The sequence below is a fragment of the Bos grunniens genome, chromosome 29 (assembly GCF_055505025.1).
Source record: "Bos grunniens cultivar Pamir isolate PY7600 chromosome 29, Bosgru_T2T1.0, whole genome shotgun sequence".
Lineage (NCBI taxonomy): Eukaryota > Metazoa > Chordata > Mammalia > Artiodactyla > Bovidae > Bos > Bos grunniens.
In genome coordinates, this window is record NC_141193.1 from 12,654,531 (window position 1) to 12,726,619 (window position 72,089).

The 72,089-nt window shown below is 42.6% G+C and overlaps 3 pseudogenes; all 3 read left to right on the forward strand.

The window, feature by feature from the left end:
* The first annotated feature begins 121 nt into the window (after positions 1–121).
* Positions 122–9,895, forward strand: LOC147342119 (pregnancy-associated glycoprotein 1-like; annotated as a pseudogene).
* A 7,563-nt stretch (positions 9,896–17,458) lies between these two features.
* On the forward strand, positions 17,459–37,334 carry LOC147342120 (pregnancy-associated glycoprotein 1-like; annotated as a pseudogene).
* A 7,212-nt stretch (positions 37,335–44,546) lies between these two features.
* Positions 44,547–52,119, forward strand: LOC147342121 (pregnancy-associated glycoprotein 1-like; annotated as a pseudogene).
* The last annotated feature ends 19,970 nt before the right edge of the window (positions 52,120–72,089 follow it).

Below are 72,089 nucleotides of genomic sequence, written 5' to 3' on the forward strand. Positions count from 1 at the left end.
TTCAGACCTATTAGTGGCCTAAAACTAGGGCATGTCAGAGCATATATAACTAGCGGCTCCTGGTCACCACTACACGCTAAGAACCAGGACTGCTCTGAATACTTGGAGCCAGGAAAGAAGCATGAAGTGGCTTGTGCTCCTCGACCTGGTGGCCTTCTCAGATTGCAGAGTCATGTAAGTATGGAGACTGTAAGCCACATCATCTTCCTTTCTGTGATTTTTCTTTTCATCTGATTATTCTTCTACTCATCATGTTTAGAACAGAATGGAATATTTCCCTGACAATCTTAAAGTTTAACCCTTACTTATTGATAAGTACCTTGTTATAGGAACTGTGGGACCCAAGGTTCTTGGTGTAGGTTTTCATAGTTGCCCAACTCTGGGGTCCAGTCATGTCATGATCTATTGAAATTGGAACTCCTTGCAATTGTTCAGTGCACAGTCAATGCAGATGTAGGTGTGGTCCTGTGGAATAGCACTTTTCTACCTTTTATTTGTCATGCCCTCTTTGTTCCCTCTCTACTTCAGTGTGTATATGTCTATGTCTGCATCTCAGTATCACTATCGTTTATCTCTCCATCCCTTTGGAAGTCTCTGTGTGTTTCTCTCTGTGGTGCTTTCTTTTAACTTTTCTCTTAATTTTCTACATTTCCTGAACTTGCTCCCTATCTCCTGGATTCTTCTTTCAACTCTCTCTTCTCTTTTAACTTGGACAAAGATTGGGAGAGCTACTTATACGTGTTTTATATCTGACAAGCAGTGTGACCACAGCCAATTCACAAACCTCTTGCATTTCAAATTCCTCCCTTGTAAAATAGGATAGGAATTCCCCTTCTACCTCCATCCCTGAGCTTCTATGAGAAGGATACAGTGGGGTGACAACAGCAATGCTAATGGCTGTCATTGTTGTGACTTCCTATTTATCAGGTACCTTATATCCACCACTTCACTTATCCCCAGGATATCCTATTTGGAGGGTTTGAATCATTACATTCCACCATTTTACCAAAGGGGAGACTGAGACCCCGCATTGTCATATGGCTTACCTAACATTACAGAAGAGAAGCTTTATTCAAACCTATGTCTTTGCCGTGGAATATGCATAAAATTCTTATAATAAGATGATTCATAAAAATGATTAGAAAATACACAGTGCCATTACACTGACAGCTAAATGGAGCATCTTCTTTGTTTTCTTTGTCAAATGTTCAGTGAAAGAATACCTCTAAGGCAAGTGAAGATCATGAGAAATACCTTAAGTGAAAAAAAAAAAAAAAAAACCACTTTCACTGAACAATTTCCTCAGGGAACATGCTTACAGACTGTCTCAGATTTCTTCTTGTGGCTCAAATATAACTATTCACCCCCAGAGGAACATCATGGATGTGAGGGTTTTGGGAGGATGTTGCTCCACAGCGCCCCCTGGTGCTCTAGCTTAACATTGGGGCCCATTTGGAGATGCCTCGTGGGATGTTGGGGCTGGGGCTCCTGCAAGAGGCAGAAACACTGGGCCAAAGGAACCCCACGCAGAGGAGAAGGCACTATCATCCTCAACTCTTGTCTTGGTGACTGGGCCCAGAAATTACCAGGTGGCAGGTAAACATCCATTTCTGTGTCAAAGATGTGTCATTAGTTTGAGGGAGATTGTTCCTTCTGAGCAGAAGGCAATGACGACCCGCTACAGTACTCTTGCCTGGAAATACCCCCAAAACAGAGAGGCCTGGTAGGCTGCAGTCCATGGGGTGGCTAAGAGTTGGACACGACTGAGCGACTTCACTTTCACTTTTCACTTTCCTGAATTGGAGAAGGAAATGGCAACCCACTCTAGTGTTCTTGCCTGGTGAATTCCAGGGATGGTGGAGCATGATGGGCTGCTGTCTATGGCGTTGCACAGAATCAGACACGACTGAAGCAACTTAGTAGCAGCAGCAGCAGCAGCTCCTTCTGAACTAAGGGAGTCAACTAATTATAGATGAAGAGTGAACCATCTCTTATCAGTAGGTAGAACCAACTGCAAAGCAATTGTGAATAACCAGGCAGAGTAATTCAGTTTGGACAGATGCAAGAACCACAGCAGTAAAAAGTTAATGAACCCGTATTCTGTGTAAGGCCATCAGAATCTAACACAGTGGTTACTGTTTTTAGATTAGAAAAAGGGCTTATTTTGTTTCAAGAATGCTCATGTCAGCCTGAGAGATAGGCAAAGTGTAAATACATGTCAAATGAAAGGGTCACTTGTGTGGTGTTCATTGAATGTGGTCTGAGTTTAGAGGGAGTGGCTGAGGTTGATCAAGAAAGGCCTCCTGGAGAAGGGGGTGCTAAGGCTGGGTTTGAAGAGACTACAGAGTTTCTCAAATGAAGGCACCAGGACTTCCCTGGGTGTCCAATGTTCCTGGAGGCCCAGTGATTATGCCTCTGCACTTACAATGCAGGAGGTACCACTTCAACACCTGGTCATAGAATCAATATCCTGCGTACAATGTAGCACAGGAAAAAAAATATCAAATGCAAGCACCTCTGTGATCAAAGGCTGTGAGCCTCACAGTGGTTGGAAAGTGATCTCAAGAGATATATGACACCCATAGGGACATATCAGTGTGGGAAGAGAGGGTAGCCAGTTCTGCACCAACCCACTCCCTCTTTCTCCCTGCAGATGCTCTATGTAGGTAACATCACCACTGGAACACCCCCTCAGGAATTCCAGGTTATCTTTGACACAGGCTCATCTGACTTGTGGGTGCCCTCCCTCTTTTGCCCCAGTCCAGCCTGTTATGAGAATAGACACCCTCTACCCAGACCATCCTTCACTTGCCCTGCCGCCCTGTTTCCACCCTTGGCACATGATGACACTCGTGTCTGCAGCTAGACAAGTTAGGTTCAGTCATTACAAGTCTTCCACCTTTTGGCCTACCCAAAAGACCTTCAGGATCGCCTATGGATCTGGGACCATGAAGGGATTTCTTGTTTATGACACCGTTCCGGTAACATGTAAAGAGAAGCTGAGTCAGGACTGGCGATGGAGTGACCCCTTCTTGTAAAATGGATGCAGGACCATCTGGAAGGACTCTTCCTAGCCTAAATCCCATAGACATTGCCCATCTTACCCACAGTATCCTGTCCCTGGGGAGGCAGTGCCGTGGTGACACATGAGCAAATGGATTAGCTAACCCAGATAGTGGCTTGAGGTGTGAACTTGCAGCTACTCTGCCCATGAGCAGATCAAGGTTCATTTTGCTGGGAGTGAGAAGAGGGGAAAAAATCACCCACTTTTATATTCACAGACTGTTCCAAGCACTTTCAGGTAATAATTGGTTTAATCCTGCATCTACCCCATACAGCAGGTGGTTAGCTCATGAGACATATGAAGAAACTGAGGTGCAGACAGCAAGGGTTGCTTGTGTCACACATGTGGTAGACGGTGGAGCTGGGTTGACTTTTTATGACTGAAGTTGCTAAAGGGTGTTAGGGACAGGATAAAACTGATCTGGGGACACTGGGGGCAGTCAAGGGCTTCAGGTATCCATAGTGGGAAACTGGAGGCCAGAGAAATTAAAGGGCCTGATAAATGAGTTATCACTCTACAGTGGCTTTGAGAGTCTAATAAAATGTATGGCCTGCCTCCCCAAAGTGCTTGTGTAGTTCCCCTCTCTCTCTTTCTCTCTCATACACACTCACACAAATACACACATATCCCCAAAAGTGAATTTCCCAGACTGTATTTTCATATATCCCTGCAAGCAAGATTGTGATTTGGCTTCTGTCTTCCTGGACAGAGGCAGAATCCACAGTGCCTTACAGAGAATTCAGTCCATTCCTGTCATTAGGTCATAATGATTCCAGAGAAGACGACCTTGCTCTCGACTCATTTTGTCCACAAGGGGGCACCCACAATGGGTCCTGGCCTGACTCTTGGTTGCCCCACCTAGACAGAAGCCACAAGGCCAGTTTGACGCACTCAGGTGGTGTTTTTCAGAAGGGCAGATGTTTTAAAATTCACAGCTTCTCACAAATGGAACCCAAATTCCCCTCCCAGGTTGGTCTAACCATCTGAGGTCCACCAAAGACACAGCCCAGCCTCATTTCTTCTCTGTGGATTTAATGGCAATAAAACCCCAGCCCAGTCCTAGTCCCACTTCATGTATCTGTTAAGTGGGAACATTCTTCTCTCCCACAGATTGGGGACCTTGTAAGTACTGACCCGCTGTTCAGTCTAAGTGTTGTGGAATACGGGTGTGAGGGTGCACCTTTTGATGGCATCTTGGGCTTGAACTACCCCAACATATCCCTCTTTGGAGCTATCCCCATCTTTGCCAACCTGAAGAATCAAGGTGCCATTTCTGAGCCTGTTTTTGCCTTCTACTTGAGCAAGTAAGTCTGAGATGGACAATCCCTTTCTCCAAATTAGCTGTAAGATGCTTTCAGTTGCACGAAAATTATAGAACACTTGATAAAGAAGAATCCTGAGAGATAATCTAAGCCAGGATAAATATAGCCCCAGGACTGTACCTGCCTTCACCCCTGGCTTGTATAAATAACCTTTTATTGGAACACAACCCTGTTCCTGGGCTCAAAACCAGTAATTTGATCTAGGGGGGTGAGTGAGGAGGAAGACTAATGGAAGGCAACAGGAAACAAATTGGAGGAAAAAGCAATATGATTTACTTATGAATTTGATCAGGAAGGAAGGAGAAGGATAGTGGATATCTTTCCTTCCTCATTAGCATTCCACTGGGAGCCCAGGACCAGCTACCAAATTTGCAGGAGCCAGTGAAACATGAATGTGTGGGACACAAAACAGACATGTGGGACCCCTTGTTCAGTAAATATTAGGCATTTAAAGACAGGGAGAACAGAGGTGGGGTCCCTTCTGAGTTGAGGCCCTTTGGACAGTAGAGGTCACAGGTCAACGGTGCCAGCTCTGGGTGACCTGAACCCATACCCTTAGAACTCCCATGCTTTAATTTTCCTGAAAAATGACAAGCTAGACAAGGAGAAAGCCATTATGCTTCAGCATCATGTCCTCTGAGTGTGTCTGAGCACTCAGGTTGCAGAAGGTAGGGCATCTTCAGAAGATAGAGTGGGTGGCACCCAGCCAGGTGACTCAGCTTCTAACCTCCTCTGTGCCACTCATTAGCCAGTAATAGACCTCAGTCTGGATCTCAATCGCTCCGAGATTCGATTTCTGCATCTGTATGTGGGGACCTTATTAGGGCCTGGATGGGTGGACCAGCACAGCTCTCAGACAGTGCCGTTGTTACTGTCCTCCAAGGATCCCCCCCCTCTCTTCTCCCTACACGTGCAGGGCGAAAGGTAGTGTGGTGATGTTTGGTGGGGTGGATAAATCCTACTGCCAGGGAGCACTCAACTGGGTACCATTGATCCACGCCAGAGACTGGAGTTACACATGGCCAGGTAAGCCTCTCCCTCTGAGGGTCAGCCCAAATAATGCTCCAGCTACTGTACATGGACACAGGCAGACACACACAAATACATTCTCAAACACACAGTCAAACAGACATATACACCACCCACAATGACACAGACAGACACACAGACACTTGGAAACACACAAGCAGATACATATAAACCTACACAAAGATACATAAAAACATGCATATCTAGTCAGAGACACACAAGCACTCACAGAGAAACATATAAACACACATACAAACACATACACAAACAAACACACAAGCAGATAGATATACAAACAACCAATGGGTTCATAATCCCTAGGCGTTCTGACCAGGGCTCTGACCAGGGTCCTAAAATGGTCCAGAGAGGTCTGTGTAGCTGGAAGAGGATTGCACCCACTGCCCTGTAAAGCATAGAGCATGGTTAGAGGACTCTACAGTGTGGTGAACAGAGGATCAGGGAGAATTTCTCCAGCCTGAACAGAGGTATAAGATGACCAACTGTCCGGGGCTACCTGAGACATAGGACGTTCTCAGTACAGATAAATGTCAGTTTAAAAACAAGGAAAATCCTGAGCAAATGGGGAGAACTGGTCCCCTAAGGGAGCAATTACTGAGCAGTGTAGAGAGATTTGCTGAAGTCTTAAGATGTGAAAGCAACTAATAAAAAAGACACCCTATGTTCATGGGCACACAGTGGGGCAGGGGCTATAACAGAGAATCAGGAAGCTGGGATCCAGGAATGACCCGAGGACAAGAGGCATAATTGATAGGATTCTGTGTGATACCCTCAGACAAAAGCTGACCTGTCCTTTGGAGTTTCTGTGGGCTAGTCATGTGTTTCCTGGCCAGGGTCTCAGCATCTGAGCTGGTTGTAGGAGCAGTGCTGGCAGACACCCTCTCCCAGAGGAGCCTGTCTATCCCACCACTGTGAGAATCTGCTCCCCTCGCAAACCTCCATCTTCAGTCTGCAACTGACCCGTTATTTGTTCCCCACACAATACAGCTCTCTGGATGTTTCTCATTCATTATTCACACTGTCTTCATTCACTCACTGAACAGAGAAGCCTTGAGCATACACGGTGTGCCAGGTACTTTAAGGAGGTAATGAGAATAAAACTCGCCCTCCCATCTAAGAAGGCAGATGAACAGGAAATGAGACACACATATAGTAAATTGTGACTTTGGTACATGCTAGAAATGAGGAAGTGTCTACAAAGAGACTGTCAAGAAAGGAGACTGATAAACACCAGGGGAAAGACTTCCCTGAAACCATGACAATTAAGCTGGAATCTGGAAGATAAGAAGAAATTTGCTAGTTAAAGGGGAGGGGGCTCCTCTAGGAAGGAAGCCCAGCTTGTGTCAAGGTGCAAAAGAGCCTGGTGTATTCAAGTACTGCATTCAAGAATGTCAAGGAAGGTGTCGTGTCGGGAGTAAAGGAAAAGAGGGCAAGAGACAAAGGGCTGTTTAGAAGACAGACAGGAAGGGGGCATCTCTGGGGAAACTCAGAATGACCTTGATGCCTGCTTAGTCACACTGTGTCTCAGCATCTCCATGAAAAGAAAGGTTATTGCTTGTTCTGGCTGCTGTTAGCCCTTTGTGGATACTGGGACATCAATGATCCTTGGCCCAAGAAGACTGGTCAATAACATCCAGAAACTCATCGGTGCCATGCCAAGGGGTTCCGAGGTGAAAGGTCATGCCCCAGGGTCACTCCCAGTCTCCACACACAAGAAGGATCTCCAGGGCCAACCTCTCTCCCTCTCTCTCTAATAGCACTACGTTTCATGTTTTGTGGTCAGTACCCTGCCCTCTATTATCTTCACGATCAATGGTATCAACTACCCAGTCCCAGCTCAAGCCTACATCGTCCATTTGAGGGGAGAACCCTGACGGGTGGTTCTCAATAGGATCTTGCAGGAATCCTTGGGCTGCTGCTGGGAGGAGGGTGCCCTTTGCAAGTCATTTCACACTATTATAGATGCTGCTGAGCCCAGGGGCTGGCCAGAGCCTCCCACAAGATGAACCGTTTAAGAGTAAAGGGCAGTCTGGGACACTGATCATCCTGAAATAAATGTGGAGACACCACGCCATGCTCGCATGGTGGGAGTCACAAGGAGAGGGGAACACTCAGGTCCTCAATGTTCAAAAAGCTTCAGTTCAATCTGAATTCTCAGAAGGATGAACACAGAAAGTCAGCTCCAGCGATCCTTGAAATAAGTCATGTGACAAGGAGAATGACTGGGGACACTCCCAGTGTGCTGTCCCACCATAGGGATTAACAGTCTCCCTTTCCTTCTCGCAGTTTTCCTGGTTTGGATGATAAATTACATGGTCACCTTAGTTGTCGGATGCATCTTCCCCTTACTCTGGCCGGGTGCCCCCTTTGTGAGTTGGGATACCCGACCCCTCTGTGGGGAGGCTGGATGTTAATGTGAATAAAGGGTGCAAGGTGACTGCTCAGCCCCGGCACAGGGTGGAGGCTTCATGTCAGCTCCCTGTGGGAGTTAGACCTGGCTGATGGGCTGAAAGAAGGCTTTGAGGAAGAGAGGGAATTTCAGGAATTCTAAAACTGTAAACTCATGGAGCCATGTGGAGGGTTGCTTGGTTTTAGGAAAAACTGCACTGGATTCCATGCAAATGACATCCCAAGGTGCTCTGTATTGGGGCACTGGGTAATTACTCGGGATGATGAGGGCTACAGACAGATGGTGGGGATGGGGAACCAGAGTACATTACCCACCCAAGCCTGGAGTGGCCAAAGAGGGTGAGTGCAGGCCGAAGGAGGTTTCCCAGAGTTCCTGAGTTAAGTTTTCAAGAACGTATTGTGGTCACACTGCTCTATTTAAGATGGATAACCAACAACGAGTTACTGTGTAGCACTGGGAATTCTGCTTAATTATATGACAACCTGGATGGGAGGGGTATGTTTGGGACCAGGATACATGGATATATATGGTTGAGTCCATTTACTGTCCACCTGAAACTAAGAATTTTGTTAATCAGCTATGCTCCAATACAAAATAAAGTTTTTAAATAAAGTATGGATTGTGGGGACACAGGAGGAGAACCAGCATTCTCTGCAGAGAAAACAAAGAGCAGGAGTCAGAAGGAAAGAAACAGGGAGAGAGGAGAACTTTGGACACTGTTTTTCTTTTGTAAAAAATTTATTCAGTTCAGTTCAGTTCAGTCACTCAGTCATGTCCGACTCTTGCAACCCCATGAATTGCAGCATGCCAGGCCTCCTTGTCCATCAGCATCTCCAGGAGTTCACTTAAACTCATGTCCATCGAGTTGGTGATGCCATCCAGGCATCTCATCCTCTGTCATCCCCTCTTCCTCCTGCCCCCAATCCCTCCCAGGATCAGAGTCTTTTCCAATGAGTCAACTCTTCGCATGCAGTGGCCAAAGTAGTGGAGTTTCAGCTTTAGCATCAGTCCTTCCAGAGAACACCCAGGGCTGATGTCCTTTAGAATAGACTGGTTGGATCTCCTTGCAGTCCAAGGGACTCTCAAGAGTCTTCTTCAACACCACAGTTCAAAAGCATCAATACTTCAGTGCTCAGCTTTCTTCACAGTCTAACTCTTACATTCATACGTGGCCAGTGGAAAAACCATAGCCTTGACTAGACGGACCTTTGTTGGCAAAATAATGTCTCTGCTTTTGAATATGCTATCTAGGTTGGTCATAACTTTCCTTCCTAGGAGTAAGTGTCTTTTAGTTTCAAGCCTGAAGTCACCATCTGCAGTGATTTTGGAGCCTGAAAAAATAAAGTCTGACACTGTTTCCCCATCTATTTCCCATGAGGTGATGGGACCAGATGCCATGATCTTCGTTTTTTGAATGTTGAGCTTTAAGCCAGCATTTTCACTCTCCTCTTTCACTTTCATCAAGAGGCTTTTTAGTTTCTCTTCACTTTCTGCCATTGAAGTGTGGCTAATCTTCAGTGTTGCACTAAGTTCTGCTGCACAGCAATGTGACTCAGTTATACACATACAGAAATACATATTCTTTTTCTTATTATTTTTCATGTGGTTTACCACTGGATATTTAATATATTTCCTTATTCTCGACAGTAGGACTTTGTTCTTTATCATTCCTCTGTATCCCCAACTCCCAGTCCTCCCCTCCGACACACCCTTCCTCATGGGAACCTCACGTCTTGGCCCTTTTTGGTTGTGGATAAACTCTCATATCCCCTGCTAATGCGAAAATCCCTTGATACTTATCAAAAGAGGGACATAAAACCAAGAATTGTGCTGGGTCTGGATATTTGTGGAAGTCGCAGGTAAGGGCTCAGGCTGACTGGTGTGTGTCTCTGACTCCTCCAGGATTCTAGAGGCCACTGCTATACCACCGTTAAAGAGAACACAGAGAGGACATCTAGAGAGACCTGGATCCTGGGTGACATCTTCCTGAAGTTGTATTTATCAGTCTTTGATCAAGGAAATGACAGGATTGACCTGGCACAGGCAGTATAAATGCTTGGAGTCATTCAGGAATCAGTAAGGCCACTCCGAGCAAGCACTAAATCACACTTAGGGTACTCCTGCCCAGGATGCTGGTGAACTGTATTTGGTGGTCTGCACACCCTATTCTCATTAAAGAATAAAAAGGGTTTCACTCATAATGGTGCTGAAACAAACAGGTGCCTCTGTTTGTGTCTGGGAGGTGTACAATGATGGGGAAGGATAGAGAACAAAATCTGAATCACAGTTGAGAGGAACCCACCTCCAACTGGGTTCAATAAAAAGGGAGACTCATTGAAATGATTCTGGGAATCCAGGACACAAGACTCAGAGCAAATGCAAAGGTCTATGTGACTGGACCCAAGAAATCAGAAGTCATCAGTTCTCTATTTCACACCCTCACTCTTTCCCTTCCTTCTTCTCTGATGGTCTTAGCCTGACAACTTTCTTCCTTAAGGCTTCTACACCTACTGAGGGAGTCCAAGTCACCTGCCCTAGGGTTTTATATCCTGAAGGCATCTCCAATAAGGAAAGAAAAGATTGAAGACATCAGAGTTCGAGGGTGTTCTCTGAACGAACCGCCTCAGATCACATGTACAGTCCTAGATTAGCCATCCTGGCAGGGCCATCAGGTCCTATGATTGACTTTACATTGTTGTATGGCCCTGACCCAGCAGCACACATGATTTTCAATTTCCTCCAGAACTACATAACTGAACCTGGGGAGAGGCAGCCCCAAAGAAAGAAACTGGGAGATAGTCTAGGCCATGGAAGTTTGTGATTACCCACCAACTCCACCACCTCCTCATTCAGAGAAATTATAGGGGGTAATGAAATAGACTCTCTTCATCCCATCTCAGAGGAACTTATCACTGGGCTTCTCCTCCAGGGGATTTTGGGTGAGGTACTTCATGGAGAGCTGGTTCCCTTTTGTCCCACAACCATTCACCAGGTCTCTGTCACATATGTCTGCTCTGTCATTTCCAGTCCTACTTGGTAAGCGGTGACCCCAGTGGATCCCTGAGCCATCCCCCTCCTCCAGGGCCCAGAATGCCCCTTCCTTAGCCTCCAGTGCTGCTGGGGAGAATGCAACCATGTTATCGGGAGACCCAGGGTACACAGAGCCTTCAGCATTTCTGAGCTTCTCCATGGGTGAGGCTACAAACTGTTAGCTTGGAGCTGCCATGGTTAGGTACTTTTGCAGTGGAAGCATCCTTTCTGTCCACCTGGAGGCCCTCAGTTGATGCCTCAGCTGAGACAGCAAGGGTCAGAGGTTGATTTCCTTTCAGATTGACTGGTTTGATCTCCTTGCTGTATAAGGGACTCTCAAGAATCTTCTCAAGTACCACAGTTCAAAAGCTCAATTCTTTGGCATTCACCATTCCTTATGGTCCAGATCGCATATCTGTACCTGATTACTGGAAAAACCTAAGCTTTCACACTACAGACCTCTGTAGCAAAGTGTGTCTCTGCTTTTTGATACACTGTGCAGGTTTTTCAGAGCTTTTCTTCCTTCCAAGGAGCAAGTGTGTTTTAATTTTGTGGCTGCAGTCAAAGTCCATGGTGATTTTGAAGGCCAGGAAAATAAAATCTGCCACTGTTTCCACTTTTCCCTCATCTATATGCCATGAAGTGTTGGGACTGGATGCCATGAATGTTGAGTGTCTTTTTGTGAATAGTTTTTTTGAATGTTGAGTTTCTTCATCTCCTCTCCTCATCGAGAGGCTCTTTAGCTCGTTTTTGCTTCCTGCTGTTAGGGCAGTGTCATCTTTATATCTATGGATGTTGATACTTCTCCCAGCAATCTTGATTCCAGCTTGGGATTTATCCAGTCCAGCATATTGAATGATGTAGCTTACATATAAGTTAAATAACCAAAGTGACAATGTATACCTTGTCATTCTCCTTTCCCAGTTTTAAATCTTTCAGTTGTTCCGTGTCTGATTCTAACTGCTACTTTTTTACCTACATAGAGACTTGCTAGGAGAAAGGTAAGGTGATCTGGTACTCCAATTTCCTTAAGAGTTTTCCACAGATTGTTGTGGTCCATACAGTGAAAGGCTTTAGCATAATCAGTGGAGCAGATGGAAATGTTTTTCTGGAATTCCCTTGCTTTCTCTATGATCCAATGTATGTTGGCAATTTGATCTCTATTTCCTCAAACGAGTTTGTATATCTGGAAGTTCAAAGTTCATGTACTGTTGAAACTTAGCTTGAAGGATTTTGAGCATTACCTTGCTAGCAAGTGAGATGAGCACAATGGCAGGATAGGTTGAACATTCTTTGGAATTGCCTTTTGTTTGAATTGGAATGAAAACTGACCTTTTCCAGCACTGTGGTCACTGCTGAGTTTTCCAAATTTGCTGACATATTGAATGCAGCACATTTACAGGCTCATTCTTTAGGAATTTTAAACAGCTCAGCTGGAATTTCATCACCTTCCCTAGCTTTAGTTGTAGTGATGCTTCCTAAAGCCCACTTGACTTCATACTCCAGTATATCTGGCTTTATGTGAGTGACCCCAGCATCATCCTTATCCCGGGCATTATGACCATTTTTATACAGTTCTGTGCATTCTTGCCACCTTTTCTTAATCTCATCTTCTTCTGTTAGGTCTTTGACTTTTATGTCCTTTATTGTTCCCATCTTTGTATGACGTGTTCCTCTGGTATCTCCACTTGTCTTGAAGAGTTCTATAGTCTTTACAATTCTATTGTTTTCTTCTAATTCTTGCACTATTCACTTATGAAGCCTTTCTTATTGCTCTTTGCTATTCTCTGGAAGTCTGCATTCCATTTGTTATATCTTACCCTTTCTCCTTTGCCTTTCATGTCTCTTATTTTCTTAGCTATTTTTAAGGTCTCCTCAGGCAGCCACTTTGCCTCCTCACATACGTTTTTCCTGAGTGCGGTTTTGATGACCACCTCCCGTACAATGTTACAAACCTCCATCCATAGTTCTTCAGGCTAACAGAGTTAATCCCTTGAATCTATTTTTCATCTCCACTATATAATCATAAGGGATTTGATTTAAGTCATAGCTGAATGTTCTAGTGGTTTACCTTACTTTCTTTAATTTAAACGTGAATATTGTTTGCTTCTGCCTAAGCATTGCTTCCAGATCACCACCTACCACTCCCAGTGGGTGTGGAACAAAAACACACAATTTGAGGACTGTTACCTTGGGTTTGTGCTTGGCTTTTCACATGCTTAGCTGTGCGAGCTTGATCAAGTCTCTTAACCTCAGTTTTCTCATCTGGAAAATGGGCCCCATGATGGTAATTCCACCTTCTAGATTGCATGTGTGCCTGCAAAGAGCAAATAACCTTGAGAGGGCTTTCTGGGTTCCTGAGTCTGGAACAAATATGAATTATTCTGCCACCTGGGAGAAGAAAGTCTTCTGTGTAGACGCTATGGCTGCCATCCCCAAGGCAAAATGTTGATTCAAGACAAATGACATCTATTTCTGAACCCTGACCCAGAACTCTGACTGAGCCCATGCTTTTTTTTTCTGGGCTCCCACAAGAGCTAACGATTACTGGCTCAGATTACTCCTTTCCTCAGCCTTAGCAGTCAGCCTTTGCTTGTCATCTACTTATCCCCTGAAATCACACTGCAAGGAAAGTCATAAAGGCTCTTGATCTCTTGTCAGTTTCCCACATCTCCAGCATAGCAACAAGTAGCTGTTATGGCTACTTGTCATAGCAACAAATATGGCAACCTGCACATCCAATCTCAGCCTGTTAAATGAATCTTTCCCTATTTGGGCCTTCATGTTTAAATTACCTATAGTTGCCTTAGTAACCTCTTATGCTTGCTGTTTAATGATGAAATATATGTGGACTTGATCTAGTTTTCTTTCCCAAGCATAATTCCAACCATGCAATTAAGTAACCAAACATTTAGTCATCTAACTACCCACAGGAATTGACAAAAGCAAGCCACCCATTATGCATTTCTTGCTTGCCCCAAAACACCACTGAAGTGATCTGCTGAAAGAATGTGATACATTGGCATGTACACTCCAGAAGGGACACTTTTCCCCTGGATTTTTTTTCCATCTAGTGCAGAATGTCTACAATAAGCCTGGCCCTCCAGCAGCTGGTCACCTAATTTTTGCAGACTCAGCCCACTCCAGAAACCTTCCTAATCCCTCAGTAAAATCTAGAGAACAGACTCAGTCAAAGTTCTCACTCCTGTAGAAAACAGTTTTTTTGTTTGTTTGTTTGTTTTTTAAGAAAACAGTATTTGGTAATACATCCAAAATCTTGTGCTCCTTGCCTTGGATTCAAGGACCTGTACCAGAGGATGGGAAGCCTCCCCTTCCACCTAAATCTTTCACCACTCCCACCAGGGCCACAGGCTTGACTGGACCCCAAAGACTTCTGCCTGCTCACTGATGACCTCTGTACATCAGTTCAGTTCAGTCTCTCAGTTCGGTTCATTTCAGTCACTCAGTCGTGTCCAAATCTTTGCGACCCCATGAATCTCAGCACCCAGGCCTCCCTGTTCATCACCAACACCCGGAGTTCTCTCAGACTCATGTCCATCGAGTCAGTGATTCCATCGAGTCAGTGATGCCATCCGTCCGTCTCATCCTCTGTCGTCCCCTTCTCCTCCTGCCCCCAATCCTTCCCAGCATCAGATTCTTTTCCAATGAGTCAACTCTTCACATGAGATGGCCAAAGTACTGGAGTTTCAGCTTTAGCATCATTCCCTCCAAAGAAATCCCAGGGCTGATCTCCTTCAGAATGGACTGGTTGGATTTCCTTGCAGTCCAAGGGACTCTCAAGAGTCTTCTCCAACTCCACAGTTCAAAAGCATCAATTCTGCAGCGTTCAGCCTTCTTCACAGTCCAACTCTCACATCCATACATGACCACAGGAAAAACCATAACCTTGACTAGACGAACCTTTGTTGGCAAAGTAATGCCTCTGCTTTTGAATATGCTATCTAGGTTGGTCATAACTTTCCTTCCAAGAAGTAAGTGTCTTTTAATTTCATGGCTGCAATCACCATCTGCAGTGATTTTGGAGCCCCCCCAAAAATAAAGTCTGACACTGTTTCCACTGTTTCTCCATATATTTCCCATGAAGTGATGGGACCGGATGCCATGATCTTCATTTTCTGAATGTTGAGGTTTAAGCCAACTTTTTCACTCTCCATTTTTCCTTTCATCAAGAGGCTTTTTGGTTCCTCTTCACTTTCTGCCATAAGGGTGGTGTCATCTGCATATCTGAAGTTATTGATATTTCTCCTGGCAATCTTGATTCCAGCTTGTGTCTCTCAGTCATGTCCAACTCTGCTATATTATGGGGTGCAGCATGCCAGGTTTCCCTGTCCATCACCAACTCCCGGAGTTTGCTCAAACTCATGTTCATCAAGTCAGTGATGCCACCCAATAATTTAATCTTCTGTCTTCCCCTTTGTCTTCTGCCTTTAATCTTTCCCTGTGTCAGGGTCTTTCCTAATGTGCCAGTTCTTCCCATTAGGTGGCCAAGTATTGGAAATTCAGCTTCAACATCGGTCCTTCCAATGAACAGTCAGGACTTATTTCCTTTAGCATGGACTGGTTTGATCTCTTTGCAGTCCAAGGGACTTTCAAGAGTCGTCCTACACCACAGTTTAAAAACATCAATTATTTGTTACTCAGCTTTCTTTATGGTCCAACTCTCACATCCACTCACGATTTCTGGTAAAACTATAGCTTTGACTGTACAGATCTTTTCTGGTAAATAATGTCTCTGATTTTTAGTATGCTGTCAGGTTTTTCATGGCTTTTCTTCCAAGGAGCTAGCATCTTTTTTTTTTTTTTTTTTTTCACAACTGCAGTCACTACAGTGACTTTGGAGCCCAGAAAATAAAGTCTGTCATTGTTTTCATTGTTTTTCCAGGTATTGCCATGATGTGATGGGACTGGATGCCATGATCTTCGTTTTTTGATCTGTACATACCACATCAATATCATTCGAAAGAAAAAGAAATGGAAAAAGGCAAAATGGTTGCCTGAGGAGGCCTTACGAATAACTTAGAAAAGAAGAGAAGCAAAAGACAAAGGAGAAAAGAAAGACATACCCATCTGAATGCAGAGTTCCAAAGAATAGCAAGAAGAGATTAAAAAAAAAAAAACCTTACTAAGTGATCAGTGCAATGAAATAGAGGAAAACATTAGAAAGGTAAACACCAGAGATCTCTTCAAGAAAATTAGAGATAGTGAGGGAATGTTTCAGGCAAAGATGGGCACAATAAAAGATGGGATGGACCTAACAGAAGCAGAATATATTAAGAAGAGGGTGAAAGAATATATAGAAGAACTGCACAAAAAAGATATTAATGACCCAGATAACAACGATGGTGTGATCACTCACCTAGAGCTAGACAATCCTGAAATGCGAAGTGAAATGGATCATCAGAAGCATCACTAAGAGCAAAGCTAGTGCAGGTGATGGCATTGCAGTACAGCTATATCAGATCTTAAAAGATGATGCTGTTAAAGTGCTGCACTCAATATGCCAGCAAATGTGGAAAACTCAGCAGTGGCCACACGACTGGAAATGCAAATCAAAACCACTATGAGGTACCATTTAACACCAGTCAGAATGGCTGCGATCCAAAAGTCTACAAATAATAAATGCTGGAGAGGGTGTGGAGAAAAGGGAACCCTCTTACACTGTTGGTGGGAATGCAAACTAGTACAGCCACTATGGAGAACAGTGTGGAGATTCCTTAAAAAACTGGAAATAGAACTGCCTTATGATCCAGCAACCCCACTGCTGGGCATACACACTGAGGAAACCAGAAGGGAAAGAGACATGTGTACCCCAATGTTCATCGCAGCACTGTTTATAATAGCCAAGACAGGGAAGCAACCTAGATGTCCATCAGCAGATGAATGGATAAGAAAGCTGTGGTACATATACACAATGGAGTATTACTCAGCCATTAAAAAGAATACATTTGAATCAGTTCTAATGAGGTGGATGAAACTGGAGTCTATTATACAGAGTGAAGTAAGCCAGAAGGAAAAACACCAATACAGTATACTAACGCATATATATGGAATTTAGAAAGATGGTAACAATAACCCTGTGTACGAGACAACAAAAGAGACACTGATGTATAGAACAGTCTTATGGACTCTGTGGGAGAGGGAGAGGGTGGGAAGATTTGGGAGAATGGCAATGAAACATGTAAAATATCATGTAGGAAACGAGTTGCCAGTCCAGGTTCGATGCATGATGCTGGATGCTTGGGGCTGGTGCACTGGGACGGCCCAGAGGGATGGTATGGGGAGAGAGGAGGGAGGAGGGTTCAAGATGGGGAACATATGTATACCTGTGGCAGATTCATTTTGACATTTGGCAAAACTAATACAATTATGTAAAGTTTAAAAATAAAATAAAATTAGAAAAAAAAAAAAAGAACAAAAGCTTTTTTTTTTTTTTTTTTTCAAATCTTTTAGTGGTCTAAAAAGGAAAACTAGGGTAGCTTAGAGCATATATAATTAGGGTCTCCTGGTCACCACTACATGCTAAGAACCCAAACTTCTCTGAGTTCTTGGAGCCAGGAAAGAAGCATGAAGTGGCTTGTGCTCCTCGGGCTGGTGGCCTTCTCAGAGTGCATAGTCAAGTAAGTATGGGGACTGTATGCCACATCATATTCTTTTCTCAGACTTTTCTTTTCATCTGATTATTCTTCCACCCATCAGGTTTAGAAGGGAATGGAATATTTCCCTAAGAGTCTTAAAGTTCAACTCTTACTTACTGATAAGTAACTTACTATAGGAACTGTGGGTCCCAAAGTCTTGGTGTAGATTTGCATGGTTACACAAATCTTGGGGTCCAATCATGTCATGACATATTGAAAATGCAACTCCTTGCAACTGTTCAGTGCACAGTCTATGCAGATGTCGATGTGGTCCTGTGGAATAGCACTTTTCTACATTTTATTCAACATGTCCTCTTTTTTCCCTGTCTACCTCAGTGTGTATATGCCTATGTCTGCATCTCTGTATCACTGTCATTTATCTCTCCATCTCTTTGGAAGTCACTGGGAGTGTATTTCTCTTTCTGTTGTTTCTTTTGATTTTTCATTTGACTTGTCCTTTCTCAAGCCTCTGCATTTCCATTACTTGTTCCCTATATCTTGGATTCTTCTTTCAACTCTCTCTTCTCTGACAACTTGGAGAAAGATACACTGTTTTATATCTGACAAGCAGTGTGACCACAGCCAAATCAGAAACCTCTTGCATTTCAAATTGCTCCCTTATCAAAGAGAATAAGAGTTCCCTTCTACCTCCTTCCTTGAGGTTCTATGAGAAGGATAGTGTGGGATGGCAACAGCAATGTTAATGGCTGTCATTGTTGAGACTTCCTATTTATCAGGTACCTTATATCCGTCACGTCTCTTATCCCCAAGATATTCTATTTGGAGGGTTTGTATTGTTACATTCCACCATTTTACCGAAGGGGAGACTGAGACACCACATGGTCATATGGCTTATCCAAGATTGCAGAAAAGAACCTGTATTCAAATCTATGTCTTTGCCATGGTATAGGCATAAAATTCTGATAATAATGTACCTCATAAAAATGATTAGAAAATACACAGGGCCATTACAATGACAGTTATACCTTAACACTGACAGCTAATTGTAGCATCTTCTTTGTTTTCTTTGTCAAATGCTTGGTGAAGGAATACCTCTAAGGAGACTGAAGACCATGAGGAAAACCCTCAGTGGAAAAAACATGCTGAAGGATTTCTTGAAGGAGCATCCTTACAGATGGTCCCAGATTTCTTTTCGTGGCTCAAAACTAACTATTTACCCGCTGAGAAACATCATGGATGTGAGTATTTTGGGAGGATGGTGCTCCATAATGCCCCCTTGTTCTCTAGCCAGGCATGGGGCTTATTTGGAGGTGCCAGGTGGGATGTTGAGGTTGGGGTTCCTGCACGGGGCAGAGATACTGGAAAACAGGGACCCCAATCAGAGGAGAAGGCACTCTTATCCTCAACTGTTGGTCTTGGTGACTGGGCCTGGCAATTACCAGGTGGCAGGTAAATATTCATTTCTCTGTCAAACATGTGTCATTAGTTTGATGGCGATTGTTCCTTCTGAACTACATGAGCCACTCAGCTACAGATGAAGAATCAGCCATCTCTGATCAAAAGGTAGAACCAACAGCAAAGCAATTGTGAATCCCCAGGCAGAGGAATTCAGTTTCCACAGATGCAAGAATGACAGCAGTAAAAAGTTATTGAATCTGTATTCCATGTATGGCCATAACGATCACTGTGGTCACTGTTTTGAGATTAGACAAAGGGCTTATTTTGTCTTCAAGAATGCCCATGCCAGCCTGAGAGATAGGCAAAGGGTAAATATATGTCAAATGAAAGGGTCACCTGTGTGGTGTTGATTGGATGTGGTCTGAGTTTAGAGGGAGTGGCTGGGGTTGATCAAGAAGGAGCATCTGGAGAAGGGGCTGCTAAGGCTGGGTTTGAAGAGATTACAGAGCTTCTCAAATGAAGGCACCAGGACCTCCTTGGGTGTCCAGTGGTCATAGAGGCCCAGTGGTTATGCCTCTGGGCTTCCCATGTAGGAGGTACCACTTGAACGCTTGGTCATAGAGTCAATATCCTGCATACAATGTAGCACAGGAAAAATATATCAAATGCAGATACCTCTGTGACCAAAGCCTGTGAGCTGCACGGTGGTTAGAAAGTGATCTTAAGAGATATGTGACACCCAGAGGGAGGCAGCAGTTAGGGAATAGAGGGCAGCCAGTTCTGCACTAACCCACTCCCTCCTTCTCCCTGTAGTTGGTCTACCTGGCTAATATCACCATTGGAACACCCCCTCAGGAGTTCCAGGTTTTCCTTGACACAGGCTCATCTGACTTGTGGGTGCCCTCTGACTTTTGCACCAGCCCAGCCTGTTGTGAGTACAGACACCCCCTACCCGGACCATCCTTCACTTGCCCTGCCGCCCTGTTTCCATCCTTGGCACCTGATGACACTCATCTCTTGTGTCTACAGCTAAACACGTTAGATTCAGACATCTTCAGTCTTCCACCTTCCGGCTTACCAATAAGACCTTCAGCATCACCTATGGATCTGGGAGAATTAAAGGAGTTGTTGCTTATGACACAGTTTGGGTAACAGTGTAACAAATGCTGAGTCAGGACTGGCTATGGAGTGACCACTGCTTGAAAAACAGATGCAGGACCATCTGGCAGGACCCATCCTAGCCTAATTCCCATATATATTGGCCATCATATCCATAGAATATGTTTCTGGGGAGGCAGTGCCTGTGGGGATACAGGAGTAAACAAGTTAGCGGACCCAGAAATTTGCTTGAGGTGTGGACTTGCAGCTCCTCTACCCATGAGCAGTTCAAGGTTCATTTTGCTGGGAGAGAGGAGAAGGGATAAAAGCACACACTTTTATATTAACAGACTGTTCCAGGCACTTTCAGGTGGTAACTGGTTTAATCCTGCAACAACCCCACACAGCAGTTACTCTGATTAGCCCATGAGACATATGAGGAAACTGAAGTACAGACCACAAGGGCCTTGCTGAGGGCACACATGTGGTAAAATGTGGAGTTAGGCTGGCTTTTCAGGGCTGAAGTTGCTGTGGGATGTTTGGGGACAGGATAAAACTGATCTGGGGATCCTGGGGGCAGTCAAGGGCTTCAGGTATCCAGAGTGGGAAACTGGGGGCCTGAGAAGTCAAGGGGCCTGATAAATGAGTTCTTACTCTAGAGGACCCTTGAGAGTCTAATAAACCTATGGCCTGCCTCCCCCAGAATGCCCGAGTAGTTCCCCTCTCTTTCTCTCTCGTACACATTCACAGAAATATACACGTATCCCCAAAAGTGAATTCCTCAGGCAGTAGTTTCATAGACCCCGGAAGCAAGATTGTGTTTTCAGCTTCTGTCTTCCTGGACAGATGCAGAATCCACAGTACATTACAGAGAATGCAGTCCATTCCTGTTATTAAGTCACAGTGATGCCAAAGAGAAGGCTATCTTGCTCTCATTCATTTTGTCCATAAGATGGCACCAATGGGACCTGGCCTGACTCTTGGTTGCCCCACCTGTACAGAAGCCACGAGGCCAATTTGACTCACTCAGGTGGTGTTTTTCAGAGGGTCAGATGTTTTAAAATTCACAGCCTCTCTCAAGTGGAACCCAGATTCCCCTTCCAGCTTCATCTAACCATCTGTGGGTCACCAAAGATAGAGCCCAGCCTCAATTCTTCTCTGAGGATCTAATGGCAATGCACCCAGCCCAGTCCTAGCCCCACTTCACATATCTGTAAGTGGGATCACTCTTCTCTCCCACAGATTGGGGACCTTGTAAGTCCTGACCAGCCGTTCGGTCTAAGTGTGGCGGAATACGGGTTTGAAGGCAGAACTTATGATGGCGTCTTTGGCTTGAATTACCCCAACATATCCTTCTCTGGACCCATCCCCATGTTTGACAAGCTGAAGAATCAAGGTGCCATTTCTGAGCCTGTTTTTGCCTTCTACTTGAGCAAGTAAGTCTGAGATGGACAATCACTTTCTCCAAATAAGCTGTAAGTTGCTTTCAGTTGCATGAAAATTATAGAACACTTGGTAAAGAAATATCCTGAGATATAATCTAATCCAGGATAACTATGGCCCCAGGGCCCTACCTGGCGTCACTACTGGCTTTTATAAATAAAATTTTATTGGAACACAACCCTACTCCTGGGCTCAAGATCAGTAAATTGGTCTCCGGGGGTGTGTGAGGAGGAAGGCTAATGGAAGGCAACAGGAAACAAGTTGAAGGAAAAGGCATTAGGATTTGCTTATGAATTTGATAATGAAGGAATGAGAAGGATGGTGAATATCTTTCCCTCCTCATTAGCATTTCACTGGGAGCCCAGGACCAGCTACCCAATTTGTGGAGCCAGTGAGAAATGAAAGTGTGGGACACAATAGTGTGGGACCCCTTGTTCAAGAAATATTAAGCATTTCAAGACAGGGAGAGCAGAGTTGGGGTCCCTTCTGAGTGTGGGACGTCTGGACAGTAGAGGTCACAGGCCAACGGAGCCAACTGTGGGTGACCTGAACCCACACCCTTAGAACTCCCAGGCCTTGGTTTTACTGAAAAATGACAAGGTTGACGAGGGGAAAGCCAAAACACTTCAGCACCCTGTCCTCTGAGGGTGTCTGAGCACTCAGGTCACAGGAGATCCAGGGCATCTTCAGAAGACATAATGGGTGGAGCCCAGCCAAGTGACTGAACTTCTAACCTTCTCTGTGCCACTCATTAGCCAGGAACAGACCTCAGTCTGGATCTCAATCGCTCCTAGACTCGATATCTGCATCTGTACATGGGGACCTTATTAGGGCCTTGGTGGGTGGACAAGCACAGCTCTCAGACTGTGCTGTTGTTACTGTCCTCCAAGGATCCCAGCCTGTCTTCTCTACAGAGACAAGTGGGAGGGCAGTGTGGTGATGTTTGGTGGGGTGGACCACCGCTACTATGAGGGAGAGCTCAACTGGGTGCCATTGATCGAAGCAGGTAGTGGAGTGTACACATGGACTGGTAAGCCTCTCCCTCTGAGGGTCAGCCCAAGTGGTGTTTCCACTACTGTACATGGACACAGGCAGACACCCACAAATACATTCTTAAACATACAGTCACACAGACATATACACCACCCACAATGACGCAGACACACAGACACATGGAAACACACAAGCAGACACATATAAACCTTCACAGAGACACATAAGAACATGCATAGCTAGTCAGAGACACACAAGCACTCACAGAGACACATACAAACACACATACAAATAAACACACAAGCACATAAATACACAAACAACCCATGGGTTCATAATACCCAGGCCTTCTGAGAAAGGCTCTGACCATGGTCCTAAAAGGGTCCAAGAGGTCTGTGCAGCTGGGAGAGGGCTGCACCCACTGCCCTGTGAGGCGTGGAGCATGGTTAGAGGACTCTACAGTGTGGTGAACAGAGGATCAGGGAGAATTTCTCCAGCCTGAACAGAGTTATGATAAGATGACCAACTGTCCAGGGCTACCTAGGACATCGGAAGTTCTCAGTACAGATAAATGTCATTTTAAAAACAGGGACAGTGAGAAAATGGGGGAAACTAGTCTTCTTAGGGAGCAGCTACCCAGCAGTGGAGAGAGGTTGGCTGCAGTCTTAAGACGTGAAAGCAACTAATAAAACAGATATTCCATGTTCTTGGGCACACAGTGGGACAGGGGCTGTAACAGAGAATCAGGAAGGTGGGATCCAGGAGTGACCTGAGGACAAGAGGCATAATTGATAGGATTCTGTGTGATACCCTCAGACAAAAGCTGACCCGTCTTTTGGAGTTTCTGTGGGCTAGTCATGTATTTCCTGGCCAGGGTCTCAGGGTCTGAGCTGGTTGTAGGAGCAGTGCTGGGAAACACCCTCTCCCAGAGGAGCCCCTCTCTCCTACCATGAGAATTTGCTGCCCCTGCAAATCTCCATCTTCACTCTGTGTGCAACCCATTATTTGTTCCCCATCACATACAGCTCTCTGGATGTTTCTTATTGATTTCTCAGTCTTTGTTCATTCATTGAACAGACAAGCATTGAGCATTCACTGTGTGCCAGGCAATTTAGGGATGCAAGGAGATTAAAACTCGCCCTCACACTTAAAAAGGCAGATGTACATGAAGGGACTCACCCACATAGTGAATTATGACTTTGGTACATGCTAGACATGAGAAGGAGAAGGCAATGGCAACCCACTCCAGTACTCTTGCCTGGAAAATCCCAGTGATGGCGGAGCCTGGTGGGCTGCCCTCTATGAGTTCTCCGAGAGTCAGACACGACTGAAGTGAGTCAGCAGGAGCAACAGCAGCAGACATGAGGAAGGGTCTACAGAGAGACCAAGACAGGAGACTGATAAACACCAGGGGAAAGACTTCCCGAAAATAATACAATTAAGGTGGAGCCTGGAAGATGAGAAGAAATTTGCTAGTCAAAGTGCAGTGGAGTCTTCTAGGAAGGAAGACCAGCCTGTGTCAAGGTACAAAATATCCTGGTGCATTTAAGTACTGCATTCGAGGATGTCAAGAAAGGTGCTGTGTCGAGAACAAAGGAAAAGAGGGCAAGAGGTGAAGGGCTCTTTAGGAGACAGTCAGGAAGGGGGCAATTCTGGGGAGAATCTGAGTGACCTTGATGCCCTCTTTCTTCCATTGTCTCTCAGCATCTCCATGAAAAGAAAGGTTATTGCTTTTTCTGACGGCTGTGAGGCCCTTGTGGACACTGGGACATCACATATCGAAGCCCCAGGAAGACTGGTCAATAACATACAGAAGCTCATCGGCGCCAGGCTATGGGGTTTCAAGGTGAAGGGTCATGCCCCAGGGTTACTTCCAGTCTCCAAACACAACAAGGAACTCCAGGGCCAATCTCTCACCCTCTCTCTCTAACTGCACTACGTTTATTGTTATGTGGTCAATACCCTCCCCTCTATTATCTTCACCATCAATCGTGTCAACTACCCAGTGCCAGCTCCGAGCCTATATCCTCAAGGTGAGGGGACAATATTGAGGGTTGGTTCTCAAACTGGAGCTTGTAAGAACTCTTGGGCTACTGCTGGGAGGAGGGCGCCCTCTGGAGGCCATGTCACCCCATTGCAGATGCTGCTGAGCCCTGTGGCTGGGCTGGTGCCTCCCACAAAACCAATCACTTGAAAGTAAAGGACTGTGTGGGACACTGATCTTCCTGAAATAAATGTGGAGATACCACACCATATGGCATACTGGGAGTAAGGCAGAGGGGAACACTAAGGTCCTCAGTGCTCAAAGAACTTCAATTCAATCTGAACCCGTAGGTGCATGAACATGGAATTCAGCACTAGCAGTCCCTGAAATAGGCCATATTACAAGGAGAATGGCTGGGGAGAGTCCCAGTGTGATGTCCTAGCATAAGTTCACAGTCTCCCTTCCCTTCTCAAACTTTCCTGGTTTGAATGATAAATTACATGGTCAGCCTAGTTCTCAGCTGCATCTTTCCCTTGCTCTGGCCAGGTGCTTCCTTTGTGAGTTGGGGTACCCGTCCCCTCTGTGGGGAGGTTGGATGCTAATGTGAATAAAGGGTGAACAGTGACTGCTCAGCCCACGCACAGGGTGGAGGCTTCATATCAGCTCCCTGCGAGAGTTCAGAGCAGGCTGATGGGCTCAAAGAAGGCTTTGAGGAAGAGAGTGAATTTCAGGAATTCTAAAACCACAAACTCATTGAGCCATATGGAGGGCTGCTTGGTTCTAGGCAAAACTGCACTGGATTCCATGCAAATGGAATCTCAAGGTGGTCTGCACTGGGACACTGGGAACGTACTAGGGGTGATGAGGGCTACGGACTGACCTGTGGGGCTGGGAAACCAGAGTACCTTACCCACCCAAGCCTGGAGGGCCAAAGAGGGTGAGAGTGGGCCGAAGGAGGCTTCTCAGATTTTCTGTCCTTTATTGTGCCCATCGTTGCATAAAGTGTTCCTCTGGCAGCTCCAATTTTCCTGAAGTGATTTATAATCTTTACAATTCAATTATTTTCCTCTAATTCTTGCAGTGTGCACTTACGAAGACTTTCTTATCTCTCCTTGATATTCTCTGGAAGTCTGCATGCACCTGAGTATATCTTTCCCTTTCTCCCTTGCCTTTCACTTCTCTTATTTCCTCAGCTGTTTTTAAGCCTCCTCAGGCAACCCCTTTTCCTTCTCACATTGTTTTCCTGGGGATGGTTTTGGTGACCACCTCTCATGCAATGTAACAAACCTCCATCCTAGTTCTTCAGGCTACCAGACCTAATCCCTTGAATCTATTTTTAATCTCCACTACAAAATCATAAGGGATTTGATTTAGGTTATAGCTTAATGATCTACTGGTTTTCCTTAGTTACTTCAATTTAAGCCTGAATACTGCTTGCTTCTGCCTAAGCATTGGTGCCAGATGACCACCCACCACTCCCAGTGGGTGTGGAGCAAAAACATACAATTTGAGGACTGTTACCCTTGGTTTGTGCTTGGCCTTTCATGTACTTAGCTGTGTGAGCTTGATCAAGTCACTTAACCTCAGTTTTCTCATCTGGAAAATGGGCACCATGATGATAGTTCCACCTTCTAGATTGCATGTGTGCCTGCAGAGAGCAAGTGGCCCCAAGAGGGCTTCTGGGTTCCTGAGTCTGGAACAAATATGAATTATTCTGCCACCTGGGGAGAAGGAAATCTTCTGTTTAGAGGTTATGGCTGCCATCCCCAAGGCTAGCTATTGATTCAAGCCAAATGACATCTCTCTCTGAACCATGACACAGAACTCTGACTGAGCTGATGCTCCCACAGAGCTAATGATTACTGGCTCAGATTATTCCCATCCTCAGCCTTACCAGTCGGCCTTTCTTTGTTAACTACTTCTAGTCTGAAATCACTCTGCAAGGAGAGTTGTAAGGCTTTTGGTCTATTTTCAGTTTCCCACATCTCCAGCATAGCAACAAGTAGCTGTGATGGCTTCTTGTCATAGCAACAACTATGGCAACTGGTACAGTCCAGTCTCAGCCTGCTAAATGAAACTGTCCCCATGAAAGATTGTTGTTGAATCATGACACCAGGATTCTTGGCTCCGAAGGAGAATTCCATCTGGGGCCAGAGACGAGGCTTGATCACTCAGAGCTTTTGTGTAATAAAGTTTTATTAAAGTATAAAGGAGATAGAGAAAGCTTCTGACATAGGCATCAGAAGGGGGCAGAAAGAGTGCCCCCTGCTAGTCTTCAGCTGGATGTTATATAGTCACTAGCAGTCTGTTAATGACAGAAAGGAATGTCTTAAAACTCTGAAGGCCCCTCACCCATAAGATGCATTCTATGATAACTTGGCACCAAATGGTTCATCTTGGGCCATAAAATAATTAACTTGAATCTTGAAGAAGGGCAGATCACCATACAAATAATTTCATTTACATAGATTAGAGGAACAATATCTGAGTGTAACATACTGGTTTGCCAAGTAGGTTCTGAGCCAAACCGACTTGAAGACAGAGTTTGGGGTAAATGTATAGTACATTAGCATAGCTTAAGACAAACATTTCCATAAGAAAAAGACATTGGTTATCTCTAGGTTTGAGAATACTTAACTTCAGGTGATACCAGGTGTCATTATGGCAACACAGTATTTTAAGAGAAACCTCCTTTTGAATTTGTATAGAGAAGGAAAAAATATCGCTAGTTTGTTTCCTCCTGCTGCTTAAGAGAGATAAAAATGTCTGAAACTTGCAGGCTATTTCCTCCCTTTGGAGACCCCTGGCCTTCCTGCCTGTTACCCTCTCACCCATTTATCCCCTCACGTTTAAAGTACCTACCATTGCCTTAGAAACCTTCCTATGATTGCTGTTTAAGGACAAAATATGTGTGGAGTTGATCTAGTTTTCTTTCCCAAGCATGATTCCAACTATGCAATGAAGTAACCAGACGTTTAGTTATCTAAATACCAACAGGAATGGAGAAAAGCAAAACACCCAACCTACATTTCTAGCTTGCCCCAAAACAACATTAAAGTGATCTGCTGAAATAATGTGATACACTGGCATGTACACACTAGAAGGGACACTTTTTCTGAATTCATTTTCCACCTAGTGCAAAATATCTACCACAAGCCTCGCCCTCCAGCAGCTGGTCACCTGGTTTTTGCAGTCTCAGCCCGACCCCAATCCCTTTTAAATCCCTCAGTAAAATCTAGAGAACAAACTCAGTCAAAGCTCTCTCTCCTGCAGAAAACAGGTTTTTGTTTTTTTTAGAAAACAATGTTTGGTAACACATTCAAAATCTTGTGCTCCTTGCCTTGAATTCAAGGACCTGCACCAGAGGATAGGAAGCCTCCCCTTCCACCTAAATCTTTCTCCACTCCAACCAGGACCAGAGCCTTCAGTGGTCTCTGTGTCTTCATTGGTATTGTTCAGTTGCTAAGTCATGTCTGACTCTTTGTGATTACATGTTCAGCAAAAAAGCAGGCTTCCCTGTCTTTCACTCTTTTGCGGAGTTTCTTTAAAGTCATGTCCTTTGAGTTGGTGATGCCATCTCACAATCTCATTCTTTTATTCCCTCTCCTTCTGCCCACAGTCTTTCCCAGCATCAGGGTCTCTTCCAATGAGATGGGTCTTCACATTAGATGGCCTAAGTGTTGGAGCTTCATCTTCAGCATCAGTCCTTCCATTGAACATTGCTCTACCACTTCCAAAACAAAACTCTTTTTTCCAAACACCTAACAATATTGAGCATTGATAAAGTTTAGTAGAACAAGGATCTTGTCCTCTGGGAAATCCCAGCACTGCCACCCTGCCTTTCTTTTACCATTCTCTCCACCTGGCATAGAATTGCTTCCCTAGAGCTTCTCCAGCTTGAAATGGCTTGCTGACCCCAAATTGTCAGCTATCCAGGAATTGTTCCTTCCTCCTTCCTTAAAGACTTCTGCCTGCTCCCTGATTGTCCTCTGTACATTAGTTCAGTTCAGTCTCTCAGTCATGTCCAACTCTTTGCTATATCATGGGGTGCAGCACGCCAGGTTTCCCTGTCTATCACCAACTCCCGGAGCTTGCTCAAACTCATGTTCATCAAGTTGATGATGCCACCCAACAATTTTGTCTTCTGTTTTCCCCTTTGCCTCCTGCCTTTAATCTTTCCCAGCATTGGGGTCTTTTATAACGAGTTAGTTCTACCCATCAATTGGCCAAAGTAATGGAGGTTAAGCTTCAGCATCAGTCCTTCCAATGAATATTCAAGACTGATTTCCTTTAGGATGGACTGACTGGATCTCCATTGCAGTCCAAGGGACTCTCAAGAATCTTGTCCAACATCACAGTTCAAAAGCATCAATTCTTTGGTGCTCAACTTTTTTTATGGTCCCAACTCTCACATCCACTCATGACTTCTGGAAAAAACATAGGTTTGATGATACAGACCTTTGTTGGTAAAGTAATGTCTCTGATTTTTAGTATGTTGTCAAGGTTTTTCATAGCTTTTCTTCCAAGGACCAAGTGTCTTTTTTTTTTTTTTTTCCACAGCTGCAGTCACCATCTGCAGTGATTTTGGAGTCCACGGAAATAAAGTCTGTCACTGCTTTCATTGTTTATCCATGTATTTTCCATGAAATAATGGATCTGGATGCAGTGATCTTTGTTTTTTGATCTGTATGTACCTCATGAAGACCATCCTCAAGAGAATGAAACGGAAAAAGGCAAAATGGTTGTCTGAGGATGCCTTAGAAATAACTTAGAAAAGAAGAGAAGCAAAAGGCAAAAGAGAAAAGAAACACATACCAATCTGAATGCAGAGTTCCAAAGATAGCAACAACAGATTTTAAAAAAGCCTTCCTAAGTGATCAGTGCAAAGATATAGAGGAAAACATAGAATGGGAAAGACCAGAGATCTGCTCAAGAAAATTAGAGGTAGGGAAGGATCATTTCATGCAAAGATGGGCCAAATAAAAGACAGAAATGGCATGGAAATAAAAGAAGCAGAATATATTAAGAAGAAGTTGAAAGAATATATAGAAGAACTATACAAAAAGGATATTAATGACCCAGATAACCACGATGGTGTGATCACTCACCTAGAGCTAGACATCCTGAAATGTGAAGTCAAGAGGGCCTTAAGAAGCCTCACTATGAGTAAAGCTAGTGGAGCTGATGGAATTGTAATTGAGCTATTTCAAACCCTAAAAGATGATGCTGTTAAGGTGCTGCACTTAATATGCTAGCCAATTTGGAAAACTCAGCAGTGGCAATCCCAAAGAAAGGCTATTTCAAAGAATGTTCCATTACCACACAGTTGCACTCTTCTCACATACTACCAAAGTAATTTCTCCAAGCAAGTCTTCAACAATACATGAACTGTGAATTTCCATATGTTCAGGCTGGAATTAGAAAAGGCAGAGGAACCAGAGATCAAATTGCCATCATTCGTTGGATCATAGAAAAAGCAAGAGAATTCCAGAAATTCTCTTTATTGACCATGCAAAAGCCTTTGACAGTATGGATCACAACAAACTGTGGAAATCTTACAGAGATGGGAATACCAGACCATCTTACCTGCCTTCTGAGAAATCTGTATGCACGTCAAGAAGCAACAGTTAGAGCTGAACATGGAACAGCAGACTGGTTCCAAATCAGGAAAGGAGTAATTAAAGGCTGTATACTGTCAGTCTGCTTATTTAAATTATATGCTGATCACATCCTGCGAAATGTCCAACTAGATGAAGCACAAACTGGAATCATTGTTGCTGGGAGAAATATCAATAACCTCAAATATGCAGATGACACCACCCTCATGGCAGAACATGAAGAGATACTAAAGAGCCTCTTGATGAAAGTGAAAGAGGGGAGTGAAACATCTGACTTAAACTCCACATTCACAAAATGAAGATCATGGCATTTGGTCCCATCACTTCATGGCAAATAGACGGGGAAACAATGGAAACAGTGAGAGACTTTATTTTTGGGAGCTCCAAAACCACTGCAAATGATGACTGCAGCCATGAAATTAAAAGATGCTTGCTTGTTTGAAGAAAATCTATGACAAGCCTAGCAGCATTTTTAAAAGCAGAGACATTACTTTGTTGAAAAAGTTCAGTATTAACAAAGCTATGATTTTTTCCAGTTGTCATATATGGATGTGACAGTTGGAGCAAAAAGAACAGTGAGAAATGAAGAACTGAAGGTTTTGAACTGTGGTGTTGGACAAGAATCTTGAGTGTCCCTTGGACTACAAGGAGATCCACCCAGTCATGCTAAAGGAAATCAATCCTGAATATTAATTGGAAGGACCGATGCTGAAGCTGAAACTCCAATACTTTAGCCAACTGATGTGAAGAACTTACTCATTAGAAAAGACCCTATTACTGGGAAAGATTGAAGGCAGCAGGAAAAGAGGATGACAGAGAGTGAGATGGTTGGATGGCATCACTGACTCGATGACATGAGTTTGAGCAAGATCCAGGAGTTGGTGAAGGAGAGAGAAGCCTGGCATTCTGTAGTCCATGGGTTGCAAAGAGTCGGACATGACTGAGTGACTGAACTGAGCTGAACATACCCCATAGCAAATGCTAGTTGTAATTGTCAAGTTTCTCCAGCAAGACAGGGCTCCCCAAAGCCCCAACACATATCCCTAGTTAGTCTGCATCCATGCACAGAAGTCACTGCCTAGCATTCACAAGGCATTCAGTGAGTTCTGATTTCAGGGGGACCTCCATTTTTGTAGACATAGAGGAGCAAAGGACACATTTATCCTCCTGTCATAAACAACTTGAAAGTAGAAGACATAAATGAAAGAGCAGTTTTTTACATCAAATGTCAGGCAGCAGAAAATGGATTCCTGAGGCGGGGAGCAAGCAAGGTGAGTTCTACAATTGCCCTAACTCTATAAATAGTTTCCAACACATACATGGATGGGCTATCTAAGCACAGACAAACGGTATCCCCAAGAAGACAGATTTGAGACTTTAGATAGTTAGAGTTCATAGGAGAGAGCTACACACAGAGAACTGTGTGAGTGTACAGGTGATACCCTTCCAGTTTTCAGCAGAGAGTTGATAGTACTGGTCAGGATTACAGGGAACAATATTGAGTCTCAAATTGCACCAAGTCTAATGGTGTCCCCACCCACCAGCATGGAAATTACTCATAATTCCCATGACATCAGTATAGTCCTGAAGACAATATTGCCTTACTAGTGGGGAATACTAAACATGGTCTAAAGGCTGGTATTATATCAGCTAAAAAACCTGAACAGTAAGCCTTCAAAAAATACAATTGTTCCCAAGAAATTAACAGTGTTTGCAAACAGTGCCAGGAATAGTTTATAAAAATTAAGAATATCCAGCATCCAAAGGGAAAAAATTGCCATATCTAATATCCATTTAAAATTTCCATATGAATTGTGAAAATATTTGTCCTAGGTAAATCAAAATATTGTAAAGTAATTATCCTCTAATTAAGGTAAATACATAAATTTCAAAAGAAAAAACTTTTTCCAATGTGTAAAGAAGCAAGAAAATATCCATAATGAAGGAAAAATCAATTAGTAAAAACACAGTTAAAATATACATCACATAATTAGCAGGAAGGACATTAAAATGCTTCCTAGAATAATAATCTTTACATTTATGAAGCTGAAGAATATTGAGTGTGTTAAATAGAGACATGGAAAATAGGAATGAAAAGACTGTGGGAAAAATTAATTGTGCATCACAGAAATTTGAAACAACTTTAAGAATACTGAAATATATGTAAATGGAACCCCACAGGAAGTGAAAGAAGGAGAATAGAGAAAAGAACTTCATAATTACTGGCTGAAAAATTTCCAGATATGATGAAAGCTTTAAACCCATTAACACAGAAGTTCAATTAATTCAAAGACAAGAAATAGGACAACTATTCAAAGGTGCATGATAATTCATTGTTTAAAACAATCAACCAAAGAAATGTAACCAGAATGAAAAACAGACACAGTAGAAGAAAAAATGGGAAAGAGAGCAGATTAGGCATATGAAACAATGTTAGCCAGAGGACACTGGCACCACATCTTAAAATGCTGAGAAATATAATTGACTCAGAATTCTATACGTCAAAAAAATACATATTAAAAACAAGATAAAATACTTTCTCAGACTTGAACAACTATGAGACTGCATCACCACCAACAGACCAAAGTAAAAAGAAATGTTTTTTAAAAGGTCTCAAATGTGAGATCACCATAATTCTAGCCATATCAGTCCTTCAAAAGACCTTGATCAGGAGAAACTAATATTAAAATAGAAATAGTCATTGTGTTTGTACCCACTTCTAGAAATTATTGCTAACTCCTTCAGTACTGGATCTTGCAATGCTGGTGGACTAGATGGAGAAGTGATGTGAACAGAAATAAGGAAGGTGAGACAGGTAGGTCAGAATGTGAGATAACAAAGACAAGATATTTAGAAGCTGAAGAATTGAGAGAGATTTGGGATCTGGGTTGGAAAAGAAGTTTTCAAAAAAAATTGGGTCATGTGGTGCATATAATCCTCACTTCAGTCCTTAGAAGATCTCTACTGACCAGTCTGCCTCTTTTATCTTGAGCACAGTTCAGGTCCATCTAGCTGTTTCTCATTGCTGTTCCTTCCTCCTGGCTCCCACACTGTGCCCAGCCATTCAACCTAATCCATTCAGAAAAGGTTTGTTCTTTAAGGCAGACACTGCAGGCTACCTACATAATGATCTATTATCTGTTACTCTTTCAAAACTGAAAATAGGTTGTTATATAGCCATGAGCCCAGTAGCTACAGGACTGCATTTCCTGCCCACCCATGCTCTTAGTCATGACAGGTAACTTAGAGATGCAAGCAGATCAGTAAGATGGATTTCTTGGAAGCCTGCTTTCAAGGAGCTGATTTAGCTGAGAGATGGGGCTCTTCCCTTCCCCACCTACTTCCTAACTGTTGTCTGGATTTTAGTTTTGATGGCTGGAACTCCTGCAGTTGTATTAGACAATCGTGTAAACTTGGAAATGGATAGCACCCAAGCTCTGGCTGGCCCACCTCCAGCTTTGTTCCAGTGAGAGAGAAAAATCAAATTTATCTTTCTAAAGTTATAGTTGTTTTAGTTTTTTGCAATGTGCATCCAAACTTAATCCTGATACTACTCTGTGTTTAATATGATACAGCCTTATTATTTTGTTGGGTTTAGTGAATATATTTATATTTTACATTTCTCTAATTTTTATTTTATAAATTGATTCATCAACCATTATACCTAAATTGTATAAATGCAAAATTATTATTTTAACCATGCTTTCCTTTAGATTTTGCATTTTTATAATTTCTTTTTTTAATTTATTTTATTTATTTATTTATTTTTTACTTTATTTTACTTTACAATACTGTATTGGTTTTGCCATACATCAACATGAATCCGCCACAGGTGTACATGTGTTCCCAATCCTGAACCCCCCTCCCACCTCCCTCCCCATACCATCTCTCTGGGTCATCCCAGTGCACCAGGGCCAAGCATCCTGAATCCTGCATCGAATCTAGACTGATGATTCATTTCTTATATGATATTATGCATGTTTCAATGCCATTCTCTCAAATCATCCCACCCTCTCCTTCTCCAACAGAATCCAAAAAACTGTTGTATACATCTGTGTCTCTTTTGCTGTCCCACAATAATAGTGAGAGACTTTAATACCCCACTCACACCTATGGATAGATCAACTAAACAGAAAATTAACAAAGAAACACAGACTTTAAATGATACAATAGTCCAGTTAGACCTAATTGATATCTATAGGATGTTTCACCCCAAAACAATGAATTTCTCCTTTTTCTCAAGAGCTCACAGAACCTTCTCCAGGATAGATCACATCCTGGGCCATAAATCTAGCCTTGGTAAATTCAAAAAAAATTAAATCATTCCAAGCATCTTTTCTGACCATAATGCAGTAAGATTAGATCTCATTTTTATACTTTCTTATCTTCTTTCCTTTCTTGTTTTCTCCATATTTGTACAGCCTGGGACATCCCCTCTCATAACCTCATCTATATCCATATTTGGAGGCCAAAACAGACCAAGAGCTGTGTGGGAAGAATCAAAGAAGAATGAATTACAGGCATATGAATGAAAGTTGGTGGCCCTTGCTACTCATCATGAATGTTCTTCAGTAGGATCACGTTCCCCTGCCCTTCTGTGTGCCCACCACCCCCAGGTTTGCCATGACCACGGAAGATTCTTCGGCCAGTGGAATTTGAGTAGAGGTGATATGTTAGTTCCAAATGGAAGTATTATTTTCTGTCCCACTAGCTGGAATGCACATGTAATGAGAGGAGCCTGGAACAGCCATGTTAGACCAGAGGTAAGTAGCACAGGTAGAAGATGTGACAAGAAAGAAGTGGGCCCCATCTCTATGGAGAGACCTGCACTAAGATTATATGAAAGAGAATTGAAATTGTATTGTATTTAAGACAATGTTATTTAGGGTTTGATTGCAGTCCTTGTTGAACCTGTAACCTAACACTCAGAATAACTGATTTTTGTGTTAGCATTTTCTTGACATTAGGGTCTGAATGAGACAATATCTACTAACGTATACTTAGAAGTGAGTCAAGTGACAGCCCTGCCCTCTGGAAGCTGCAGTCTAGTGTGGGATTCGGAAACTCAAGCAAGAACAAAGCCACATGGCAGGACAGTTTCAAGATCCTGTAGGAACCCTTGGGAGGAGAACCTCAATCAGTCCTGATCTCAGGAGGTTGCTTGAAATAGGGACAATCCTCTATGTTTCTCCTCATAAATAGGCCATGGTGCCAAGTTTCATGTAAAAGTGATTTATTTCAAATTCCTTCCAGAGTATTTTCCCTTTTGATCCAGTGCTTAAGATATGCGTTTGAGTCCTGGTTTGGGAAGATTGTAAATGCCCCAGGGGAACTAAGCCAGTGGGCCACAACTACTGAGCCTGAGTGCCTAGACCCTGTGATTTACATCAAGAGAAGCACAGGATTGAAAAGACAGTGCACTGCAATTACAGAGTAGCCCCTGCTCGCTGATAATAGAGAAGTCCTGAGCAGCAATGAAAACTTAGTGAAGCGAAAATGTTTTTAAAAAAATTCCTCCAATTAAAATAAATAAATATATATTAAAATATTCTCCCAGAGAAACCAGTGAGGTCTCAGGGGAAGCAGGACATGAAAAAGGATGAAACCAGTCTTGGTCTGATAACATGCAAATCATCGAGAGGGAAGCTACAGCCTGTTTTCATAGGGAAATTGGGATGTATGTTTTGCCTCAAACTTGCCCCAGGGCAGGCTGCTGCTGCTGCTGCTAAATCACTTCAGTTGTGTCCGACTCTGTGTGACCCCATAGACGGCAGCCCACCAGGCTCCCCCATCCCTGGGATTCTCCAGGCAAGAACACTGGAGCGGGTTGTCATTTCCTTCTCCAATGCATGAAAGTGAAAAGTGAAAATGAAGTTGCTCAGTCATGTCTGACTCTTAACGACCCCATGGACTGCAGCCTACCAGGCTCCTCCATCCACGGGATTTTCCAGGCAAGAGTACTGGAGTGGGGTGCCATTGCCTTCTCCGAAATGCCTTCTCCGCAATGCAGGGTGCCATTGCCTTCTCCGCAATGCAGAGCTGGGATTTCACTCTCCCACTAGCGCCTCCCTCTCATGCTTCAACTAACACCCAGCTGGTGGCTCCAAGCCCTCGTATTAGATCCTCCAAAGAGAAATCAAAGGTGACACTAGAAGCAAAAGACAGCAAAGCTCAGGAAAATGTAACCTCAGAAAATGTCTAGATTTCTGCACCCGTTCTGCCATATCCAGCATCATATCTGATATCCTGAGAGGCTAAGGAACTCCATTGGTCTCTACATGTAAGCATTTAAAAAAAATCAACTTTTAATCTATATAGGAATATAGTTTATTTACAGCATTATGTTAATGTTAATTGTATGAGAAATTTATTCCATTATACATAGACATGTATCCATTCTTTCCTAGATTCTTTTCCCATATAGGATATTACAGACTATTGAGCAGAATTCTTGTGCTGTACAGTAGGTCTTTGTTGATTATCTGTTAAATAAAATAGCATACATATATTAATCTCAGACTCTCAGTTTATCCCTCTTCCTCCTTTCCACATTGGTAACTATAATTACTGTTTTGATGGAGGGGGTGTCTAGGCACTTGTTGGATCAGGGTCTGTTTTTGTGAGAGTGCAGTGGCCAGGGAAAGCAAGCCTGAGAGAGATTCATTTGAGATAATGCTAAATGTTGTGAAGGACCTGGCCATGCAAAATCCTGGGAGAAAAACATTCTAGATGTGGGAAGTAGCCCCTGCTAAGGACCAAGCTAACCAAGTTTAATGAATGGCTACCCTTCCACTGTCAACCTTTATTCCATGGTTGGAACTTGGCCTACAGGTCAACCACCATGAACTCATCCCATGCTTCAGTTGTGAGTTAGCAGAAATGAGGCATTTCAGCCTTCCCAAGAAAGGAGAATCTGAGTCTATCACGAGGCTGAATATGCTCTGGACTCAGGGACGTGTCCACAAACTGGTTATCACCAGGAGCATCAGGTGCCAGGGGCACCACCAATGCCTCTGACTATCTCCATGTACTTGTTCTCAGAAGTAGAAACGCCAAGTAACAGATAGAGCAAAAAAACAAGTAATGACTCTTGTTTCATCTTGCCCTGTGTGAATCCCATGGCCCTTTGACCACACTGCTCTCTGCCCAAAAACTCTTTCCTCTTTTGCTTCCTCAAAAGTGGCTTGTGAATTACATCAGCACCTGACTGTGAAGCCTAGTGGATGGAACTCAACTCACAATCATCTGGGACCCAGAGATGTCCAGCCTTGTCCTGATTTTGTGTCCTTTTTCTCCAACCAGATTCATAAACCAAAGTCCCTACAAAATATAAGGGTGATTGTAACTCTTTCAAGGCTTTTGAATCTCCAAGGTCTATTTGGAGCATCAAAGAGGGAACACATTCCCCTGCATCCAGGCTAGTCTCAGACCTTAGCCTCCCTCAGCCAGGGGTTCCCTGAGGAAACATAAGACGTTTATCTAAGATGCCCGAAGGCTGAGAAGAGAATCCTTCTCACTCTTAATGCAGGTTTATGTTATCCAGTCACCCAAAGATCTGTGTTGTCTGAATGAGGAGCGGGAGCTCTGAGGATTCTGAGTTGCAAGTGAGTCAGTCACAACATCAGGACTGCCTCCTGGGGTCACTACAGCTGGGGCTCCCCCACTGTGCCTGGAATCCAAAAGAAACTGCCCTGAATATTGCTTTCCTGCTGCTACATGGAGGCAGGTCTGCTGATAAAATGGGAACCAGAGTTGAGGGGCAATGGGAAAGGAACTTCTACTCTGGTGCCTGCAGATATCTGAGAGGTGCCCATCAGTGGATGCAATGGAGTTTTCTCTCATTTTTCCCTTTCTGGAAGTCTCCTGGCCTAAGAACCAGAGTTACTGGGTTGCAAGTATTCACTAACTTACCTGCAGCTTTAGAGTGAGTCATACCACCCAGGGTTCAGCTTCCCATCTCTTGGATGACAGAGACTGGACTTGCTCCAGAATACTTGTTCCAGACTGAAGCCCAGTGCCAATCAGTGGACAAGAGGCACAGAGGTGCGTGTTGCTGAGGATGCTGAGGTTCCCTCTGGTGGGCAGGGGGCTGTAACTGTCTGGTGATGTTCATGGGTCCCGGGCTCAGAACTGAGAGTGGTAGACCACTTGGCACACAGCTGCTGTGACACCGAGGACCTTAGAGGCCTTGCCCCCTCAAAATTGCCATCATTTGGATTCTGTGGGATGAGGTCAGGTACTTAAAAGTCAGATGTTACCCATGGGGAAGTTTGTAGATTCCTCAGCAGAAACCCAAATTAGGCTGATGAATCATCTCTGCTAAAAAACTCAGAGAACTATATATGCCAGGACTCTTAGACAAATTAGGTAGTATTTTAAATACCATTAAAGTAGGTCATCTTTTGGATAACCTGCCATTTGCTCTCTGGCTTGGGATGACACCCACAGTTAGAGTGGAATCAATGGGCTTTGGGGGATGTGGTCCCTCTCCCTGTGACTCAGTAGGAGTGAGTGTAGCTCTCTCCCCTCCACATCTGGTGCAGGAATTCCAGCAGGAAGGACATGACCTCCAAGTTTAACGAGAAGACTCAGGTAGTTACGGCCCTAAGGTAGGTGCTATTCTTTTCCCAGTGCTTCTTCCTTCCCTCCTGGGTCCTGTGAAAGCTGCCCACCTCCTGGTTATTGGGTTCTGAATTCCTCCTCCCTTCTCTTGCAAATATCCATGCAGTCCCACTTGTGGCTTCCTCTCTACCCAGGCCCAATCCCTCACATGCAGATGGCACTAAAGAAGGGAAAACCAAGATGGGTCTGCCCAGTTCATTCTTTCTAAAAATGTCTGCATTCCTTCTGCTTCCAGACCCTGTCCTGAATCATTAACATCTCCAGCTAGATGACTCAGCCTAGCAGGATAATGTAATGCAGATGGTGGGGGGCGGTAAAGTTGTCAGGTGTGTGGGATGGTGTTCAGATGACAAGAGATGAGTTGGAGTAAGGAACATGTTGTCCTCCAAACACTCATTCATTGGGGACCTGCCTGAATCTGCTATCTTGGGCTTCTCAGGGTATCTCTAAGACAGAAATTAAAAAAAAAGACTTTCTGTAAACTTCTTACTACAAAATGGTTTCAAACATAAAAAATATAATAAAGAAGAGTATCATAAACCCTATATTTTATCATTTGGCATCAGTAACTACAAAACTAACCTCTTAGTCCCACAGGTTGTCATAGACTGAAGACTATGCAGCATCAAGGTGATGGCCAATTAATATCCCTGTGAAGACATTCTTGACTTGAATCAGTCTTTCTCTTCTTGCTATCTTCTCACATGTGATGGTTGAAGGGAACAAGAAGAGGGAGAATAAGAGAGAAAAATAGGGAGAGGCTAATCCCATCATGAGGGACCACCATCAAAATCCCATGTCAACCTGGGTACCTCCCAAAGGTCCTACTTCCTAATACCATCACTCCATTGGGATTCAAGGGTGGACACAATTCAATCCATAACAACTATGCAGATCTGTTTTTAAATCAAGACAGACACTCATTTCATTCTCTTTTACTTCTTATTCATTTTTCCTGAAGTATTTTAGGGACAAGATGAACAATTGACAAAATGTACATAATGAGTATTTGGGGTAGAATAATGGGATGTTAAAAAAATGCTGTTTGTTCCCAAAAAATTAACATTTAATATGCAGTCCATTTGCAAATCTTCCTGATTCTCAAAAAGCAGATGTCTTTTCACAGTTTATTGAAAGAATGTACTCATATGTTGCACTTGGTTGTTCTCGTTTAAGATGAAATAACTGTTCCTCTTACAATTTTAATGCCATTCATTTGTTCAGAAACTGGGAGGAAGCAGGGTGGTTTTTCTTATAGAATGTCCCACTATTGGGTTTAGAGCAGGAGTTCACAATACCTGCACAGTTGGTCAAGACCAGTACCAGTCCTTGGTCTATTAGGAACCAGACCTCCATAGCAGGAGGTGAGCTGCAGGGCAGTGAGTTGGCTTCATCTATATTGTAGCTGCTCCCCATCACTCTCTCATCACCCCCAGAAGAGACAGTCTAGCTTGCTTTCCTGGAACTGTTTGTAGTTACATAACCTATGGTTAATAGAAACAAAAATAGCTTAAATATTTATGATTATTTTCCTTTCTCAGTGCTCAGAATGATGAGTTGGTGCCCTAGCAATCTATCACAGTGACAAATTGGATGTTGCCTGTTAACATTTGGACATATTTGGCCAGCTTAAAATTAAATATTAAAAACCTAAGATCATGGGATTCAGCCCCATCCTTCATGGCAAATAGAAGGAGAAAGGGTAGAAGCAGTGACAGATTTCTTCATCTTAGCCTCTAAAACCACTGTGGATGGTGACTGCAGCCATGAAATCAGAAGGCATTTGCTTCCTGGCAGGAAAGCTATGAGAAACATAGTGTGTTGAGAAGCAGAAACATCATTCTGCCCAACAAACTGGTAGATGTTTGGCTTTTCATTTGGAGACCTAAACTTTCTGTCCATTCCCCATTGGTCTTTGAAGTCCCCTAGCTTTCTGATCCTTCACGATTCCCAAGATTACTTTGTGCATTTCTATACCCAGTCCTGAAATCAGCCATCTCTTTAAGAATCCATGCATCGTCTGATGGGAAATGCATTTAGAAGCTACACGTTAGACCTCAGAATAGTCACTGTTATCAAGTTGTCATTGCTTGTAGGCTTTACATTGGTCAGAGTAGGAAAGACACATTTTCCTTAAAAAAATTAAATTAAAAGGAATATAATTAGTTGGTACAAACTTATGCTTTCAGTTCAAGGTTTAAGACAGCAGGGTTTTAATTAAAGTTATTTATGTTATGAGTGAACCTCTTTTTCTAGCCACTGAAAGGCTTACATCAGAACATTAGTTTTAATTCTTGTGTTGCTTTTACCTGTTAACATATATATGATTCTGTCACAATAACAGAAGCAATATGAGGAATAATAAGTTGTTGAATATAGTTTCAGATTTCTTTCCTGTATTTCTTTTGATTTTTTTTGGTTTTGTTTTGGATGGGCAGTATTTTTGTTTTTCCTTAGAAGATATTCCACTCTGAATGTAGTCATAATTGTGAATTTTAAAGCCACTTAAGTAATGTGTTGTTATAGGCAGCTAGTCACGACTTGATGCAATTCGATTTATCAGTTTCTTTGTTCTCAATTTGTTCAGTTCAGTTCAGTCCTTTCAATCATGTCGGTCTCTTTGTAACACCATGGGCTGCAGCATGCCAGGCTTCCCTATCCGTCACCAACTCCTGGAGCTTACTCAAGCTCATGTCCATCGACTTGGTGATGCCATCCAACCATCTCATCCTGTCTTCCCCTTTTCTTCCTGCCTTCAATCTTTCCTAATATCAGGGTCTTTTCCAATGAGTGAATTCTTCCCATTAGGTGGGCAAAGAATTGGAGCTTGAACTTCAGCATCAGTTTTTCCAGTGAATATTCAAGAATGATTTGTTTAGGATGGGCTGGTTTGATCTCCTTGCATTCCAAGGGATTCTCAAGAGTCTTTTCCAACACCATAGTTCAAAGGGCATATATTTGTGTCATTTGTCAGTGATGTCATAGTCCCCTTGTTGGGATTTAACCACCAGAACTGAATTTAAACAATGTGCAAAAATGAGTGTTATGACACAGTGCCCCATCTACACACATCTGGTGACTAGGAGAGGCTCCTGTTGTATTCAAGGGGCAGTCATTGATAGATCTCATGCAGGAATAGGCCCTGGGAGTCCTGGATGAGTCATTAAATAAGATTGTCCTTGCTTGGCTGCCAGTGTTGTTTTGTCTTCTTTGATTGGGAAGACATTTCAAAATTGTCTTTTTTGTATATTTGATTTGGCAGACAAAATTTTTCACAGCATAGACCCTATGAGGAAATTATATCAGAAATATATCTATTTATCTTCAGCAGTTAAACTCGTTGGTTTGTATGTCCCTGATGATATTTCCTTATAAATAGAAAGGAAACACACATTTTCAGTATGCATTCAATCTCTTTGTAAATCAACCAACATGAATTAAATTCCTCTCTATCCCCACTGCACTCCCAACTCTAGGCGAGAAATAAAAACCTGCAGAGACTGAAGGCTGATTCAAGCACATCACTGTGGAGATTTCATTCCCACTGTTGTTTACCGCCCCCCCCCCCCCCACCCTTTGGGAAAAAAAATTAGCTGCTAATATTAAAATCAGTACATTGTACATAAATATGCAACTTCTGACTGATCTTGAAAACATGGTCAACTGGTCTGCTTTCCAGCATGGTTGAAGTGTAGGAAAGCCTGCTTCCAGTGCTGTGCTGGGAGGGTTCTGTGCTGCCCAGGGCCTCCTGGGGCCATGAGTTTGTGAGAACTAGACTATCTTAAGATATCTTAAGATAGCATATCTTAAGATATGCTAGCTATCTTAAGATAAAGCCTACTTTTGTCTTGATCAACTTTGACTTTGAAGCCTTTAACCCAGAACCCAGAACACATTATTGTACATTTTGGATGATATAAAATACCTTGTGGATGCATATGACATTTCTTCCAATACTGAAACCATACAATTGAAGTACTACTCTGCCCTAAATCTTTGATGCAGACTGACATCATAGACTGCCCCTGATATCTGCCATTAGACCCACTAACTAAAGCCTGTTGTATGTCCCTGGGCTGTCCCTGAAGTCTTCACTTCGCAATTTGACAACTTATCCTCCTAGCAATCTCCTCTCCAATGAGGACAGCAACGCATTGTCAGGGTCCAGCCTCAGTAGAGTCCAGGGATACCCTCAGGATGAACAGGTCAGTGAAAGATGACACGGGGAGACCAAGCTTAGGTGAAGTGGGGTCTGCAGCTTTATTTTTAAAAGGAGCTTTTATACCCTGAGTTACACATTTCCAAAAGTGAAAGATGAAGAGTCATGCAGAGTCAGCTCAACATTCCATCAGTTTTGACCTTTATCGAAACCAGAATGTTTTCTATATACCTTTCCATTTACAAGGGTCTTATGTTATGTACATTATCTTTTGGCCCGGAGGCCTGTTGACATTTTATGACACTTTTCTGGTAAAGGTTGGTCAACCAGAAAACTTGTTTTCCCTTAAAGTGTTTTTTCTTTATTTTTTCAATCTGTGTCAGCCTCAGAAAGTACTAAATAAAGTTACATTCTTATGGAGCAAAGGTGCAGTGGATTACAACAACAACAACAACAAAAAGAACTTATTAACTCAAAGGTTTAATGTTGTTAATGCCAAGGCTACTACTTGTTTTTCCTACATTCCAACTATATTAACTAATGCACTCCCAGGCACACAATGGATAAGGGATATGGAAACTTGGCAGCAAGCATTGGCTCAACAATGAAACCCTTCACCAGTACTATTCTAATAATTTTTCACCCCCCCAAAGGGCTCTATGCCCATTAGGACTTTTAGAATGCTCAGGCTTCCCATGCCTTTTATGGTTGGGAAGTTGTGAACAATCATGTGAGTTAGTTGCAAGAGTATGGATAAACCCGCCAAGCAAGCTAAAATGCCAACAGAGGGGTTTGAATTAAAATATTCCTTTCATGCCCAAGAGACTTATTAACTAGAGCCCTAAGTTGATTTTCTTCAGAGAAAGGTGGTCAGGGATGCTGCTACTGCTAAGTCGCTTCAGTCGTGTCTGACTCTGTGCGACTCCATAGATGGCAGCCCACCAGGCTCCCCCATCCCTGGGATTCTCCAGGCAAGAACACTGGGGTGGAGTGCCATTTCCTTCTCCAATGCATGAAAGTGAAAAGTGAAAGGGAACTCACTCAGTCCTGTCTAACTCTAGCGACCCCATGGACTGTAGCCTACCAGGCTCCTGCATCCATGGGATTTTCCAGGCAAGAGTACTGGAGTGGGGTGCCATTGGTCAGGGATAGCCCCCTGTTAATGTCAGAAGAGTTGGTGAAAGGCATAATATAGTAAACAGTAGACAGACAGACTTTGGTTTCAGGGTAGATGCTCCAGCAGGTCGACGGAGTCCCTCGAGTCCTCATCAGCCTTGCCTGTCAGGTCTCCTCCACATGACCTTGTCATGGGTGGGATCTCCTGTGCTGGCTCCCGGCAATGCATATCTCATGAAGTGGCTAGGAAGATGACATGAAACCATGAATGTCAAGCATGGTCCTTAGTATCCATTTTCATGATGTTCTTAGCAGTTTTTTTCTCCAGGAAGGCAAGGTTCTCCATCTTCTTAGATGTCCATACAGATCAGTTTGATTTTCCAACCAACCTTCAAGGAAGAGATTGCAGTTGAATTCTCTGTATTCTGAGAAGCTTCAAAGTCCACTTACCAAGGACACTAATGAAGGAGAGATTTTGTCGAGACCTTTGTGTTTTTTTCAGACCTATTTTTGGCCTAAAGGCCTAAACTTCAGCATGTTAGAGCATATATAATTAGGGACTCTGGGTCACCACTACATGCTAAGAAACTGAACTTTCCTGAGTACTTGGAGCCAGGAGAGAAGCATGAAGTGGCTTGCGCTCCTCAACCTGGTAGCCTTCTCAGATTGCAGGGTCATGTAAGTATGGAGACTGTAAGCCACATCATATTCATTTCTGTGATTTTTCTTTTCATCTGATTATTATATTTATCCGTTTTAGAAGGGAATGGAATATTTCCTTGACAATCTTAAAGTTCAACCTTTACTTATTGATAAGTACATTGCTATAGGAACTGTGGGTCCCAAGGGTCTTGGTGTAGATTTGCATAGCTGCACAACTCTTGGGGTCCAGTCATGTCATGACCTATTGAAATTGGAACTCCTTGCAATTGTTCAGTGCACAGTCATTGCAGATGTAGGTGTGGTCCTGTGGAATAGCACTTTTCTACATTTTATTTAGCATGTTCTCTTTGTTCCCTCTCTATTTCAGTGTGTATATGTCTATGTCTGCATCTCTGTATCACTGTCATTTATCTCTCCATCTCTTCGGAAGGCTCTGAGTGTATTTCTCTCTGTGTTGTTTTATTTTAACTTTTCATTTGACTCATCTTTCCTTCTCAAGCCTCTACATTTCTATAACTTGTTCCCTATCTCCTGGATTCTTTTTTCAACTATCTCTTCTCTTTCAACTTGGAGAAACATTGGGAGAGCTAATTATACACTGTTTTATATCTGACAAGCAGTGTGACCACAGCCAATTCACAAGCCTCTTGCATTTCTAATTCCTCCCTTGTAAAAAAGGATAGGAATCCCCCTTCTGCTTCCTTTCCTGAGATTCTATGAGAAGGATACAGTGGAATGGCAACAGCAATGCTAGTGGCTGTTATTGTTGAGACTTCCTATTTATCAGGCACCTTATATCCATCACTTCACTATCCCCAAGATATCCTATTTGGAGGGTTTGAATCATTACATTCCACTATTTTACCAAAGGGGAGACTGAGAACCCACATGGTCATATGGCTTACCCAGCATTACAGAACAGAATCTTTATTCAAACCTACGTCTTTGGGTTCAGCAATACGTGAACCATCAACTTTCAGATGTTCAAGCTTGTTTTAGAAAAGGCAGAGGAACCAGAGATCAAATTGCCAACATCTGCTGGATTATGGAAAAAGCAAGACAGTTCCAGAAAAACATCTATTTCTGCTTTATTGACTATGCCAAAGCCTTTGACTGTGTGGATCACAATAAACTGTGGAAAATTCTGAAAGAAATGGGAATACAAGACCACCTGACCTGCCTCTTGAGAAACCTATATGCACGTCAGGAAGCAACAGTTAGAACTGGACAGGGAAAAACAGACTGGTTCCAAATAAGAAAAGGAGTACGTCAAGGCTGTATATTATCACCCTGCTTATTCAACTTATATGCAGAGTACATCATGAGAAACGCTGGGCTGGAAGAAGCACAAGCTGGAATCAAGATTGCCAGGAGAAATATCAATAACCTCAGATATGCAGATGACACCACCCTTATGGCAGAAAGTGAAAAGGAACTAAAAAGCCTCTTGATGAAGGTGAAAGTGGAGAGTCAAAAAGTTGGCTTAAAGCTCAGTATTCAGAAAATGAAGATCATGGCATCTGGTCCCATGGGAAATAGATGGGGAAACAGTGGAAACAGTGTCAGACTTTATTTTTTGGGGCTCCAAAATCACTGCAGATGGTGACTGCAGGCTTGAAATTAAAAAAAAAAAAAAGACACTTACTCCTTGGAAGAAAAATTATGACCAACCTAGATAGCATACTGAAAAGCAGAGACATTACTTTGCCAACAAAGGTCCATCTAGTCAAGGCTATGGTTTTTCCAGTGGTCATGTATGGATGTGAGAGTTGGACTGTGAAGAAAGCTGAGTGCCAAAGAATTGATGCTTTTGAACTGTGGTGTTGGAGAAGACACATGAGAGTCCTTTGGACAGCAAGGAGATTCAACCAGTCCATTCTGAAGGAGATCAGCTGTGGAATATCTTTGGAGGGAATGATGCTGAAGCTGAAACTCCAGTACTTTGGTCACCTCATGCAAAGAGTTGACTCATTGGAAAAGACTCTGAAGCTGGGAGGGATCGGGAGCAGGAGGAGAAGGGGACGACAGAGGATGAGATGGCTGGATGACATCACTGACTTGATGGATGTGAGTTTGAGTGAACTCCGGGAGTTGGTAATGGACAGGGAGGCCTGGCATGTTGCAATTCATGGGGTCACAAACAGTCAGACATGACTGAGTGACTGAACTGAAATGATGCATAAAATTCTGATAATAAGTTGAATTATAAAAATGATTAGAAAATCCACAGTGCCATTGCAATGACAGTTATACCTTGACACTGACATCTAATTGTAGCATCTTCTTTGTTTTCTTTGTCAAATGTTCAGTGAAAAAATACCTCTAAGGAAAGTGAAGACCATGAGAAATACCTTCAGTGAAAAAAACATGCTGAACAATTTCCTCAAGGAACATGCTTACAAACTGTCTCAGATTTCTTCTCGTGGCTCAAATATAATTATTCACCCCCTGAAGAACATCACTGATATGAATGTTTTGGGAGGATGGTGCTCCAAAGCATCCCCTGGTGCTCTAGCCTCCCACTGGGGCTCAACTGGAGATGCCAGGTGGGAGGCTGTCGCTGGGGCTCCTGCAGGAGCAGAAGCACTGGGCCAAAGAGGCCCCACGCAGAGGAGAAGGCACTATCATCCTGAACTCTTGTTTTGGTGACTGGGCCCAGAAATTACCAGGTGGCAAGTAAACATCCATTTCTGTGTCAAAGATGTGTCATTAGTTTGAGGGAGATTGTTCCTTCTGAGCAGAAGGCAATGACAACCCACTACAGTCCTCTTGCCTGGAAAAACCCAAGAACAGAGAGGCCTGGTAAGCTGCAGTCCATGGGGTTGCTAAGAGTTGGACATGACTGAGTGACTTCACTTTCAATTTTCAGTTTCCTGAATTGGAGAAGGGAATTGCAACCCACTCCAGTGTTCTTGCTTGGAGAATCTCAGGGATGGTGGAGCCTGGTGGGCTGCTGTCTATGTGGTTGCACAGAATCGGACACGACTGAAGCAAGTTAGCAAAGCAGCAGCAGCAGCAGTTCCTTCTGAACTAAGGGAGTGAACTAGTTACAGATGAAGAGTGAACCATCTCTGATCAGAAGATAGAACCAACTGCAAAGCAATTGTGAATAACCAGGCAGAGGAATTCAGTTTCCACAGATGCAAGAACCACAGCAGGAAAAAGTTACTGAACCCGTATTCTGTGTAAGGCCATAAGAATCTCACATAGTGGTTACTGTTTTTTGATTAGAAAAAGGACTTATTTTGTCTTCAAGAATGCCCATGCCAGCCTCAGAGATAGGCAAAGAGTAAATACATGTCAAATGAAAGGGTCACTTGTGTGGTGTTGATTGGATGTGGTCTAAGTTTAGAGGGAGTGGCTGGGGTTGATCAAGAAGGACCTCCTGGAGAAGGGGATGCAAAGGCTGGGTTTGAAGAGACTACAGAGTTTCTCAAATGAAGGCACCAGGACTTCCCTGGGTGTCCAATGGTTCTGGATGCCCCGTGGTTATGCCTCTGAGCTTCCAGTGCAAGAGGTACCACTTCAATGCCTGGTCATAGAATCAATATCCTGCATACAATGTAGCATAGGAAAAAAAAAAATATCAAATGCAAGCACCCCTGTGATCAAAGGCTGTGAGCTTCACAGTGGTTGGAAAGTGATCTCAAGAGATATATAGCACCCAGAGGGAGACATCAGTGTGGAATTAGAGGGTAGCCAGTTCTTCACTAATCCACTCCCTCCTTCTATCTGTAGATGCTCTACATGGGTAATATCACCATTGGAACATCCCCTCAGGAATTCCAGGTTATCTTTGACACAGGCTCATCTGACTTGTGGGTACCCTCCCTCTTTTGCCCCAGTCCAGCCTGTTGTGAGTACAGACACCCCATACCCGGACCATCCTTCACTTGCCCTGCCACCTTGTTTCCACCCTTGGCACCTGATGACACTCATCTCTTGTGTCTGCAACTACACAAGTTAGGTTCAGACATTTCAAGTCTTCCACCTTCCGGCCTACCCAAAAGACCTTCTGGATAGCCTATGGATCTGGGAGCTTGAAGGGATTTCTTACTTATAACACTGTTCGGGTAACATGTAAAAAGAAGCTGAGTCAGGACTAGCTATGGAGTGACCCCTGCTTGAAAAACAGATGCAGGACCATCTGGCAGGACCCTTCCTAGCCTAACTCCCATAGGTATTGACCATCTTATCCACAGGATCCTGTCCCTGGGGAGGCAGTGCCCATGGTGACACACAAGCAAACAGATTAGCTAACCCAGAGAGTGACTTGAGGTATGGACTTGCAGCTCCTCTGCCCATGAGCAGTTCAAGACTCATTTTGCTGGGACCGAGAAGAGGGGAAAAAAAAAAATCACCTACTTTTATATTCACAGACTGTTCCAGGCAGTTTCAAGTAATACTTGGTTTAATCCTGCAACAGCCCCACACAGCAGGTGGTTTGATTAGCTCATGAGACATATAAGGAAACTGAGGTGCAGACAGCAAGGGCCTTGCTGAAGTCACACATGTTGTAAATGGTGGAGATGGGTTGGCTTTTCAGGACTGAAATTGCTGTAGGGTGTTTAGGGACAGGATAAAACTGATCTGGGGATCCTTGGGGCAGTCAAGGGCTTCAGGTATCCATAGTGGAAACTGGAGGCCGGAGATGTCAAGGGGCCTGATAAATGAGTTTTCACTCTAGGTGCCTTTGAGAGTCTCATAAAACGTATGGCCTGCCTCCCCAAAGTACTTGAGTAGTTCCCCTCTCTCACTTTCTCTCTCATACACACTCACACAAATACACACATATCTCCAAAAGTTAATATCCCAGGCAGCAATTTCTTGATACCTGCAAGAAAGACTATGTTTTTGGCTTCTGTCTTCCTGGACAGATGCAGAATTCACAGTACCTTACAGAGAATTCACTCCATTCCTGTTATTAGGTCACAGTGTTGACAGAAAAGGCTACCTTGCTCTCGACTCATTTTGTCCACAAGGGGGCACTAATAGGTCCTGGCCTGACTCTAGGTTACCCCACCTGTACAGAAGCCACAAGGCCAATTTGACTCACTCAGGTGGTGTTTTTCAGAGGGGCAGATGTTTTAAAATTTACAGCCTCTCACAAATGAAACACAAATTTTCCTTCCAGCATTGTCTAACCGTTTGAGGTCCACCAAAAACACAGCCCAGCCTCAATTCTTCTCTGAGGACATAATGGCAATGTACCCAGCCCAGTCCTAGCCCCACTTCTTGTATCTGTAAGTGGGAACACCCTTCTTTCCCACAGATAAGGGACCTTGTAAGTACTGACTAGCTGTTCGGTCTAAGCGTTGTGGAATACGAGTGTGAGGGTGTACCTTTTGATGGCATCTTGGGCATACCAGACTTGATGGCATCTTGGGCATACCAGACCACCTGACCTGCCTCCTGAGAAACCTGTATGCAGGTCAGGAACAACAGTTAGAACTGGACATGGAACAACAGACTGGTTCCAAATAGGAAAAGGAGTACGTCAAGGCTGTATATTGTCACCCTGCTTATTTAATTTATATGCAGAGTACATCATGAGAAACCCTGGGCTGGAAGAAGCACAAGCTGGAATCAAGATTGTTGGGAGAAATACCAATAACCTCAGATATGCAGATGACACCACCTTTATGGCAGAAAGTGAAGAGGAACAAAAGAGCCTCTTGATGAAGGTGAAAGTGGAGAGTGAAAAAGTTGGCTTAAAGCTCAGCATTCAGAAAACGAAGATCATGGCATCTGGTCCTATCATTTCATGGGAAATAGATGGGGAAACAGTAGAAACAGTGTCAGACCTTATTTTTGGGGGCTCCAAAATTACTGAAGCCATGAAATTAAAAGATGCTTACTCTTTGGAAGAAAAGTTATGACCAACCTAGACAGCATATTGAAAAGCAGAGACATTACTTTGCCGACAAAGGTCCGTCTAGTCAAGGCTATGGTTTTTCCAGTGGTCATGTATGGATGTGAGAGTTGGACTGTGAAGAAAGCTGAGTGTCGAAGAATTGATGCTTTTGAACTGTGGTGTTGGAGAAGACTCTTGAGAGTCCCTTGGACTACAAGGAGATCCAAGCAGTCCATTCTGAAGGAGATCAGCCCTGGGATATCTTTGGAGGGAATAATGCTGAAGCTGAAACTCCAGTACTTTGGCCACCTCATGCAAAGAGTTGACTCATTGGAAAAGACTCTGATGCTGGGAGTGAATGGGGGTAGGAGGAGAAGGGGACGACAGAGGATGAGATGGCTGGATGGCATCACTGACTCGATGGACGTGAGTCTGAGTGAACTCCGGGAGTTGGTGATGGACAGGGAGGCCTGGCATGCTGCGATTTATGGGGTCTCAAAGAGTCGGACACGACTGTGTGACTGAACTGAACTGAACTGGGCTTGAACTACCCCAACATATACGTCTTTGGAGCTATCCCCATCTTTGACAACCTGAAGAATCAAGGTGACATTTCTGAGCCTGTTTTTGCCTTCTACTTGAGCAAGTAAGTCTGAGATGGACACTCCCTTTCTCCAAATTAGCTATAAGATGCTTTCAGTTGCACGAAAATTATTGAACACTTGATAAAGAAGAATCCTGAGAGATAATATAACCCAGGATAAACATAGCCCCAGGGCTGTACCTGGCTTCACCACTGGTTTTATTGGAACACAACCCTGTTCCTGGGCTCAAGACCAGTAACTTGGTCTAGGGGGTTGAGTGAGGAGGAAGACTAATGGAAGGCCACCTGAAAAAATTTGGAGGAAAAAGCAGTACGATTTGCTTATGAATTTGATCAGGAAGGAAGGAGAAGGATGGTGGATATCTTTCCTTCCTCATTAGCATTCCACTGGGAGCCCTGGCCAGCAACCTAATTTGCAGGAGCCAGTGAAAAATTAAAGTGTGGGATACAAAACAAAAATGTGGGACCTCTTGTTCAAGAAATACAAGGTATTTCAAGACAGGCAGAGCAGAGGTGGGGTCCCTTCTGAGTGTGGCGCCCTTTGAACAGTAGAGGTCATAGGCCAGCAGAGCGAAATCCGGTTGTCCTGAACCCATACCGTTAGAACTCCCAGGCTTTGATTTTCCTTAAAAATGACAAGCTGGACAAGGAGAAAGCCAATATGCTTCAGCACCGTGTCCTCTGAGTGTGTCTGAGCATTCAGGTCACAGAAGGTAGGGCATCTTCAGAAGATAGAGTGGGTGGAGCCCAGCCAGGTGACTCAGCTTCTATCCTCCTCTGTGCCACTAATTAGCCAGTAACCGACCTTGGTCTAGATCTCAATAGCTCCTAGCCTCGATTTCTGCATCTGTACACGGGGACCTTTATTAGGGCCTTGATAAGTGGACCATCACAGCTCTCAGACAGTGCTGTTATTACTGTCCTCCAAGGATCCCCCCTCTCTTCTCTCTTCACATGCAGGTGAAAGGCGGTGAGGTGATGTTTGGTGGGGTGGATAAATCCTACTACAAGGGAGCACTCAACTGGGTACCATTGATCCAAACGGGTGACTGGAGTGTACACATGGACCAGTAAGCCTCTCCCTCTGAGGGTCAGCTCAAGTGATGCTCCCGCTACTGTACATGGACACAGGCAGGCACACACAAATGCATTCTCAGACACACAGTCACACAGACATATACACCACCCACAACGACACTGACACACAGACACATTGAAGGACACAAGCAGACACATATAAACATACACAGAGACACATAAAAACATGCATAGCTAGTCAGAGACACACAAGCACTCACAGAGACACATACAAACACACATAAAAACACATATACAAACAAACACACATGCAGATAGATATTCAAATAACCCATGGATTCATAATCCCCAGGCCTTCTGAGCAGGGCTCTACCAGGTTCCTAAAAGGGTCTGGAGAGGTCTGTGCAGCTGGGAGAGGATTGCACCCACTGCCCTGTGAGGCGTGGAGCATGGCTAGAGGACTCTACAGTGTGATGAACAGAGGATCAGGGAGAATTTCTCCAGCCTGAAGAGAGGTATAAGATGAGCAACTGTCCGTAGCTATCTTCAGCCAAGGAAGTTCTCAGTACAGATAAATGTCAGTTAAAAAACAGGGAACATCCTGAACAAATCACGAGAACTGGTCTCCTAAGGGAGCAACTACTAAGAAGTGTAGAGAGATTTGCTGGAGTCTTAAGATGTGAAAGCAACAAATAAAAAAGATACCCCAAGTTCATGGGCACACAGTGGGGCAGGGGCTATAACAGAATCAGGAAGGTGGAATCCAGGAGTGACCTGAGAACAAGAGGCATAATTGATAGGATTCTGTGTGATACCCTCAGGCAAAAGCTGACCCATTAGTTCTTTGGCACATTTTTTGAATGTGTTGTTTATTTTTTTTAGAATTGAGCTGCAGGAGTTGCTTGTATATTTTTGAGATTAATTATTTGTCAGTTGCTTCATTTGTTAACATTTCCTCCCATTCTGAATGCAGTCTTTTCACCTTGCTTATAGTTTCCTTTGTTGTGCGGAAGCTGTCAATTTTGATTAGGTCCCATTTGTTTTCTTTTTGCTTTTATTTCCAATATTCTGGGAAGTGGGTCATAGAGGATCCTGCTGTGATTTGTGTCGGAGAGTTTTTAGCTATGTTCTACTCTAGGAGTTTTATAGTTTTCTGGTTGTACGTTTAGATCTTTAATCCATTTTGAGTTTATTTTTGTGTATGGTGTTAGAAAGTATTCTAGTTCCATTCTTTTACAAGTCATTGGCCAGTTTTCCCAGCACCACTTGTTAAAGAGATTGTCGTTTTTCCATTGTATATTCTTGCCTCCTTTGTCAAAGATAAGTTGTCCATAGGTGCGTGGATTTATCTCTAGGCTTTCTATTTTGTTCTGTTGATCTATATTTCTGTCTTTGTGCCAGTACCATACTGTCTTGATGACTGTGTCTTTGTAGTAGAGCCTGAAGTCAGGCAGGTTGATTCCTCCAGTTCCATTCTTCTTTCTCAAGATTGCTTTGGATATTCGAGGTTTTTTGTATTTCCATACAAATTGTGAAATTATTTGTTCTAGCTCTGTGAAAAATACCACTGGTAGCTTGGTAGGGTTTCCATTGGATCTATAGATTGCTTTGGGTAGTATAGTCACTTTCACCACATTGATTTTTCTGATCCATGAACAAGGTATATTTCACTATCTATTAGTGTCCTCTTTGATTTCTTTCACCAGTGTTTTATAGTTTTCTATATATAGGTCTTTAGTTTCTTTCAGTAGATATAGTCTTAAGTATTTTAATCTTTCATTGCAATGGTGAATGGAATTGTTTCATTAATTTCTCTATTTTCTCAGTATTAGTGTATAGGAATTCAAGGGATTTCTGTGTGTTGATTTTGTATCCTGCAACTTTACCATATTCATTGTTGAGTTTTAGTAATTTTCTGGTGGTGACTTTAAGGTTTTCTATGTAGAGGATCATGTCCTCTACAAACAGTGAGAGTTTTACTTTTTCTTTTCCAATTTGGATTCCGTTTATTTCTTTTTCTGCTCTGATTTCTGTGGTCAATACTGCCCAAACTATGTTTAATAATTGTGGTGAGAATGAGCACCCTTGTCTTGTTCATGACTTTAGGGGAAATGCTTTCAATTTTTCACCATTGAGGGTAATGTTTGCAGTGGGTTTGTCATATATAGCTTTTTTATGTTAAGGTATGTTCCTTCTAGTCCTGCTTTCTGGAGAGTTTTTATCATAAATGGATTTTGAATTTTGTCAAAGACTTTCTCTGCAACTATTGAGATAATCATATGGCTTTTATTTTTCAATTTGTTAATATGGTGCATTACATTGATTGATTTTTGGATGTTGAAGAATCCTTGCATCCCTGGGATAAAGCCCACTTGGTCATGATGTATGATCTTTTCAATATGTTGTTGGATTCTGATTGCTAGAATTTTGTTAAGGATTTTTGCATCTGTTTTCATCAGTGATATTGGCCTGTAGTTTTCTTTTTTAAGGCATTTTTGTCAGGGGTTGGTAGTAAGATAATGGTGGCCTCATAGAATGAGTTTGTAAGTTTACAATTGTCTGAAATTTTCTGGAAGAGCTTGAGTAGGATAGGTGTTAGCGCTTCTCTAAATTTTTGGTAGAATTCAGCTATGAAGCCATCTGGTCCTGAGCTTTTGTTTGCTGGAAAATTTCTGATTACAGTTTCAATTTCCATGCTTGTGATGGGTCTGTTAAGATTTTCTATTTCTTTCTGGTTCAGTTTTGGAAAGTTGTACTTTTCTAAGAATTTGTCCATTTCTTCCAAGTAGTCCATTTTATTGGCATATAATTGCTGATAGTAGTCTGTTATGATCCTTTGTATTTCTGTGTTGTTGTTGTGATCTCTCCATTTTCATTTCTAATTTAATTGATTTGATTTTTCTCCCTTTGTTTCTCTATGAGTCTGGCTAATTGTTTGTCAATTTTATTTATCCTGTCAAAAAATCAGCTTTTGCCTTTGTTGATTTTTGCTATGGTCTTTTTTGTTTCTTTTGCATTTATTTCTGCCCAAATTTTGAAGATTTCTTCCCTTATATTAACACTGGGGCTCTTCATTTCTTCCTTTTCTAGTTGCTTTAGGTGTAGAACTAGGATATTTATTTGACTTTTTTCTTGTTTATTGAGGTATGCCTGTATTGCTCTGAACCTTCTCCTTAGCACTGCTTTTACAGTGTCCCACAGGGTTTGGGTTGTTTTGTTTTCATTTTCATTCGTTTCTATGCATATTTTGATTTTGTTTTTGATTTCTTCTGTGACTTGTTGGTTATTCATCACTGTGTTGTTTAGCTTCCATATGTTGGAATTTTTATTAGTTTTCCTCCTGTAATTGAGATCTAATCTTACTGAATTGTGGTCAGAAAAGAAGCTTGGAATTATTTCATATTTTTTGAATTTACCAAGGCTAGATTTATGGCCCAGGATTTGATCTTTCTTGGAGAAGGTTCTGTGTGCACTTGAGAAAAAGGTGAAGTTCATTGTTTTGGGGTGAAATGTCCTATAGATATCAATTAGGTCTAACAGGTCTATTGTATCATTTAAAGTTTGTGTTTCCTTGTTAATTTTCAGTTTAGTTGATCTAGCCATAGGTGTGAGTGGGGTATTAAAGTCTCCCACTATTATTGTGTGTCAGAGTCCAGCTCCAGCAGCCAGGGAATCATCCTGAAGGGGTGAGCGGTGTCAGCAGAGGACGATGTAGCCCCTGACTCAAAGCACGGAACTACATGTTTATTTCAAGCTTCAGGTTTTCTTTTATACTTTCACCAAAGCATTAGGTCAGAGGTTTGACATTTTTAGTTTCCCCCACCCAGATTTATTGTCTCCACAGATCATTGTTGTCTTACAAACAGAGTTCCTGCTTTAGCAATTCTTTCAGAATCCACTTTACTATCTATTATCTACTTTCTCTTAAGTGTCCTATACTTAACTTGTGATTACGTTGTAACTCATGCCACATTCTTCAGTTTATTTCTTGACTTTCTAAATCCTGTTTTCCCCTAGCATCTTAAGATCATTATCTCCTAAAAAGGCTTCTAGCTATTCTTAATTATTCCTAAGCCCTAAACTCAGCAAACTTCTTTAGCTATAAATATTTTCCTCACAAACAGGTCTCAGAAAACAATCCTTCCCATGGCCTCAAGCTGCGGTTGATGGGCTCATCCTGGAACATTCTTTGTAAAGATCCTTGAACAAATGGCAATGGTAACTTTATAGATTACTTTCTAGGCACAACTGCAGAAGGATTTGTGCTTTCTCATGTTTCTCTCAAGAACAATAAGCACCTTAACATTCTTTTCAGTCAACTCAACGGGAGAAAGGAAAGAACAAGTCAGAATCACAAGACCTAACTCCTTCATCCCGGTTCCATGCCTGAGGAATGAAGAGAGGGTGTTGAGCCCGTGCCTCCATTTTGTCAGTCATGCCTAACGTGGCTCCCGACAATTGTGTTATTGTTAATTTCTCCTTTCATACTTGTTAGCATTTGTCTTACATATTGCAGTGCTCCTAGGTTGGGTGCCTTTATATTTATAACTGTTATATCTTCTTCTTGGATGGATATTTTGATCATTATATAGTGTCCTTCTTTGTCTCTTTTCACAGCCTTTGTTTTAAAGTCTATTTTATCTGATATGAGTATTGCTACTCCTGCTTTCTTTTGGTCTCTATTTGCATGGAATATCTTTTTCCAGCCCTTCACTTTCAGTCTGTATGTGTCCCTTGTTTCAAAATAGTTCTCTTGTAGACAACATATATAGGGGTCTTGTTTCTGTTTCCATTCAGCCAGTCTTTGCCTTTTGTTTGGGGCATTCAACCCATTTATATTTAAAGGTAGTTGTTGATAAGTATGATCCCATTGTTATTTACTTTATTGTTTTGGGTTTGAGTTTCTACACCCTTTATGTGTTCCTGTCTAGACAAGATCCTTTAGCATTTATTTGAGAGCTGGTTTGGTGGTGCAGAATCCTCTCAGCTTTTGCTCATCTGTAAAGCTTTTGATTTCTCCTTCATATTTGAATGAGATCCTTGCTGGGTACAGTAATCTGGGCTGTAGGGTTTTTTCTTTCATCACTTTAAGTATGCCCTGCCCTTCCCTCCTGGAGTAAAGAGTTTCTATTGAAAGATAAACTGTTATCCTTATGGGAATCCACTTGTATGCTATTTGTTGTTTTTCCCTTGCTGCTTTCAATATTTGTTCTTTGTGTTTGATCTTTGTTAATTTGATTAACATGTGTCTTAGGGTGTTTGCCCTTGGGTTTATCCTATTTGGGACTCTCTGGATTTCTTGAAGTACGTGCTTATTTCCTTCCCAAATTTAGGGAAGTTTTCAACTGTTATCTCAAGTATTTTCTCAAGGTCTTTCTTTTTGTCTTCTTCTTCTGGGACACTTATGATTCTTATATTGGGGCGTTTAACATTGTCCCCAAGGTCTCTGAGATTGTCCTCATTTCTTTTAATTTGTTTTTATTTTTCCTCTCTGTTTCATTGATTTCTACCATTCTATCTTTTACCTCCCTTATCCTATCTTCTGCCTACATTATTCTACTGTTGGTTTCCTCCAGAGTGTTTGTGATCTCATTTATTGCATTATTCATTATATATTGGCTCTTTTTTTTATTTCTTCTATGTCGTTGTTAAACCTTTCTTGCAACTTCTCAATCCTTGTCTCCAGGCTATTTATCTGTATTTCCTTATTGTTTTCAAGATTTTGGATCATTTTCACTATCATTATTTGGAATTCTTTATCAGGTAGATTCCCTATCTCTTCCTCTTTTGTTTGTTTTGGTGGACATTTATTCTGTTCCTTTACCTGCTGGGTATTTCTCTGCCTCTTCTTCTTGTTTATATTGCTGTGTTTGTGGTCACCTTTCCATATTCTTGCATTTTGTGGAGTTCTCTTTATTGTGGAGTGTTCTCACTGTGGGTGGGTTTGGATGGGTGGCTTGTCAAGGTTTCCTGGTTGGGCAAGCTTGTGTTGGTGTTCTTGTGGGTGGATCTGGATTTCTTCCCTCTGTAGTGCAATGAAGTGTCCAGTAATGAGTTATGAGATGTCAACGGGCTTGGAGTGACTTTGGGCAGCCTGTATGTTGAAGCTCAGGGCTACGTTCCTGTGTTGCTGGAGAATTTGCATGGTATGTCTTTCTCTGGAACTGTTGGCCCTTGGGTGGTGCTTGGTTTCAATGTAGGTATGGAGGAGTTTGATGAGTTCCTATTGATTAGTGTTCCCTAGAGTCAGAAGTTCTCTGGTGTTGTCAGGATTTGGAGTTAAGCCTCCCGCCTCTGCATTTCAGTCTTATTCTTAAAATAGCCTCAAGACTTCTCCATCTATACAGCACCAATGATAAAACATCTAGGTTAAAGATTAAAAGTTTCTCCACAGTGAGGGACATCCAGAGAGGTTCACAGAGTTACATGAAGAAGAGAAGAAGAAGGAAGGGAGGTAGAGGTGACCAGGAGTAGAAGAGGGGGAATCAAAAGAGGAGAGAGCAAGCTAGACGGTAATCACTTCCCTATGTGTTCTCTACAGTCTGGATCCCTCAGAGATGTTCACATATTTTAACAGAGAAGAGAAGAGAGAGGATGGAGGTAGAGTTACCAGGAGGAGAAGAGGGGGAATCAAAAGAGGAGAGAGCAAGCTGGCCAGTAATCCCTTCACTATCTGCTCTCCACAGTCTGGATCCCTCAGAGATGTTCACAGAGTTACACAGAGAAGAGAATAGGGAGGAAAGAGACAGAGGTGGCCAGGGGAGATAAAGAGGGGAATCAAGAGGAGAGAGACAGATCCAGCCAGTAATCAGTTCCCTAAGTGTTCTCAGCAGTCCGGAACACACGAACAGATTCACAGAGTTGGGTAGAGAAGAGAAGGGTTAAGGAGGAGATAGAGGCGACCTGGTGGAGAAAAAGGAGATCCAAAGGGGAAGAGAGCAATCAGGCCAGTGATCTCACACCCAAGTAAAAATGGTTACTGAATATTGGGTTTAAAGGTACAAAATTGAAAACAAATACCAAAAAGCAAAGGTTAAAAATCTAGAGTGGAAGTTGGATTCTCAAAAATACAATATTAAAGGAAAAAAACTCACAAAAATTATAATATATATATATATATATATATGAATTTTGCTTTAAGAAATAGGGTCTTTTTTTTTTCTCAAAGTAATAGTAAGTTATAAAAATGAAATTTAAAGGAGTAGTAGAGGATTTAAAAATTAAAAAATTAAATTTAAAAACCAAAATAGTAAAAATATATCTAGGACTTTCTCTGGTGGTGTTGTGGGCAGTGTGGGGTCAGTTCACTTTCAGATAGTTCCTTGATCCAGCTTATACTTCTCAAGATCTATAGGCCCCTTCCTATGTAGTTGGTGCTAACTGCAGGATTTTAATCTATTGCATCTGTCCCTTCCAGGGTGGTTCCCTCTGTTTTAGCTTCTTCTGTTTGCTGGTCTCTTCAGTGTCTAATTTTTGCCCTGACCAAAGCAGGTGGTGGTGGACAATTTTTTAGGCTCACTTGTTCATTCGTTCTGTGGGGAGGGAGGAACACTGCAAACAAATATCACTGGCGTGTGTGAGGAGTTCTCCCAGTGTCTCAGGCACACTGTGTTTGCCCCTGCTCATGGCGTGTGTGCTTTCCCAGTCTATACTGTTCAGGCTCTTGGTTGCTCTGCCGAGAACTGCCTGAGGTGGGCCCTGGGTTGCATGCACTTCCCAGGTCTAAGCCGCTCAGGTTCAGGTAGTCAGGTACTCCTCAAAGGCGCAGACTCAGTTGGGCCTGCGCTTTTGTGCCCTTCCCATGTCCGAGCTGCTTAGTTGACCAGGTGTTTGGCGAGCATGGTCGCTCGTACTTATTGCCTCTCCCTTCCCTGCTGCTCAGTTTTCTGGGTGTACAACCGGCACACCTTCTCAGGAGGATATTGACCGTCCAGAATCCCAAGAAGACTTGGTTAGCAATGAAGCCTGCTTGCAGTTAGGTAGATGATGCCTCTCTGGGGCCATGATTGACCCCTTCTGGCTCTGGCTGCACTCGCTCCCCTGTCCCTGGCAGGGGATGGACCAGTCCGCAGCCAGCTACCTATGCTCGGTTCTTTGTTCTGTGAGCAGGCCGGGCAGTGTCTTAGTTTGGGCTTTTCACTGGGGTAGCAATTCCAGGGTCTGGTTTGCTACCTCCAGTTAGTTCCCTCAGATTGCCCTGGGGCATTCAGGCTTGGTCCTTGCTCTAGCAATGCAGCCCGCACCTCCCTGCCCAGTCCATGCTTGCTAGTGGTGGATGCGGGTGTCTGCACTGCTTCTCTGCTTGGAGTTACTGTTGGGCATGTAATCTGTGGGTTTAAATTATTTATTTATTTTTCCTCCCAAATATGTTACCCTCTGAGGTTCCAAGGCTTACCACAGACTCATCAGTGAGAGTGTTTCCTGGTGCTTGGAAGCGTCTCTGTTTTTTAAGACTCGCTTCTCAGGATGAATCTCCATCCCTGACCATTTTGTCTCTTTTTATCTGTTTCATTTTTTCCTACCTCCTTTAGAAGACAATGGGCTGATTTTCTGGGTGTCTTATATAATCTTTGTGCATTCAGAAGTAGTTTTGTGGAATTTACTCCGCATTCAAATGTTCTTTTGATAATTTGTTGGGGAGAAAGTGTTCTCCCTGTCCTATTCTTCTGCTATCTTAGGACTGTCCCCGAAATTACTCATAATTCCCATGAGATCAATAGGGCCCTGAAGACAATATTGCCTTGCTAGTGGGCAATAGTAAACCTGGTCTAAAGGCTGGTTTAATCTCAGCTTAAAAAACTTTACAGCAAGCATTCAAAAAATTCAATTGTTTCCAAAACATTAACAGTGTGTGCCAACACTGAAAGAAATAATTTATAAAAATTAAAAAACATGCAGCATCCAAAAGTGTAAACATCCACAATCCAATTTAAAATTTCCATATAAATTGTAAAAGTATTTGTCCTAGTTTCATCTCAATATTGTAAGGTAATTATCCTCTGATTAAGATAAATAAATAAATTTAAAAAGAAAAAAATCCAGATGCATAAAGAAGCAAGAAAATATCCATAACGAGGGCAAAATCAATTTGTAAAAACACAAGTAAAATATATATGACATAATTAGCAGGGAAGGACACTAAAATGCCTACTACATCAATAATCCTTATATTCATGAAGCTGAAGAATACTAAGTAGTTAAATAGAGACATGTAAAATAGAAATGCAGAGACTGTGGGGAAAAATTAATTTTGCATCAGAGACCTTTGAAATAACTTTAAGAGTGCTAAAATATATGTAAATGGAATCACACAGGAAGTGAAAGACAGGAGAATAGATCAAAGGACTTCATAATTACTGGTTGAAAATTTTCCAGCTATGATGAAAGTTTTAAAGCTGTTAACACAGAAGCTCATTTAACTCAAGGACAAGAAATACGACAACTCTACAAAGGCACATCATAATTCATGGATTAAGACAATCAACCAAAGAAATGTAACCAGAAGGAAAAACAGACACAGTAGAACAAAAAATGGGAATGACAGCAGATTAGGCAAATGAAAGAAATAATGTTAATCAGGGAACACTGGCACCCCATATTAATTTCTGAGAGAAATATAATTGACTCAGAATTCTATACCCAAGAAAAATACATATCAAAAACAAGATAGAATACTTTCTCAGACAGACAACAACTACAAGATTGCATTCCCACTAACAGACCAATGTTATAAATGTTTTTTAAAAGGTCTCAAGTCAGAAGGAATTTAAAACAAGTGAAAATCTGGATCTACAGGGGGAATGAATAGTACCCAAAATGATAAACATGTAATATGTATTAAAAGGTAAATATAGGGACTTCCTTGGTGGTCCAGTGGTTTAGGATCTGCTTTGTAATGCAAAGCATTTGCAAATGGCAAAGGTTTGTTCCTTTGCCAAAGAACTAAGATGCCACATGCCACTGAGCAACTATGCCTGCATGTCTCAAATAGAGTTTACATGCTAGAAGTACTGAGCTTTCCCTCCTCAAATACAGAGTCCCTATCACAAGAAAGATCCTGCATGCCACACTAAGACCCAGTACAGACAGAGAAATGATAAATGAATAAATAATTTAATAATTATCATAATTAATAATGATAGACTGGAAAGTTAAAGATGCATCCCATAGATCTTAAAACTACTTAAAAACAGTTACAGTGAATAAAGTGACAAAGGATATAAAAGGGAATCATAAAACCTACTCAGTCACAAAGAAGTCAGGGATAAAAAAAGACATAGAAAGAAAGAACATGGGACAAACTGAAGATAAAGAGCAAGATGATAGAATTAAACCCATCTAGAGTTATCCCCTCAGATGTGAACCCACACTGAAGATATACCCCAGGACCAAGATGACAGCAGATCCCCATACACTGCACTGTGAAGCCGAAACAGAGCCTGCCAGGCTCCAGCCCCTTGTGCCTGGGCACAGAACAGCACCAAAAGTTTATAAGGAACAGTAATTTAGAAGACTTCAATCATACAAAGTGCATCCTCTGTTTATAACAAAATGGCATTATAAATCAATGTTCACTGGACAGAAGAAGAAGAAGGTGCTAGTATAGTGCTAGTATAGTGTTGATCTTCCCACTTTTACAACTCTAATTCTGCCCAGGAAGGAGCAGATAAATTATAAGACTTACATCTCTTCAATACTAGACATACTTGACATTCGTAGACAATAGTAGACATACATGTTTGATTTTCATGGTTCAGTCTCCTCTCTTGCTCATCCTGGGCAACAAGGACTGCGCCTCTAAACCACAGCTCAATCACTACACACAAAGTCGGATGATATTTGCCGAGCCTTTCACATAAACCAGTGAAAACGTGTTTCCTCCTATTTCACACTCCTGGCTCTTTTCAACCAACCATGACTCTTGTCCTACCTCCTGGGAGCCTGGTCCTCTATCACTTGCAACCATGTTCCCATACACCAGGCCTCAATTACACCCAAAGGAATTCCTATTCAGAGTGGCCATAATACATGCAAAAAGGGAAAGAACAGGAAGCTCCTTACTCTACTCTCTTGTTTCTTCACTACATACATTCACTGAAAACCTGTGTACCAAGTTTGTTACATACGAAAGTTCAAGTTGAAAACTTTCAAACATGTAAAAGTGCATTTGCATGTGCAATCACATCAGTTAATTCACAGATCTGACACACATTGTCGTGGGCACATCCAAGACAAGTTGGTGTGCATTTGTGTACTTTACTGTACAGAACTATGCAGAGTACAATAGTGCAGGACTTTTATTTCAAGCCTATGCTGTCTGAATGGAAGCATAAATGCAATTCTATTTTTAAAGGTGTACTTAGTTGCTCAGCTTGTCTGAATTTTCAACATGTGGACTGCAGTATGCCAGGCTCCTCTTGCCATGGGGATTTTCCAGACAAGAATACTGGAGTGGGTTGCCATGCCCTATCCAGGTACGCAAGATTTAAAATGTTTCTTTTATTGTTTGTGTTTGTTTTTTATATATTATTTGTGTGAAAAGTATCATAAAGCTATTAAACTACAGTAATATATAGCCAATTGTCTTAGTTGGCTACCTAATTAACTTTGCTGAATTTATGAGGAAATTGGTATTTTTGAACCCCCCCTTTCAAATGTAACTTGTTCATATACAGGGGACTTACTGTTCTGCTAAAACCTGTGGATCCAAAAGTAAACACATCCCCTCCAGCTCCTAGGAAGTCACATTCTTGGTTGGGATTTTAGAGGAAACGTGAGATCTCCATAATTCTATTTCAGTCTTTTCAAAAGACCTTGATCAGGACAAACAAACACTAAAGTAGAAATAGTAATTGTGTTTCTATCCATTTCTAGAAAGTGTTGCTAACTTCCCAGTACTGGATCTTGTAATGTTGCTGACTGGTTGGCGAAGTGATGTGAAAAGAAATAAGAAAGGTGAGACAGATAGGTCAGGATGTGAGGTAACAAAGACAAGATATTTAGAAGCTGAAGAATTGAGAGAGATTTGGGACCTGAGTTGGAAAAGCAGTTTTCAAAACAAATTGGGTCATGTGGTATGTGTAATCCTCACTTCATCCCTTAGCAGATCTCTACTGACCAGTCTGCCTCTATATTCTGGAGCACAGTTCATATCCATCTAGCTGTTTCTCATTGCTGCTCCTTTCTCCTGGCTCCCACACTGTGGCCAGCCGTTCAACCTATTCCATTCATTTTATTGTTGTTGTTGTTTTGTTTTGTTTTTGTTGTTCTTTAAGGCAGGTGCTGCAGGCTACCTACAAAATGATCAATTCTCTGTTTCTTTTTCAAAACAGAAAATAGTTTGTTATATAGCCATGAGCCCAGTAGTTACAGGACTGCACTTCCTAACCACCCATGCTCTTAGTCATGACTGGTGACTTAAAAATTCAAACAGATCTGTAAGAGAGATTTCTTGGAAGACTGCTTTCAAGGAGCTGATTTTGCTGAGGGATGGGACTCTTCCCTTCCTGACTTTCTTTCTAACTGCAGCCTGAATTTTAGTTGTATTGGCTAGAACTCCTGCAGTTGTATTGGACAATTGTGTAAACTTGGAGATGGATACCACCAAAGCTCTCGCTGGCCCACCTCCAGATTTGTTTCAGTGGGAGAGAAAAATCAAGTTTATCTTGCTAAAGTTATAGTTGCTTTAGGTTTTTTCAATGTACATCCAAATTTAATCCTGAATCTACTGTGTGTTTAATATGATATAGCCTTAATATTTTGTTGGGTTTAGTGAATATATTTATATTTACATTTCTCTAATTTTTTATTTTATAAATTGATTCATCAACCATTATACCTAAATTGTATAAATGCAAAATTATGATTATAAGCATACTTTCCTTTTGAATTTTTATACTTTCTTATCTTCTTTCCTTGTTTTCTCCATATTTGTACAGCCTGGGCCATGTCCTCTATTATAACCTCATCTGTATCTATCTCCGCAGGCCAAAACAGGCTTAGAGATGTGTGGGGTGAACCAAAGAAGAATAAATTACAGAGACCTGAATGAAGGGTGGTGGCCCTTGTTACTCATCATGAATGTTCTGAAGTAGAATCACATTTCCCTGCCCTTCTGTGTGCCCATCACCCCCAGGTTTGCCATGACCATGGAAGATACTTTGGCCAGTGGAATTTGAGTAGAGGTGATACGTCACTTCCAAATGGAAGTATTATTTTCTGTCCCACTAGCTGGAATGCAGATGTAATGACAGGAGCTGGAGCAGCCATGTTAGACCAGAGGTAAGTAGCACAGGTGGAAGATGTGACAAGAAAGAAGTTGGGCCTTCATCTCAGTGTAAAGACCTGCACTAGCATTATGACAGAGAACTGAAGTTGTATTGTATTTAAAACAATGTTATTTAGGTTTTGATTACAGTCGTTGAACCTGTAATGGAACACTCATAATAGAATAACTGATCTTTGTGTTAGCCTTGTCTTGACATTAGGCTCTGAATGAGACAATATCTACTGATGTATACTTAGAAGTGAGTCAAGTGACAGCCCTGTTCTCTGGAAGCTATGCTCTAGGGTGGGATTCAGAAACTGAAACAAGAACAAAGCCACATGTCAGGACAGCTTCAAGATCCTGTAGGAAACTCTGGGAGGGGAACATGAATCAGTCCTGATCTCAGGAGGTTGCCTGAAGCAGGGACAATCCTGTATCAGTCTCCTCATAAATAGACCATGGTGCCAAGTTTCATGTAAAAGTGATTTATTTCAAACTTTTCCCAGAGTGTTTTCCCTTTTGACCCAGTGCTTAAGATATGCGTTTGAGACCTGGTTTGTGAAGATTGCAAATGCCCCAGGGCAACTAAGCCTGTGGGCCACAACTACTGAGCCTGAGTGTTTTAGAACCTGTGATTTACATCAAGAGAAGCACAGGACTGAAAAGCCAGTGCACTGCAATTACAGAGTAGACTCTGCTCACTGAAAATAGAGAAGCCCTGAGCAGCAGTGAAGACCTGATGCTGCTGCTAAGTCACTTCAGGCGTGTCTGACTCTGTGTGTCCCCATAAATGACAGCCCAGCAGGCTCTGCCATTCCTGGGATTCTCCAGGCAAGAACAGTGGAGTGGGTTGCCATTTCCTTCTCCAATGCATGAAAATGAAAAGTGAAAGAGAAGTCGCTCAGTCATGTCTGACCCTCAGTGACCCTATGAACTGCAGCCTTCCAGGATCCTCTGTTCATGAGATTTTTCAGGCAAGAGTACTGGAGTGGGGTGTCATTGCCTTCTGTGCAATGAAGACATAGTGCTCAAAAAAAAAAAAAAATTCTCCCAGGGAAATCAGTGAGGTTTCATGGAAAGTAGGACATGAAAAAGGATGAAACTAGTCTGGGTCTGCTATCATGCAAGTCATGGAGAGGGAAGCTACAGCCTGTTTTCACAGGAACTTGGGACATAAGTTGTGCCTCAAATGTGCCCCAACCCAAGCCTAGGGAGCTGAGATTTCACTCTCCAACTAGAGCCTCCCTCTCATGCTTCAACTAACACCGAACGGGTGTCTCCAATCCCTTGTATTAGATCCTCCAAAGACAAATCAAAGGTGCCACTAGAAGCAAAAGACACCAAAGCTCAGGAAAATGTAACCTCAGATAATGTCTAGATTTTTGCACCCAGTCTGCCATCTCCAGCATCATGTCTGAAATCCTGCTAGTCTAAAGACCTCCATGGGTCTCTACATGTAAGCATTGTTAAAAAAATTTCGAGTTTTAGTTTATATGAGAGTATAGTTGATTTACAACATTGCATTAATATTAGTTGTATGGGAATTTAATTCCCTTATACATACGTATGTATCCATTGTTTCTTGGATTTTTTTCCCATACAGGATATTACAGACTATTGAGCAGAATTCCTGTACTGTACAGTAGGTCTTTGTTGATTATCTATTAAATAAAGTAGTATACATATATTAAACTCTCAATTTGTCCCTCTCCCACCTTTCCACTTTGGTAACTATAATTATTGTTTTGATGGAGGGAACGGTCTAGGTACTCTTTGGATGAGGGTCTGTGCTTGTGAGAGTGGAGTGGCCAGGGAAAGCAAGTCTGAGAGAGACCCATTTGAGATGATGCTAAATATTGAGGAGGACATGGCCATGCAAAACCTGGGAGATTCTAGATGTGGGAAGTAGCCCTTGCTAAGGACTAAGGTAACCAAGTTTAATAAACGGCTACCCTCCATGACCTCATCCCATGCTTCAGTTGTGAGTTAGCATCAATGAGTCATGTCAGCCTCCCCAAGAAGGGAGAACCCGGGGCTATCATGAGGCTGAATATGCTCTGGACTCAGGGACATTTACACAAACTGGTTATCACCAGGAGCATCACGTGCCAGGGGCATCACCTATGCCTCTGACTATCTCCATGTACTTGTTCTCAGGAGAAGAAATGCCAAGGAACTGATAGAGCAAAGAAACAAGTAATGACTTTTGTTTCATCTTGCCCCATGTGATTCCCATGGCCCTTTGACCACATTGCTCTCTGCCCAAAACTCTTTCCTCTTTTGCATCTTCAAAGGTGGCTTGTGCATAACATCAGCACCTGGATGTGAAGCCTGGTGGCTGGAACTCAACTCACAGTCAGCTGGGGCCCAGAGAGGTCCAGCCTTGTCCTGTGTTTCTGTCCTTTTTCTCCAACCAGATTTGTAAAGCAAAGTCCCTATAAAATATAAGGGTGATTGTAATTATCTCAAGGCCTTTGAATTTCCAAGGTCTCTTTGGCACATCAAAGAGAGAACACATCCCCTGCATCCAGGCTAGTCTCAGACCCCAACCTCACTCAGCCAGTGGTTCCCTGAGAAAACATAAAGCACATACCTAAGTTACCAGAAGGCTGAAAAGAGAAAGCTTCTCGCTGTAAATGCATGTTCATGTTACCCAGTCAGCCAAAGGTCTGTCTTCTGTGAATGAGGAGCGGGAGCTCTGGGGATCTGAGTTGGGAATGATCAATTACCACCTGCATGACTACCTCCTAGAGTCACTACAGCTGGGGCTCCCCCACTGGGCCTGGAACTCAGAAGAAACAGCCCTGAATATTGCTTTCCTGCTCCTACACAGAGGCAGGTGTGCGGATAAAATCGGAACCAGACTTGAGGGGCAACAGGAAAGAAACTTCCACTCTGGCGCTTGCAGACATCTTAGAGCTACCCAGCAGTGGATGCAATTGAGATTTATCTCATCTTTCCCTTCCTGGAAGTCTCCTAGCCTGGGAACCAGAGTTCCTGGGTCCCAAGTCTTCACTAACTTACCAGCAGCTAAGGTGAGTCATGCACCCCAGGGTTCAGTTTCCCATTTCTTGGATGAGGGAGGCTGGACTTGGTCCAGAACATTTGTTCCAGATTGAGGCTCAATGCCAATCAGTGAACAAGTGGCTCAGAGGTAGGTGTTGCTGGGGATGATGGTGGTCAGGGAGATGCAACTGTCTGGTGAAGTTCTTGGGTCCTGGGCTCAGGGCTGAGAGTGGTAGACCACTTGGCACACAGCTTCTTTGACACCGAAGTCTTAGAGGCCTTGCTCCCTGGAACTTACCATCATTTGGGTTCTGTGGGATGAGATCAGGTAGTTATAAGTCAGAAGTTACCACTGCGGAAGCTTGTAGATTCCTCAGCGGAAACCCAAATTAGGCTGATGAATCATCTCTCCAAACAAACTCTGGGAACAAGATATGCCAGGACTCTTAGACATCTTTTGGATGATCTGCCATTTGCTCTCTGGCTTGGGATGATGCCCACTCTTAGAGTGGAATCAAAGGGCCTCTGGGGGAGCCTTTCCCTCTCCCTGTGACTCATTAGCAGTGAATACAGCTCTCTCCCCTCCACTTCTGTGGCAGGAATTCCAACAGGAGTTACGTGAAATCCAAGTTTAACCAGAAGACTCAAGAAGGTCTTGCCCTCAGGTAGGCACAATTCTTTTCCCAGTGCATCTTCCTTCCCTCCTGGGTCGTGTGCACGCTGCCCACCTCCTGGTTACTGGGTTCTGAATTCCTCCTCCCTTCACTTGTAGATATCTTGGCAGTCCCACCTGTGGCTCCCTCCCTACCCAAGCCCAATCCTTCACCTGCAGATGGCACTAAAGAAATGAAAACCAAGACGGGTGTTCCCAGTTCATTCTTTCTAAAAATGTATGCATTCCTTCTGCTTCCAGACCCTGTCCTGAATCATCAACATCTCCAGCTAGATGATTTCAGGTTAGCAGAGGAATGGAAATGCAGATGGAGGAGGAGAGTGGTAAAGGTGTCAGGTGTGGGGGACAGTTTTCTGACGACAAGAGATGAATTGGAGTAAGGAGCATGTGGTCCTCCAACCACTCATTCATTGGGAACCTGCCTGAATCTGTTATCTTGGGCTCCTCAGGCTATCACTAAGACAGAAACTTCAAAATGGACTTTCTATAAACTTCTTACTGCAAAACAATTTCAAACATAACAAATATAATAAAGAAGAGTGTCATGAACCCTATATTTCATCATTCAGCATCAATAACTACAAAACTAACCTCTTAGTCCTACAGGTTGTCATAGACTGGAGACTATGCAACATCAAGGTGGTGACCAATTGAGTTCCCAGCAGAGACATTCTTGACTTGCATCAGTCTTTCTCTTGTTGGTATGTTCTCACATGTGGTGATTGAAGGGAAGGAAGAAGTGGGAGAATAAGAGAGAAAAAGAGGGATAGGCTAATCCCACCATGAGGGACCACCATCAAAACCCCATGTCAACCTGGGTACCTCCCAAAGGTCCTACTTCCTAATACCATCACATTGGGAGTCAAGGGTGGACACAATTCAATCCATAGCAGCTATGCATAACATAGCAGCTATTTTTTTTAAATCAAGACAGACGATCATTTCATTCTCTCTTTTAACTCTTATTCATTTTTTCCTGAAGGGTTTTAGGGACAAGACATACATTTCACCAAATGTACATAATGAGTATTTGTGGTAGAATGATAGGATATGAAAAAAAAGTTCTTTTGTTCCCAAGAAAATGAACATTTTATATCCAGTCCATGTGCAAATTTCCCTGATTCTCAAAAAAGCAGATGTCTTTTCACAGTTTATTGAAAGAATGTAGTCATATGTTGCACTTGGTTCATATCACAGCTCAGATCATGAACTCCTTATTACCAAATAAAGACTGAAATTGAAGAAAGTGGAGAAAAGCACTAGACCATTCAGTTATAACCTAAAACAAATCCCTTATGACTATACAGAGGAAGTGAGAAATAGATTTAAGGGACTAGATCTAATAGACAGAGTGCCTGAATAACTATGGACAGAGGGCTCATGACATTGTACAGGAGACAGGAATCAAGACCATCCCCAAGAAAAACCAATGCAAAAAAAGCAAAATGGCTGTCTGAGGAGGCCTTACAGATAGCTATGAAAAAAAGGGAAGCAAAAAGCAAAGGAGAAAAGAAAAGATATACCCATTTGAATACAGAGTTTCAAATAATAGCAAGGAGAGATAAGAAAGCCTTCCTCAGTGATAAATGCAAAGAAATAAAGGAAAACAATAGAATGGGAAAGACTAGAGATCTCTTCAAGAAATTAGAGATACCAAGGGAATATTTCATGCAAAGATGAGCTCAATAAAGGACAGAAATAGTATGGACCTATCAGAAGCAAAAGATATTAAGAAGATGTGGCAAGAATACACATAAGAACTGTGTAAAAAATATCTTCACGACCAGATAATCAGGATGGTGTGATCACTCACCTAGAGCCAGACATCCTGGAATGTGAAGTCAAATGGGCCTTAGGAAGCATAACTGTGAACAGAGCTAGTGCAAGTGATGGAATTCCATTTGAACTATTTCAAATATTGAAAGATGATGCTATGAAAGTGCTGTACTCAATACACCAGAAAATTTGGAAAACACAACAATGGCCACAGGACTGGAAAAGGTCAGTTTTCATTCCAATCCCAAAGAAAGTCAGTGCCAAATAATGTTCAAACTACAGCACAATTGCACTCATCTCACACGCTAGTAAAGTAATCCTTAAAACTCTCCAAGCCAGGCTTCAGCAATATGTGAACCATGAACTTCCAGATGATCAAGCTGGTTTTAGAAAAGGCAGAGGAACCACAGATCATATTGCCCACATCTGATAGATTATCAAAAAAGCAATAAATTCCAGAAAAACACCTACTTCTGTTTTACTGACTACGCCAAGCCTTTGACTGTGTGGATCACAATAAAACGTGGAAAATTCTTAAAGAGATGGGAATACCAGACCACCTGACCTGCCTCTTGAAAAACCTGTATGCAGCAACAGTTAGAACTGGACATGGAGCAACAGACTGGTTCCAAATAGGAAAGGAGTATGTTAAGGCTACATATTGTCACCCTGCTTATTTAACTTATATGCAGAGTATATCATGAAAACTCTGGGCTGGAAGAAGCACAGGCTGGAATCAACATTGCTGGGAGAAATATCAATAGCCTCAGATATGCAGATAACACCATCCTATTGCAGAAAGTGAAGAAGAATAAAGAACCTCTTGATAAAGCTGAAAGAGGAGAGTGAAAAAGATGGCTTAAAGCTCAACATTTAGAAAACTAAGACAATCGTATCCTGTCCCATCACATCATGTCCAATAGATGGTGAAACAGTGGAGACAGTGGTTGACTTCATTTTTCTGGGCTCCAAAATCACAGCAGATGGTAATTGCAGTCCTGAAATTAAAAGACACTTAAACATTGGAAGGAAAGTTAAGACTAACCTAGACAGCATATTGAAAGGCAGAGACATTACTATGTCAACAAATGTCCGTGTAGTCAAGGCTATGGTTTTTCCAGTGATCATGTGTGGATGTGAGAGTTGGACTATAAAGAAAGCTGAGTCCCGAAGAATTGATGCTTTTGATATTTGGTGTTGGAGAAGACTCTTGAGTTTCCCTTGGACTGCAAGGAGATCCAACCAGTCCATCCTAAAGGAAATCAGTCCTGAATGCTCACTGGAAGG